At 37.0% G+C, this 72,089-nt stretch overlaps 2 protein-coding genes and 1 non-coding gene across 3 annotated transcripts; 2 read left to right on the forward strand and 1 right to left on the reverse strand.

The window, feature by feature from the left end:
- Positions 1 to 5,271: 5,271 nt before the first annotated feature.
- Positions 5,272 to 15,489, forward strand: LOC107778936 (serine/threonine-protein kinase rio2). Its single transcript, XM_016599265.2, has 13 exons — positions 5,272 to 5,563; positions 5,663 to 5,709; positions 5,802 to 5,872; positions 5,971 to 6,084; positions 6,189 to 6,364; positions 6,693 to 6,781; positions 8,669 to 8,786; positions 9,010 to 9,083; positions 9,607 to 9,654; positions 9,863 to 10,031; positions 13,214 to 13,333; positions 14,837 to 15,127; positions 15,235 to 15,489. The coding sequence occupies exons 1-12, from the start codon at positions 5,480 to 5,482 to the stop codon at positions 15,092 to 15,094; spliced, it is 1,368 nt and encodes a 455-aa protein (XP_016454751.1). The 5' UTR covers positions 5,272 to 5,479; the 3' UTR covers positions 15,095 to 15,127; positions 15,235 to 15,489.
- A 13,924-nt stretch (positions 15,490 to 29,413) lies between these two features.
- On the forward strand, positions 29,414 to 32,410 carry LOC107829932 (cytochrome P450 93A3-like). The gene is made up of 2 exons (XM_016657405.2): positions 29,414 to 30,346; positions 31,692 to 32,410. Exons 1-2 carry the CDS (start codon positions 29,423 to 29,425, stop codon positions 32,298 to 32,300), a joined length of 1,533 nt encoding a protein of 510 aa, XP_016512891.1. The 5' UTR covers positions 29,414 to 29,422; the 3' UTR covers positions 32,301 to 32,410.
- Positions 32,411 to 34,648: 2,238 nt separating this feature from the next.
- Positions 34,649 to 41,170, reverse strand: LOC107829931 (protein LEAD-SENSITIVE 1). Its single transcript, XR_012695550.1, has 3 exons — positions 40,963 to 41,170; positions 40,805 to 40,878; positions 34,649 to 35,520 (listed from the first exon to the last, which is right to left on the reverse strand). It is a non-coding gene; the product is annotated as a protein LEAD-SENSITIVE 1 (transcript).
- Between the last annotated feature and the right edge of the window lie 30,919 nt (positions 41,171 to 72,089).

Genomic DNA, 72,089 nt, shown 5'->3' on the forward strand with positions numbered 1-72,089 from the left:
TAATATGAGTTCATTAGAATATAATACCCAAAACAAGAAAATATCAAAGAGGCCTAATTTTGAGAAGGTCCAAATTAGTCCACGTTTTTATGATAAAATGGGTGGAGGGGAGAAATTCAAAAATAGCCAGATTTACAACTGGTCGTTCAAAAATAGCCAGTTTTAAAAGTAATCGAAATTTAGCCGATTTTCATGTAAAGATAAACCTGAGCGAAAACACTGTTCAAAATTCGGAAAATACGTCAGTATATTATACTGGAGTTCCAGCATAAGTATGCTTGAACTCCAGCATATTATACTAGAGTTCCAGGATAGTATCAGGAAAATACGCCAGTATATTATACTGGAGTTCCAGCATAAGTATGCTTGAACTCCAGCATAATATACTGGAGTTCCAGCAAGTATAATTGTCCAGTATAATATACTAGAGTTTGTAGCACCGGTGCTCCAGTCTCCAGTATATTATACTGGAATCAGCAAAGTATACCGGTCCAGCATAATATGCTGGAGTCCATACACAGGTGCACCGAACTCCAGTATATTATATTGAACCGGTCTCTGTTGCAGCAAAATAGTGGCTATTTTTCATTGACTTCGTAAACGCTGGTTATTTTTGAATGACCAGTCCGAAAACTGATTATACCGTGGTATTTTTACTGGGTGGAGTGACCATTTTTTAGGGCTGCTGAGTTTTTAGCCATTGTTTGGAATGTATTGGAATAATGGCCACTTCTCCTTTATAATAAGCTAGAGAAGACTATTCTACCCTTTTACATCATATGCTGAGTTTATATTAATTATAAGTGTACGTGCGTTGTGCGTTGTACGTATATTTAACTTCAACCAATTAAAAATATATACATTGACTATAAATAAATGTAATCTTAGTTTAAATAATGAAAATTAATGTTATTACATTGACACAGTAACTGAAATCAATATCTTCTTAATATGTAAGATGATGAATTAGTTAAATTATGTACAATATTTGTGATTACTCGTATAGTTTATATTACTAGATGTTAATATGTTAAGTTATATCTCACCTGACATTTCATTATGAATATATTTTATAATTATTTGATCCTTATGTTCAAGTTTATATTTTAATAATTTATTTTTAATATTATATTATATTATAATCGATTTTGCTCGATTCTTTTGTTTTCTTTCATCGATGATAATATTTCATGAAAATAAATTATGTTCTTTAATATTTTTATCAATTTAAAAAATAATTTTACTTATGTGATGAATTTGGAAAAATAATGAAATTAGATTATTTTGGTAATTACTTCATTCAAATAATTTTTTTAATTAGTTAATTCAACCACTTAATCATTTGTTCTCGTCATTATAGAAAATAATTAATTTTTTTGAGGATTCAAATTCTTAATATTAGCTCAAATAAATTTTTGATAATTTAATAATTATGCTTTTATCCACAACAAATCCTGTTTCAAATGGAAAACATTTGAACTCTTGCACCTTGTGTTTGTCGAAGCATTAGTATTATTGAAGTTTTCCAATTATTTCTCTCCCACCCACCCTCCCCCCTCTCTCATATTATTAAATATTTTTTTGTTCTGAATATATTTTAAATCTGTATCAATTTTTATCTAAGCAAAATAGTGATCAAAGATTAAAACGAATAGCATGTTCAATCTCATATGTTCTCATAGCATTTAAAAGGGGAATTGTCGAATTGGGATCAAGAATAAAGCAAAATGTTCCCGCTTTTTTAAATCTATTTTATTATTATTTTTAATTTAATATTGTCGTTTACCTATGCTTGTTTGGATGGTTGTTACCAGTTGTATCGTATCGTATTGTTACTTTAAATACAATGTTTGTTTTGATTGTTACTTAAATTTTATTGTATCGTATCGTTAAATCCGTCGTTACGTAACGATGAAATGTGTCACTTTATGTAACGACCGATTTGGTGTGGTCGCGTCGTTTTCTTGTGTTTTTCTCTCAATCTCACCCTTCATTATTATTAAATAATTTTATTTTATCGTTTACCATACCTTTTTATATACCATATCATAATTTTTCTTTATAATATTGCAAGTTTATTCATCATATTACTGGTGCATGATATCATAAAACGACTGCAAAACGACACAATCCATCCAAACATTGTATTCATCAAACGATACAGTACAATACAATACGATACGATACATTATGAAACGATATGTAAAACCATCCAAACAAGTTGTAAGTTACCATAGTGAAAAGATCTCTTTTAAGCTAAAACCTCAATTAGAGATAATTCATATGGCATGAAAATTTGATATATTTTTTTATAATTTAAGTTTAATATTTATAGAAGGTAAAATTTTAATAATTTTAAAGTTTAATATGCATAATTCGTCTTGTTATTCAACAAAGTGGCCAATTCATTGAAATTTCAGGACTAAGTATCCTGAATTTTTGAGTTGCTAATATAGAATTCAGCATTTGGTGTCCAAAATTTTTGAGCAAGTTATTTGAAATTTAGGACTAAATGTCCTGAATTTTTGAATTACTAATTTAAAATTCAGGATACAAGATTTGAATTTCTGAATAATTATTTCGAAATTTAGGACAAGATGTTCTGAAGTTGGAATCTTAAGGTTTAAACTTCTAAATAACATGTATTGAAATTTGAGCTAATTGACTAATCTTTAAATATATTGTGAACTCTTAATATATTTTAAACGGCATGTTAACTATTATTTCCATGTATTGTGGTGGTTCTTAAGCCCATAGGATTTAAACTTTCGTAATTAGGGCAGTGTTATACATCACAGTAGAAATGACGTGGGATAGATATTTTTTAAGGTGGTATTTAGTTTTTATTTAGTATTTTTAATTCTAAACAAAAATAGCCACCACTTTATTAAAATTAATGCGAAAAAATATTTTTACCCTATCTTCATGAGTGTTGCGTTAATATTAAAGACATGGTATCCTTAACTTCATAAGTACTATGTAAATATTAAGGACATTTTGTCCTTAATATTTACACAACATTTATGAAGTTAAGGAACCATGTCCTAAAGTTTAACAACAAAAGATGCAAATACAAGTTAGAGACATTATGTCCTTAACATTTACAATACACACATGAATTTAAGGACACCATGTCCTTAACATTTATACAGTACATATGAAGTTAAGGACATGAAGTCCTAAAGTTTAACAACAGAAGGTGCAAATACATGACACTTTGTCCTTAATATTTATACAACACTCATAAAATTAAGGACACCATGTCCTAAAGTTTAACAATAGAAGGTGCAAATACAAATTAGGGACATTATGTCCTTAACATTTACAATGCACACATGAATTTAAAGACACCATGTCCTTAACATTTATACTAGACATATGAAGTTAATGACATGATGTCCTAAAGTTTAACAACAAAAGGTGCAAATACATGACACTTTGTCCTTAATTTTTACACAACACTCATGAAATTAAGGATACCATGTCCTTAATATTAGCTAGGGATGGTAAATGAGCGGGTTGAACTTAATTTGAGTGGGTCAAAATGGATTGCATCAATAAATGAGTTATTGCCTAACCCAACCCAAAATTTACTTGGACTAAGATGGGCTGGGTTAAGATGGGCTAAACAAAAGATCATAGCTTAATCCGCCCAACTCAACCCAATAATAAATATTCACGCCAATCGTATAGAATGCCATCAGCCAAATCGGACTTGATCTTGATGTAAAACAGTTTGAATTTTGTATGTCTAGTATTGTTCCCATTTTGTAGTTTAAAGAAAAATAATCATTTTTTTTGTTGTTGATCAAGACTGAACGTGCCCTATAGATTAATTAAATTTTAGTTCCATGTATCTAAAATTCACATCAGTTTGTACTAACATTTTACGTGCTTATTCTTTTATCAAACATGGTTATTGTTTATTTTTTAGTTTTATAAAATTGCTCTTTTTCAAAGATATTACACTACAATTAATAATATAAGATCACCCCTTGCACTTTTTTAGTATGTATTTCCTATTTAAGTCACATTTACCTCCTATAAATAATATTGAAAGTATGAAAATCATGACCATAATGAGTCTTAATATGCTAAATCATATCAATTTCAATGCATTATTATATATCAAAAATCAAAAGTAAAAAATAAAAAATTATCACTGTTTAAAAATTAAGGGGTTTAACGTGAATGGACCCAACCAACCCAAGTCTTAATTAGGGGTGTCAATGGTTCTGTTCGGCAGATTATTTTATAAAATTTGTATCATACCAATTTTTCGGTTATTTTATTATGTATAACCAAAACTAGACTTTTCGAAACCGTCTCAATCATGTCGGTTTCACTTCGGTATCGGTACGGTTCGATTAATTTTTGGTATTTTTTAAATGTCATATAAAATTCACCAGTAAAAATAGAATGCAGTAACATACGTTCTTTTATAGGACTTAGCGAACTCTCTAGACATTTTTACTGTTTAAAGGATAATGAATTAAAAAACATGAAAGATGGCTAGAGTATAGATACACAACTATTCGACACCAACGTAAAAGAAACCAAGTAAAAGCAAAGAAAATATAAATCACACGAGTGGAAAGATATTAACCAAGTTGAGACTCAAGAATAAAGTCTATATTAAATATCTAAAAACATAAATCTAAATTATATAAAAGGAAACATATTCAAACATTGTAGTTTGCTACTCATAATCATTAGAATACTTTGTGTCTTGCTAATAAAGATACTTGAAATAGCTTAGTTTAAGTATAAGTAGCAGAATAAGTTTTAGGAATTAGTATTTTGAGTTTAATTACTTATTGGCTTGTAACAGTTTTTATAATTCCAAGACCCAATGAAAAATGTAATACTTTATTAGTTTTAAACTTACTATATGAATATATTTTTCACATGTAAAATTTATTCGGTACGGTTCGGTATTTTTATAAAATAAAAAACCTAACCTAATTATCGGTACGGTTATAGATTTATATAAAAATCTACTATTTCTTTAAAAGAAACCTAAAAATCGGTTTGGTGCGGTACGGTTCGGTCGGTTTAGTCGTTTTTTAATATCCATTGACACCCCTAGTCTTAATGTTGGACTGATTTTGACACCCCTAATATTAGTACATGGGTATTTTTGGGTGGGCAAGAAAATTTATTAAGCACCCGTAAAAGAGTAAATAGATTTTAAAAAGTGGCTAAAAAATAAAAATATTTCTAATTAGTGACTAACTGTGTACTTTTCCCGTTATACGTTAGACTCGGCCCAAACCAGATTTTTCCGAATCGCAGGTCAAAGCTAAACTCAACTTGGTAAAGTTTCCCCTCCTTCCCAAAATTATATTTTTGTCCAAACAAATAGTTTAGGGTTACCGCTGATAAAAATCCTCCACTTTTCCAGCATACACAGTAGGTGGTTTTTGTATTAAGATTCTATTATTATTATTAATAGCAAGCAACAGAAGAGGCAAAGAAGATGAAGTTGGATGTCAACGTTTTGAGATACCTCTCCAAAGATGATTTCCGGGTCCTCACTGCCGTTGAGATGGGCATGCGCAATGTCTCTACCCTTTCCACTTTTTCACTCTATTTACTTTCTTAATTTTTTTCTTTTCAGTTTATAATCCTTCTTTGTTTACTTTTTTTTTTCTTTTTCCAGCATGAAATTGTGCCTTCTGAGCTCATTGACCGTATTGCTTCCCTCAAGTTAGTCCTTTTTTGTTTCCCTTAATTGGAGTATATTGTCTGCTGTTGCGTTGATATGTTAGTAATTTTTTTTTCTTCTTTTAATTATATAGGCATGGGGGCTCATATAAAGTGTTGAAGAATTTGCTAAAGCACAAATTAGTCCATCATGATGCTTCTAAATGTGAGTGCTTTTTATTGCTTTGTTTTTTACTATTTGTTTGTCCCTTTTTTGTGAGCTGCCATTTATTCTGAATTTTGTTTCTTAACGTTGCTGTATAGATGATGGATTTCGACTCACCTACCTTGGTTACGATTTTCTTGCAATCAAAACTATGGTTAATCGTGGTGTATTTAATGGAGTGGGTCGTCAACTTGGCACTGGGAAAGAGTCTGGTAACAATCTTTTGTCTGTATATTCTTGTGTTTTACTTTTTTTTTTCTTCTTGTTACTTTGTAATTTACACTATCATGTTCTTAACTATCCATTTTTCCAATAGATATTTTTGAGGTCGTAAAGGAAGATGGCACAGTTCTTGCGATGAAGTTACACAGGCTCGGTAGGGTTTCATTTAGGGCAGTCAAAGCAAAACGTGACTATTTGAGGCATCGTAGCAGCTATAATTGGCTCTACTTATCGCGGCTTGCTGCCTTGAAAGAGTTTGCATTTATGAAGGTGATTGCACTTCTCTAATTTGCCTTATTGTCTTCAGTGTTGTCAAAGGCTCATTTGAGGCGTGCTTAATATCTGAAGCTCAAAGAAGCTCAGCGTAGGCACTTCCCCCCTCTTAGGCTGCTCTTCAGTGTAGGCAAGGTTCTAAGGCGTGTGTCTCATTGCCATAAATTCTTAGTTGCACTTTTTTTTAACTAAGCTCACACTTTAGTTGCACTTTGCGCAAAGCTTTGATAGACTTGGAGCATTTTTTAACGCTTTTCTCCTTTGACAACACTAATTCTCCTTGAATTTGGAGATTTGTTTTGATATTTAGTGTTCGTGTAAGCAGGCACTAGAAGAACATGGATTCCCTGTTCCAAATGCTGTCGATTGCAATCGACATTGTTTGATTATGTCACTTGTACCAGGCTATCCACTGTAAGCAATGCACACTTTTTTTTAATTCCATCTTGGTGGGTCTACATTTGGTGATGCTGCTGTTTTACTTTATTGTGTATGCTAAACTTAATTTTCAGATGAAGGCCACTTGTTTTTTGTCTTAAGCTATAACTATGGCCATAAATTCCACTTTCCCTTTATGCTTCTCTCTAGGTCCTGTTTCCTTCTCAGGGAATAGGATGCATGTGTGGTAAGAGATAATGACGATTTTTTGGATCAGTTTTGCTTGACTTTGTTTAAGAAGTTTTGAGGGGAGATTGAGGCCGTTTCTGAAAATTTTTAGTCCATCATCAATCTTTAGTGCCGTTGAAGAAGAAATTCAATGGCGATGAAGATTTTTCTAATGGTCTTTTTAGTTCTAGGGTCCTTCGTCATTGGTTATATGTAGAACTAGATATTAGTAATTTCTTTAAACTTCTGTGAACTAGGTGTTATTTACCTAGCAGTACATATGCAATGCTTTATCAATGGCAACAACAACATCAACCTAGTAAAATAACACAAGTGAGGTTTGGGGAGGGTAGAGTGTACGCAGACCTTACCCCTACCCCGAGGGGTAGAGAGACTGTTTCCGGAAGACCCTCGACTCAAGAAGACGAAAAGTGAGACAACATATCAGAAAATAATAGAAGTAATGACAACAACATAATACCCAGACAGTAGATGCAAAGCACTAACAATAATCAGTAGATAGGGTCAGGCACAAAGAAAAACAGTAGAATAGTGTGAACACATCATGACCACTAGCAGTCTAAGACAAAGCCCTATCGGACTAGCCTCACACCTGTACAAAGAAGAACAGTGCTCAACTACCTCATAACCTACAACCGTAATGTTCAACCTCCACACCTTCCTATTAAGGGCCATGTCCTCAGAAATCTGAAGTCACGCCATGTCCTGTTTGATCACCTCTCCCCAATACTTCTTAGGCCGCCCTCTACCTAACCTCGTACCCTCCAAAACTAACCGCTCACACCTCCTGGCCGGGGCATCTGAACTTCTCCTCTGTAGGTGCCCGAACCATTTGAACCTCGCTTCCCGCATCTTGTCATCCATAGGAGCTACGCCAACCTTCTCCTGAATAACTTCATTTCTAATCTTATCCATCCTAGTATGCCCACACATCCACCTCAACATCCTCATTTCTGCTACCTTCATCTTCTGGATGTGTGATTGCTTAACTGGCCAACACTCAGCCCCATACAACATGGCCGGTCTAACCACCGCTCTATAAAACTTACCTTTGGGTGACAGAGGCACTTTGTCAATGCCAAGTTTCACAATATTAGTCATAAGGATGCGATGAAATGATAATTACTTATTTCTAATCACCATCATAACTTGAAAAAATATATTCTGTTTCTGGTATTGGAGGTTCTGCATAACCGTTATGTCTCAGTAATTGCGTTTCATATAGTAGCATAGAATTCTACATAGCTTGCTTCATTGGAATTATCATGTTCTATTTTTCGTTTCTTCAAGTATAATCGCCTTTAAAAATGGTATGTTAGAGTCATGGACCTTTGCATGTTCAATTATGTGGCTAAACTGGCCTTTGGAAGCTTAAGTAAGTTGGTAGTCCTAACTTTTCTTCCCAACACTATTTGGGGATTCTCGCTCCTGCACAAACTCTATAATCTTGCTAGTCTATTTTGTGCTTATAGCAACAGCTCCTTGTAAGATACACGGAATACTCTATTTAATAGCATTATGAGAATAATGTTAAGCTGTAATAACAACTGTTATGTAGGTCCTAAACCATGGAAAAATAGATTTTTGATCTTCAACTATGTGTGCATTATTGTCGTATTATTGGTTTCTTCCTAGAAATGCTGTCGGGAAAACTTATTATGATGGTCAAAATAGTGTGCAGGTTAAGGAGCTGCAAAACCCAGATGTGGTTTTTGAAACAATCATTGGTGCTGTTGTTCGTCTGGCAGAACACGGGCTTATTCACTGCGATTTTAATGAATTTAACATAATGGTATCTTATGATCTTTCTTTGATTTATTTGAAGCTATCATTATATTTAACTGCTGTATTTCGTTTCCTGTGAGCTTGGTTTGCTGAGTGTGCAACTAGGATATGTTGATTTCATTTTTCAGTTCTTTGCCCTTTTCAATTGCACTGAATTTTATTATATAGGCTTATACTAGACCTGTTTATCAGTTTTCTGATTTTTGTTGTATTAATTAATTGGATTGCAGATTGATGATGATGAAAAGGTCACCATGATTGATTTCCCGCAAATGGTGTCAGTCTCTCATCCTAATGCCCAAATGTAGGATACTGTACCATTTTATTCCATCTAAATACCATTTGAAGCAGTGTTATCAAAGGCGCGCTTAAGCCCTAAAGCGAGGCTCAAAACACGTAGAGCGCTTCGCCTCGCTTAACGGGCGCTTCAATGTTGTCATCAAGGCGCTAAGGCATGCTTTTCTTTGCCAATAAGTGTAATCCTGAAGAGGCGACATTAAACAATTGATATTTCACTTTATCGTAAATTCTCTTCAATTTTTTTGTCTATATATTTGGTATTCATGCTTATAGATATTAGTCTTGGACATACATATTTGTGGTTTTACTCTATTTGCGCGTTTCTTCCTTAAAGCCCACCCTTTATTTGCGCTTTGCACTTAAAGCCCCAACAGACCTTAGAGCTTTTTTGCTCTTTTCGCCTTTGATAATACTGATTCGAAGTTCTATTATGTCTTGTTTTTCCCCCCTTTATTTGGATCATTGTGTGCTGAGGATTGCGTTCTTAGCAGAATTGTTTGCTACTGATACAATTTTCTATATTCCAGGTATTTTGACCGTGATGTGGAGTGCATCTACAAGTTCTTTGAAAAGCGGTTAGTGACTACTCTACTGTGTTTAATTGTACTTGTTCATTTGTTTGACCAAGAAACTATTGTTCCACTTTATGATGTATTTCTGTGACTCATCTTTTGAATTCACTTTTTTATCCAGATATTTTGGGCTGTTACTTATGTTTTTTGGGATGCTAAATTTTCCTTTGAAATGCGAGCTCATACTTTATTTCTCTATACCTATCTTTAGGTTCAATATGTTATTTGAAGAAAATGAAAATGATTCTGATGGTTCAGAGGCTGAAATAGATGAAGTTGGACGGCCCCAGTTCTCTGAAATAAACAAAAATAGCGGTTTCTTGGACAAAGAACTTGCTGCCAGTGGTTTTACAAGAAAGGATCAAAATGAGTTGGAAAAGGTACAATCAAACTACTGTTTTTGGCTGAATTGCATTAAAAATTGTTAACCTTATTAGGAAAAAAAAGAAGCTTCTCGGATATAGCTTTCTTCCACTAAGAAGGGAAACAAATAAAGAAAACTATGTTTAGATTGAATGACTTATCCTGGGACTTATATGAAGCTGTCTGATCAATATCGTATTGATCTGGAAAGTTAACTTTGAATATTGTAACTGTGTGACAAATGTGATTGATGCTATCTGTTGATGATATTTGCCTGAGTTGGATTATGAGTCTTTAGTACTTGATTCCACACGATGCAAAAGTGAAGAGCGTGAAGCAAGGAAAAGCGACAACCCCCATTTCACGAGAAGCGAGAAGCGAAGCGCTCGCTTTTTTAAGTGAAGCGGAATTTAATTTTTTTTTTTAAAAATAAATACTGCATAGACAATACATGTAATTTTAAGCAAATGTTCAACACTTCAATTGGGCAGAAATTGGGCAGAAATTTTGGGCAGAAACTGGAAAAATTGGGCAGAAATTTTCTGAAAAAAATTCGCCAGCATTTCGCCGCTTTTTGGACATTTAGAAAGAAAAAGAAAAAGAAAAAGAAAAAGACTGAAAATCAAAAGTGCAGAAGCAGAACATAGCTCTTCTGTTGAAGAAGAAGACGAACAACCCTAGTTGAAATAATCTGATTATTTCAAAAATCAGAAGTTGATGAAGAAGAGAAGAAGAAATCGCTGTTGTTGTTGAAGAAAAACCCTAGTCTCGATGCTGTTGAAGAAGTCCAGACAGTGTTTACGGTTTAGAAACCTCGATTTTTAATAAAATAGGGCTTGAGTTAATTTTAAACATAGAAGTGGACGCTTCTAACGCTTCTTCTCGCTTCACCGCTTCTCGCTTTTACAGAGAAGCGGTTGCTTTTTCGTACCAGAGTTGCTTCTATTACCTGAAGCGCTGCCCTTCACGCCTCGCTTAAAGCGAGGAAGCGAGCGCTTTTTTAATCACTTATGCAAAGTGATGAATGCAAATTATAGTCTTAGTTATGACAATCTTAGAAGTTTTATACTGTAGTAAGTGGTGAAATTTAGGATAAGGATCTGAGAATGAGGTGGAAACATTGATCATCAGCAAATTTTCTAATTACAATGACTTCATAAAAATGATTTAATTATCATGGTCATGTTTTTCTTTGAAGTCCTTAGGGAATCCTTTATAGTTTGCCTAATAGAATGAATAATGGAGTTACTTTGGAGGACTGCTTGAGAAGTGCTAAGAAGGAATCAGAGCCCGTTTGGATTTGCTTGTTTTAAGTGCTTTTAAGCCAAAATAGCTTTTAAGTCATTTTGTAGTGTTTGGATAAAGTAAAAAAGTGCTTTTAAGCACTTGTTTTTAAGCTAAAATGACAAAAACAAGCCAAAAACAAAAAGTTAGAATTCCTAACTTATGGCTTAAAAGCTATTTTGGCTTAAAAGTAACTTAAAACAAGCCCATCCAATCGGGCACTCAGTCTCATAATCATGCAAAGAGTATAGTTTATAAGATATAAGATATGACCTCTTTTCCTTGAAATCAATGATAAAATGTACATAATTTTACTTATAAATATACCATTATAACCGTCCTGTCTAACATGACAAGCAATGGCCAGTGCCACTGGTGATTCGGTGAAGGAGTGGTAATTTGCATACCAGATTCGGTAAATAAACACCTCAAATACATACATAACATACAAATTTAGATTAGCACATGTCCATGGGAGGTTATTCTGATTCACATGCAGGCATCATTTTCTATGATAAAACTAAGCAAGACAAAACTATGTACTGGGAATGAGATATAAAAATCTTTGCACCATTCTTCTGTTTGGTAACTTCAGAATCATATTGCTTCTCAAAAATGGTATGAAGAAAGTTGCAAAACTCAATGCTTTCTGTTGGTTACAAGAATGTTATTGGAGCTTAAACAGTTTTTTGGCGTATTATATCATCCATTGAGCAGAAAGAAGAGTCAAATGGAAACGAGAACAATGTGAAGTTGATTAAGGGATATAGGCGGAAGGTAAAAGAGGAGCTGTACAAAATTTGCCAGGATATTCTAGAAATCATGGACGAACATCTCATTCCATAATGAGAAGCTACTGTCTTTTATTAAAAAAATTAAGACTAATGTTTAACAATCCATTCTAACTGTTCGGTATTTCGGTATACCAAAATATCGAAACCTCAATACCGAGGACCGTACTGAAATACCGAATAACCGAAAAATTGATACCGAATTATACTGAAATACCGAATAAACCGATACCGAAATACCGAATTAATTCGGTCGGGTTCGGAATTCGATTTTTCGGATTTTATGCCCACCCCTAATTATAAGACTAGCATATTAAAATAAAATACTCAAAGTTGAAGAAGTTAAAAAACGTATTAGTCATCAACTTGAGGGCATTTAGTCTATATATGGAAATGTGTAAAATTTCTTCAAGCTACCTCATGGAGTTTAACAGAGGAGGTTGATGCTGTGATTATAATAAATCGGAACTGAGTTGTTTGCATCCCTGTAAACAATAGAGAAGGTCTTTGTTATTGCAGAAATATGGAGAGGAAGCTGTTGTAGTGAACCATGAAAATACATTAATGATAAATGCCGTGCACACTTTTCCTTTGAACATGGACAGCATGAATGTCCTCGGTCATTACAATGTCCCCCCTAGAGAAGTTACATCTTTTCTTTCGTGTCATGTCTGATTAGATAAATCCATTGACCTGTAACTGTATCTATTTGTATATTGTTTAAAAAATGCTACGCTATACGATATTTCTGTTAAATATCAATTTGTTTGGATTGTATTCACCAGGTATATGCTAAGGATGATTTCACCACCTCTCTAGTTGAATGTTTTGCAGCGTGTGTGTTCACTTAAACAGTGTCTTTGTATCATGAAAAGAAGACTCATTTAGTGTCTGTTAGAGACAATATTCAGCCAGTTTTCGTACCTCATATTCTCTACATGGCTAAGTGAATTGCCCTTTCTTCCCTTTTCGGTGATAATGCATATGTACAAAGTGTTGTTTTTTGGCTTGATAAGATTGTGGTAATGGTGATAATTCTTATTGCAGCTGCAGGATATTCTGCCATTTGAATGTGAATCGCCTGTGGTACTTGACTTTCTAGTTATTATTTACTTTGTTTGCAGTTAACTGAGGCAGAGCTTGACATGTATTCAGATTCTGATGATGAAGGAACTGGTGATGATGAAGATGAAGACATGAACGAGACAAACATCAAGCAGCTTGAATCCTTGCAGTTGGAGAAGGTAGTTCCCCTTTCTCCACTAAGAAGGAAAGAGCGAAGAGACATAGACCTGTAGTGATCTCATATTAAAGTCATTAGTTGAAATGTTTCTGGTGCTTTTGGTTGATAAGAGGATATGGGACCTAGTTCTCTACACTATTTTTTGTTACCGCAACATGGTAATGTGCGATAAAACCAAAGTTGGAGCATTTTTTTTTTTTTTTAGTTTCACTGGAAATATGGAACATAAAGATGATCCTCAACTAGCTCTTTTGTAAAGCAAAATAAAAATAGATTAGTGCAGTTGAGTCATCTTTGTAAATACTTTGGACACTTTCTTGATATGTTGTTAATGAAATTTTATTAACTTACTAAAAAGCTTTCATGTAAAGCAAAAGCAGGAGAGTAAAGCTTTGATGCTTTCTGCGTTGTCTGGACTGGACGGAATTGCCAGGTGTTTTGATGGAATATCAACTCCTAACACTCCCTTAAGGCTAGATGCCTTTTACTTTTATTTAGTTGGCAAAATCTCTCTGTTGTAACTTGCCCTATAGATTTTCTGGACTTTATCAGCTCCCTAGCAGTTTAGGCATATGTATCGGTGCAGTTTCTCCCTTTTTGCAGTCCTTATCTTTTGTAAAACTTATATCTTCTTGATGCCAATTAATGAAACTACTTACTTCATAAAAAAGAGCAGGAGAGTCAAACCATCTTGACATTTTTTACATAATAATGTGAGTTTTTTTTTAAAAAAATTGCTTGTAGTATGAGACATAATCTAATTAGTACAAGTCTTTCTAGAAAACCTTCCTAAACCGTTGCGATTGTCTGCGGTAAAAGTTTTACAATTTACTCTGAAAACTTTTGCTGAAAAATTGCTTTGATTAGTCATACTACTATTTATGATGAGAGTTCACTGGTAGGCTGGCAATTAATCACTTTTGGCATGGTACGGGACATTACCCTTATTATCTGTTTATGTAAATCAGATATCCCTGAAACATTAGTGTTAAGTTGCCTCTTATCAGTTACCATAGTATTGTTGACTCACCAGATTTCTGCAGCATATTAATGTAGGATATTTTATCACCACGAAGGGGAGCCTTGGCGTAACTGGTAAAGCTGCCTCCATGTGACCAGGAGGTCACGGGTTCGAGCCGTGGAAACCTTTTGTAGAAATGCAGGGAAAGGTTGCGTACAATAGACCCTTATGGTCCGGCCCTTCCCTGGACCTTGTACATAGCGGGAGCTTAGTGCACCGAGCTGCCCCTTTTTTCTTTTTTAATATATATTTTATCACCACCCAACAGAATAGGATGTGCTTGCTACAATAATCATTTTTTCCTAATTTCTGAGTAATATCATACATTATTGGGCCTTTGCCTATCTTATTGAATAAACTAAGGATGCATATTCCACCATATCTCTGTGGCAGGTGTGTCGGCTTATATTTCTCACGCAGATGGAAAAAAGTGCGAGAATTTCCATGTCTCTTGGCACTTACTAATGATATTTATTCTTGCAGGAGGACAACAATCATCTAGTTGGGGATGAGCATGATGATAATCATCAAGTTGGGGATGAGCATGATCCTGAGGATGATGGAGAGGCCGAGTCTGAAGATGATGCCGAACTTGTGAAGAGCCTGAGCAAGCAGAGGAGGAAGGCCATTCAAGCTGCCCATCGGGGGAAGAGGAACTTTGCCTCCAGGAATACATACAAGGACAAAGGTGGGAAATCCTCACAGAGTTCAAAGGTCCATAAGCATTTGGGTGGCTGGTAAAGTACTGGAACCCCTGGAGGAGTCACAACACTGGTAATGAATATGGAAACTTTTCATTTCAAGATGGTTGTCTGTTATTCAGTATCTTTTGAAGGCCAATTAACGTAGTATATGATACCTCTTATTTCTTTGGTGCTAAGGTGTTGAAGGAATAGCCGGTAGAGGAGCTATCACTAAGGTACTTAATAATACAGTTTTGACTTGGATTCTGTCTTGTATATTTAAAATTTTGGTAGCATGTTTGGCAGAACATAAAGGCTTAAGATTGTAATGTACTTGTTATTTAAAGATTATAAATTAGAAACGGTTTGTAGGTTTGAAGAACTTCGTAGACATTCTATTATTGGTCATAGTTATGCTATTTGATATTTGAATGGAGGGAAAAATACTTTTGCTACTTGGAATAGTTGGGCGACAACAAGCACTAGTTTAGTAGCGCAACAGCTGAGTAAAAGCTCCATGATCACAGTATGGTCTGCTGGAGACAGATGAAATCCCCTTCCAAAAGTTGAATTTCAAGGCTAAGAATCATGTTTTAATGTTTTTGAGCGACCAAGAGCTGAGGGTTTTTCTTCTTCTAAATAAAGCCATGAATGGACCTCATTCCCGTTGTTGACTGTTTGGGTTAAATTTTATTTGAGGTTCAATTTTCAGTTGGTCATCTCTTCATTCACAAAATTACTCTAACTTCTTCACTGTAAAAAAATTACTTTAAATTCTCGTGAAGATGTTCTACGTAAACAGCCTCTCTACCTTCAAGGTAGGGGTTTGTTGTTCTTCTCGTGAAGATGTTCTATGTAAACAGCCTCTCTACCTTCAAGGTAGGGGGTTGTTGTTTTTCTTCTCGTGAAGATGTTCTTGTCGGGAAAGACATGTTGTTAAGTTACTTAGTATTACCCATGGTAAATGTTACAGCAGGGCTACTGCCGTTCAGGATAAGGGAAGTGGTCATATGCTTAGCTTGCTAAGAGGGATTCTTACCTTGGCTTGTAACGACAGTATATGATTTTCATCCTCTAAAACTTTTGTATGCTTGTGGCGACACGACTCTCCTGTGTGTCTTAACTGTGTTTTACGTCATTCTCCTATCTCAAATTGTTGAAAGTAGTTGAAAAGCTATCCTGTAGGATCCTTAGTTCTAATTCCAGGCGACCAACTTGCATTATTACTATGCACAGGTTGCTGATATGATGTTTTTCTTTTGATTGTTTGGAGCTCTGATAACACTATAAGATGTTATAATGATGTTGTATGAATTGATAAATAACCTCCCTTATATCCTCTTCCTTTTAATAAGTATTCTGATTATTAACTTTTCATGGAGTACACTATTTGATACAACTGTGCTCTTAGATTGTAGGAAGATAATATCTTCTTATGCTCGTTTCAGCCTTGTTTTGTCTTTTGCCTTTTGTGAGAGCTATTTTGGCACCATTACCTTTGCAGAAAAATAAAAAATTGAAAATACAAAAAAAAGGAATTTTTTTTAGGGGGTTTGCGGGGGGGGGGGGGGGGGAGTAGGGGGTAGGGTGGGTGGGTGTTGTAGAAAAATAAAAAAACAGAAAATTGAAAATACAGAAAGAAGTGAATTTTTTTTAGGGGTTTTGGGGGGTGGGGGGTGGCGCAGAAAAACAAAAAATTAAAAATACAAGAAAAAGTAAAAATATTTTTTGGGGTTTAAGGTTCGTAAAAATGAATGATTGTAGTCTTAACGTGATATATTAGTATTACAATACGGTAAATACAACTAGTATTAGTATCCGCACGGATGCGCGGACACTTATTATGTCAAATATTTAAGTTATTTGGATTGTATGTAAATAATCTTAAAATTTATACTTTCTCAGTAAATATAGATAATCATTGAATATTAACTACATGAAAAAAATTAACCATTTCTTCTATTTTTCTTTTTTGATATCATTCTTGCCGGTATCATTGGATCCTAAAAATAGTCAGGAAGCAAAATAATAACTCATATTTATGGCAAAACAATCAAATGTTGAGACAATGAAAGACTCTTTGGATAAGACTTAACTCTTTTACTACTACTTGAACTCTTATTTGGTGTGTTGATATCTCTTAAAAAATATTTCTTTCTTAAAATTTTAGTTTCTAAAATATTATTTTTCAATAATAATTATTTTTATAATAATGTAATTGAAAATATTATTCTTAATTCAAAACTCATTTTAGTTGGATATCTAAAAATATAAAAAATTCCTTAGCTAGTGAATTTATTTTACTCTATTTTGATATTTGACATTAACCATGTTAAATATTTGAGTTATTTGAATTATATTTAAATAACCTTAACATTTAAATTTCAATTTCTAAAACTTTATATATATTATAGTAATGATTATCTTTATAATGATGCAAGTGAAGATACTATCGTTAATTTAAAATTCACTTTAATCGGCTATCTAAAAATTTAAATGATTTTTGGTCGAATTTATTTCAGTATGACTCCACTTTAAGTTTATTGATATCTCTAGCCCCAGAATTTGAATTTTTAATACCTTATATATTCAAAAAATTTGTTCTTTGAATCATTAAATGTTAAATTAATTGATTATTATTATAAAACATTGTATATATTGTCTTAAAATTGTCAAGTAGTTTATTTTTCGACACCATTCTTGGCTTAACCTCAATGCAAACTACTCAAATTGCATTCCAATTCAAATTCGAATATCATATCAGTTTGTTAGTAATATTGATTTTTTAAAAACGGCACATAATGTAAATTTTAAAAAATATTCTAAGATATCCTTATCTTATAATCTATGTATTTGAGTTGAAAAAAAATTGAATCGATGAGATTAACTTTCGAATTTTTTATACTCAACAAAGATGAAACATAAGAAGAAATTTGATGTCATCTTTTATTTCTCGTTTTTAGATCTTTCTAACATTTTTTTTCAATATTTATTTTCTTTTATCTTATTTTTTATGTCATTATTTCTTTTGTTACAATTAATTTATTTCACTATAAAAGTATGAGTTTAAATAAAAATTGTCTACATATGAATTTTAATTATATTTTTAGTTTTTGGTTGAAATTATTTCATATTTTTCTTTTGGCTTTATCTAATCAGCCTAAATAGGTGCTCACCGGACCACTTAAATTAAAAAATTGAATGATGTGTAATTTATATATAATCCATATATAATATGTGTATAATCGTGTGTTATCAATATATCATCGATTTATATTAGCTATAAAAAGTAAACAATAAATATGGCCGGATATTATGTAAATATTCCATAAGATTTCGATTTTTTGAGTTTATCCCTGATATAACTTCTATTATAATAATTTTAAAACTATATACTAATGTTCAAAAATATCTTATCTTTTTATTATCTTTGAATTAAAAAAAGTAAAGAGTTTTTTCGAAATAATTTGTTTACTAAAAACATATTTCACGTCATACCAATTTTTTCTTTATATATACTCTTTGTTACACTTAAAAGTCGCTATAGAAACTATCAATTAGAAATCAATTTCTCTCTTGTTGAGTTTGAAAAAAAAAGCCTTTCACATAATCTAATGATTCAAAACTAATATTCTTCAACGAAAAAAATATTATACCCTTGCAATATTGGCCTGACTACAGCTAAATGAAGGGGTTTCGGCTTATACCTTTCAATTCCTTGAATGTACTAAATTAAAATTAATGATAGCAATTTTATAGCCAAAGTTTTGTTATTTTTTTGATGTCTATTTATGCAAATTGACTCTTCAAACAAATATTCTTCAAGAAGAAAAAAAAACAACTTTTTTTTAATATTGACTTATTTTGTAATATTTTTTCTCCAGCATGTATGTTTACTTTATTATATATATATAAGTAAACTTTTATTTAGTTTTGTAAACTCTTTTTTGTTATTTAGATAAACATAGATGTGTACCTTATATATTATATTTATTTTAAAAGAATTTCGTTTTATTCAAATCTAGCTACAGTATTTCAAAGAACTATACTTATAGGATTTTAAATGTGAAAGAGTTTTATAGTTATATGGAGTAGTTTTTTTTTGCTAGAGGCGAAGTAGTATTTAAATAATTAGAAAAAATAACAAAAGTTCCTAACATGGTTGCATATGATCATTAACCGAATTAAGTATGATAACATGATAAAAACGAATTTTAGAACTTTATCTATAAATCAAAATTATCTTTTAATTCAAATTCCGTATAAAATTATCTTTTAATTCAAATTCCATGTGTGTGTGTGTATATATATTATATTATATTTGTATTTAACTAAAATAGTCAAATATAGAATAAAGTTATCATATACTATTGACATTTATTAGCTTGCCACTTGGCTTAACCAGAATGTCAATTATATATGGTTACTTTCTTGCTTTAATATATATATAGATTAGAGTTGCCCAGCGGCCCAGTTCCAATATTAAATGAAAATACGTGGAAATAACACTAGGTAACCACTTTTAAGTATGATGTTTAAAATATATCAATAGTTTATAATGTATTTAAAAACTAGCCAATTATCTCAAACTTCAGGACACAACGTCCTGAAGTTTAAACCTCAAAGTTCAAACTTCAAGACATCGTGTCCTAAAGTTCGAAAATTGAGTTCAGAAATTCAGGACACTTAGTCATATATTTCAAATTAGCAGCTCAAAAATTCAGAACACTAAGTCATAAATTCTAAATTTAGGATATTTAGTCCAAAAACTTTGGGTGAGTTGGTTAATCTTTAAATACATTATAAATTATGGATATATTTTAAACAACAGACTTAAAAATGACTACCGATGCACTTCGCCCTGAAAATACAGTACATATGAATGAACTAATTGGACCAACTTTTATATACGACAGACAAGATTATGGCCTGCTTGCCATTCTGACCAGTGGACTTACAGAGGAACTTGACTGTAAAAATTGCACGGGGGAGCCCTATTTAGTCGCTCCCATTTAACCTATACCTATTTTTTAAAAACGTTTTAACTTGTACCCACTTTTTAAACAACTTTAGTCTTCTTTCTCCTCCTCCTTCGTTTTCTTCTTCTTCTTCTTCTTCTTCTTCTTCTTCTTCTTCTTCTTCTTCTTCTTCTTCTTCTTCTTCTTCTTCTTCTTCTTCTTCTTCTGCTGCTGCTGCTGCTGCTGCTGCTGCTGCTGTTGCTGTTGGTGCTGCTATGAAACTTCAATTCATAGGGATGAACTTTCTGCTGTTGTTGGGGCTGCTATGTCCAGTAATTATAATACTGTCAACGTTCAACAACTGAAAGCTGACCATTTTAACTTTCTCCCATTTAGAAGAAATTTTGATGAGGTAATATTCTGCTTCTATTTTTTTATTTTTATAATCTTTTCTCTGTCAGTGTTTCTTCAGATAATGACTATTTGCTTTTTTTGTTCAGAATCATATAAAAATCTTTGAAACTAAATAAAATGAAAAGAGAATTTTTATAATCTGCTTTTTTTTTTTGCATATTGATCCAAACTATTGATATTCTTGTGGATGTATAGCCTTATTGTAAGAGCTCCTATGAATGCTGAAGTTTAGCAAATATAAACAAAAACTTCAGCTCTTAGAATGCTGAAGTTTAGCAAATACAAAAGAAACTTCAGCTCCTAGAATGCTGATGTTCAGCAAATACAAAAGAAACTTCAGCTCCTAGAATGCTGGAGTTCAGCAATTACAAAACAAAAACTTCAGCCAAAACATGCTGTAGTTTTATCGAACTGAAGTTTGCCATTGCACTATGAACTGAAGTTTGCGTGATTGCCTTTGCAAGTCAGGCCAAACTTCAGCCAAAAATATCTGAAGTTTTGCTTTGATAAGGCTACACTTCAGGCAAAATATTCTGAAGTTCAAACTTCAGACATAAAATTTTATTACTTCAGGCTCGTATGTCTGAAGTTACCCGAAAAGTGGTTACGCTTGCATTTTTTTTTGCAAAGCAGGTGTAAGTTAAAAGGTGACCCAAAAACTGGGTATAGGTGCAAATTCCCCAACTTCTATTGATTTTTTTAATCTCAGTAGCAGAAGTTCGGGAAAAGTTTCGCCAGAATTTTAAAAAGTTCGCTCGCTAGGATTTTTCTCGATTGCCAGAATTTTAAAGAACGCTGCAATTATGGTGATCGTCAGGATTTTACACAAATTCTGATGGATTACTAAAACCTTTTAGTATTGTGGTTGAAAATTTTGGCGATCATTATAATTTTCGGTGCTTCAAAATTCTGGCGGGTACTTCAAAATTCCAGAAAACATGTTTTAAAATTTTGATTCTGGGTTATTTTTCTAAAACTTTTCCTAAAAGGGTCAAAATATAAATAGTGGTTTTAGAAAGTCCATCCAGCGTAAATTTTATTTTTCCTTTTCTTTATATTTGTAGTATATTACTCCATCTGTCCCAATTTAATTATGTATTACACCTTTTTTTTAAATAGTCCCAAAAAGAATGTCGCATTTTATATTTAAAAAATTTCAACTTTAGATTTTTTTATTTTTATAGAAATGTGTATTGCTTATTTTGTCCACAAATTTTTAAAATTATTCTTTTTTAGTTTCTGTGTCAAGTCAAACACTTCCATATAAAATAAAATGGATTACTCTCTCCCCTTAATATGTGAAAGTATTTAATTGGACGTGTAATTTTGATATTTAAATAAGACCACAAGTTTCGGACATCTGAGAAAAAACTTGAAGAAATGGAAAGGAACCGGATCTTATAGAACCTAATCTATCATTTTAACTTTTTAGTGTGTAGTGGTAAGTGTTTCACATATTTTTCTATCTTGTTATATAAATGAGTTTTTATTTTAAGTCGATCCCCACAAATCAATCATTAAGGGAAAAGGGTTGATAATTTTTTGTACAGATTGAGAGAAAGTGTCATTTAATTGAGACTCAGGAAATATTAATCATGTTGTTCGGCAGTCTTTTGTCCCAAGTCACGTGACAGCAAGAAATTTTCAGGACGTTTTATTTGGTCACCTAACGTGTATCTATTTTTGAAAAAAGTTTAACTAATACCTAGTTAGTGTTTGGTTATAGATTTCTAAATTTGTTTTGAAAAATCTGATTTGGGTGAAGTTTGGTTTGAAGATAAAAATGTGTTTGGACATAAGTTTTCCAAATATATTTTACTTTTTTTTTGAAAAAACATGAAACCCACAAGTTCTAAAAACTATTATAAATACCCAATAGAACCTTTATCAATAATATTCATTATACTATTGCAAACCATAGTCATGAACATAAATAAATTTGGTACAAAATTATCATTTTTATAATGATTACATAATACACTATCAGATGACAGAGAAAACGAAGCAACATTATTACAAAATAGGAGTAATAAATTGTGGGCTCTTTTATAAATTATACAAAAGTTTGGGGTAATTTTTAAAAAATATAGTAATGATATTTTGGGAAAAAATCAACTCTTCGGGTTTTGAGTTTTGAGTTTTGGGAATTTGCTAAATGTAGATAAAATCTATTGCAAAAAAAAAAACCAAATATATTTCGGCAAAGTGAAACGGGTCCTAATTTTTGGGTGGCTTTAGATACATACACTTTTTATCACTTCTTTGCTGCAGCTTTCTTCTTCTTCTTTGCATTCATATCACACGTATCCATGAACTTTGTTGCTGTATTCTTCATCTATATATTCATGTTCCATGTATCAAGGAGCATTTTGGTTTCTTTTTCCTTTTCTTAGTGTTCCAAACATCATTGTAGGTTGTGTTTAGGGTTTTTTCTTGCTTAGTTGCAAAATGAGTTTTTTTGGATTTATTGTTGCTTTGAAAATTTCATGATTGAGGTTTTTCTTTATGATACTTGAAAGTTAAATTTCAAATTTGAGCTTATTTAAAATAGATTTGGGTGTTGAATTGTGTGTTGGATTGTTGAACAAGTTTATGTTTCAGAAATTGAGATTCAAAATTTGAAGTTACATTAAAGAGATTGAACTATTTCAAATTTCAATGGATAAATTTTGTAAATATTTATACAATATAGATATAACTTCAATGGCGAATCCAGTGGATATTTGGTGTAAATGCCCCCTTAGGACAAGCTCCTGCTTTGATCTTGTAGTATGCGAAAGTAATAATCTTTGGACAGCATGAATAAAGTTAGAGAACAAGTCATGGAATGTTTCTTAGCAATATGTGTCGACCCGCCATGTCATCATGCTACATAGGTGCCATTTGGCATATATTAATGCCATGTGGAAGCTTACATAAGAAGAATGCTAATATTTGTGAGAAGATTCAAGAGAGGTATGAACATTTCCTTAGGAAGAACCTAGATCCTTATGGATTTGCTAGGAAAGTCCTTGGAATCTTCTAGGCTTGTAGAGAATTCTAGAAAAAGCCCTTATCTTGTAAATATCAAGGACTTGTGTAATAATTAATATTTACACACTAGCCCCTACGAGACTAGTGTATAAAGGGGGTCATTCATTTGTAATTCATCAAGCAAACAATTCAAGTTCTCTCTAATACAAAGCTTCCTTTAACAATTCTCTTGTGTTCTTTCTTCCATTCTCTTAGCGATCTTGAGTGTAGTAAGGCTGACTTGACATAGCAAGAACGTGAGCAAATTGTGCAAGATCGCGAGCGAGTTGTCAAGTGCCGCACGTGTACTTAGTTAACAACTAAGGACGTGACAACATGATATCAGAGCGAAGGTTTCAACTAAGGGAATGGTGAACGATGGAGAAATTAACGTTGCCAACACCCAAGCCAACGTCATCCAGGATGCTGCTGGCAAGAGCGGCCGTAGCAAAAAGAGGAATGCCACCAACAAGAGCCAGGAGGTGCCACCTGAGGTTGTGTCAAACGAAGGGCTTACATCCCAAGAACCATCTACCACTAAGGCGAGCAGGGATGAAGTGGAGGTCCTTCTAAAGGACGTCTCGCTCGGTAAAGAGTGGGTGATGAAGATGAACGCAGGGATGGACGCCGTGGAGATCTTTGGCCAACGCTTGGGGAAGGTGGAAGGCATCCTTAACGTTCTTGAGGGGCACATTCTTGAAGATATTGAGAGTATCCGAAATGACTTGGAGGGACGTACACAGACCGCGATGGAACTAAGGCAAACCATCATTGCCTTAGAGTGCAGACTCATGGAGGCTTTGAGTACTATCGATGCTATGAAGGCAAAGATAGAGTCACCCGAGGAGCATGTTAATGCTGGCGTGACCGAGGTAGCCAGTAATGTTGTGGTGACGACGGAGGCCAAGATCGAGGCTCCCAAACCCCCGGTGTTCAAATGTGTTCGTGATGCACAAGAAGTGGAAAACTTCCTTTGGCACTTGGAGAACTACTTCAGGCATGGCAAAGTGAGGGATGACGAGGCCAAGATCAACACTGCGGTATTGTACCTCTCAGAGACTGCCATGCTATGGTGGAGAAGGAAGATGGCCGACGTGGATAAAGGTCTATGTACTATTAGCACATAAGATCAGTTCAAAGTGGAGTTCAAGCTACAGTTCTTTCCAAACAATGTCTTATACAAGGCAAGGCGCAAGTTTAGGGAATTAAAGCAAACAGGGAGCATACATAACTATGTCAAGGAGTTCACTACCCTTATGCTTCAAATCCCCAACTTGACCAATGATGACTTGTTGTTCCACTTCATGGACGGGTTGCAAAATTGGGCTAAGCAGGAGTTGCAACGCCGACAAGTCACTGATATAGACCAAGCCATAGTGAAGGCCGAATCATTAATGGATTTCAGGCATGACAAGCACGTCAAAGGCAATGGCAAGAAGTCAAAGGTTAACAATGTCAAAGGTGGGGGAGACCGTGGCAAAGTCAAGGAGATACAACAACAATACTCCAAGACTCAAGATTTCAAAAAGTCGAGTGGTCATCAGGGCTACGCCGAGAAGAAGGCGCAGGCCGAGAAGAAGGGATGCTATATATGCGGAGGGCCACATGGCTTCAGGAATTGTCCTGACCTCAAGAGCCTCAGTGCCATAGTACGTGAGCGGAAGGAGCAGCCACAAGGAGAGAGTCCGGGAATCGCACAGTTGGGTATGATCGGATTATGTGGTGCTGTCACGAAGCAAGCTATCCAACCTACCGAGAATGGCAATCAGTACGTGGATCTCACCATCAACAACAAGCCCGCTCGTGCAATGGTGGATACTGGAGCAACTTATAGTTTCGTGACTGAGGCTGCCGCAAAGAGACTGGAATTGAAGCTTGCTCCAACCAACTCTCACGTCAAGACCGTGAATGCCGAGATACAGAATGCTCGTGGGGTAGCTAATGGAGTTGGTGTCAAATTGGGAACTTGGAAAGGTATGACAAACTTTACCGTAACCGCTATGGATATTTTTGACATCATACTGGGGCAAGAGTTCTTTAGACATTGTCATACTTTAATCGACCCCTACCTCCAACGTCTTTTGGTTATGGAGCGAGAAGGAGCTTGCATGGTACCTACAGTGACTATGCCACACGGACAGATCCAAGCACAACTCTCAGCTATGCAGGTTGTCAAGGGGATCAAGAAGGGGGAGCCGACGTTCGTGGCAACCACTGCAAGTCTAGAGGAAGACAAAAATTTTCAAGAGACAGTGCCGCATTGCATAGAGAAATTGCTTAAGGAAAACAAAGATGCCATGCCCGAGGAGTTGCCTAAGCACTTGCCGCCTAGGCGAGAGGTGGATCACAAGATTGAGTTGGAGCCAGGGGCTAAGCCATCCGCATTTGGCCCATATCGTATGGCACCTCCCGAGCTAGAGGAGCTCAGGAAACAATTGAAGTAGTTGCTAGATGCTGGTCACATTCGCCCATTAAAGGCACCTTTTGGCGCACCAGTATTGTTCCAAAAGAAGAAGGATGGATCGTTGCATTTGTGCATAGACTACCAAACACTTAATAAGGTCACCGTGAAGAATAAGTACCCGATCCCGCTCATTGCTGACTTGTTCGATAGACTTGGGCAAGCCAAGTACTTTACCAAGGTGGATCTTCGAAAGGGCTACTACCAGGTTTGCATTGCGAAAGGGGATGAGCCAAAGACAACATGTGTGATGAGATATGGAGCCTTTGAATGGTTGGTAATGCCCTTTGGCTTAACCAATACACCGGCCACATTTTGCACCCTTATGAACAAGATCTTTCATCCCTACCTTGATCAGTTCGTGGTAGTCTACCTAGATGACATAGTCATCTACAGCAACACCTTGGAGGAGCACATGGAGCACTTAAGGAAGGTTTTCCAAGTCTTGCGAGAGAACGAGCTATACATCAAGAGGGAGAAATGTGAGTTCGCACAATCAAAGGTGCACTTCTTGGTCCATGTCATTAGCAATGGAGAGCTACGCATGGACAAGGCTAAGGTACGTGCTATCCAGGAGTGGGAGGCACCTATAAAGGTAACTGAGTTGAGATCCTTCCTTGGCCTTGTTAACTACTATCATCGGTTCATCAATGGATATTCAGCAAAGGCCGCACCATTGACCGAGTTGTTAAAGAAGAACAAGCCATGGGTTCGGACGGAGCATTGTCAAAAGGCATTTGAATGCCTTAAGACAGCTGTAACAGAGGAGCCAGTCTTGGCATTACCTGACTTTGCCAAGACATTTGAGGTGCACACAGATGCCTCAGACTTCGCCATTGGGGGTGTCTTGATGCATGATAAGCATCCCATAGCATTTAAGAGCCGCAAGTTAAATGAGACAGAGCAGCGTTACACGGTACAAGAGAAGGAAATGACTGCCATTGTGCAGTGCCTTCGTACATGGAGACATTATCTGCTCGGGTCGAGGTTCGTGGTCAAGACTGATAATGTGGCTACTAGCTACTTTCAGACACATAAGAAGCTCACACCAAAGCAGGCTAGGTGGCAGGATTTCTTGGCCGAGTTTGATTATGCGCTGGAGTATAAGCCGAGAAAAGGTAATGTTGTAGCCGATGCCTTGAGCCGGAAAGTCAAGCTTGTTGCAATTACTTCAGCGAGATGGGATATTAGGGAGGCTATAAAAGAAGGCATGCAACATGATCTAGCAGCCAAACAGCTTATCGAGTTAGCCAACAAAGGCAAGACGAGACTGTTTTGGATAGAAGACGGCCTACTACTTACCACAGGTCGACGGGTCTATGTGCCTAAATTTGGAGACATTAGACGACGGATCATAAGGTAGAGTCATGACACAATATGGGTTGGTCATCCAGGTCAACGTCGCACTAGGGCCCTGGTTGAGTCAGTCTACTTTTGGCCACGCATGCATGATGACATAAAGTGCTATGTGCAGACTTGTCTTGTCTATCAACAGGACAAGGTTGAACAGCAACAACCCGGAGGACTTTTGGAGCCACTACCAGTTGTAGAGCGTCCATGGGAGAGCGTAACTATGGACTTTATTACTTGCTTACTAAAGTCCGACGGATATGGTACTATTATGGTAGTCGTGGATAGATTTTCCAAATATGCCACCTTCATGCCCGCCTCACCAAAATGCACAGCCACGGAAGCCGCCAAGCTGTTCTTTAAGAACGTGGTGAAGTATTGGGGCTTACCAAGGCATATAATCAGTGATCGAGACCCCTGCTTTGCTGGAAACTTTTGGAGAGAGTTGTTTGACATACTTGGTACGGAGCTGCACTTTTCTACTAGTTTCCACCCACAAACGGATGGACAAACGGAACGAGTCAATGCCTTACTAGAATGCTACTTGAGGCATTATGTAAGTGCGCATCAGAAAGATTGGGCAAAGCTCATGGACATCGCCCAATTCTCTTATAACTTGCAGCGGAGTGAGTCCACTGGGCGGACACCATTTGAGCTAGCCACAGGCCAACAACCACAAACTCCACATTCATTACCAGCCGCGTTCGAGGGAAAGAGTTTGGGGGCTTATCATATGGCCAAAGGATGGGATGAGTAGCTCGACACTGGTAAGTCCTACTTGGATAAGGCAGCTAAGAAGATGAAGAAGTTTGCAGACCATAAGCGGCGTCCCACATACTATAGAGTTGGGGACATGGTCATGGTGAAGTTTAACCCAAGACGGTTCAAGGCACTACAGGGCATGCATCAAAATTTGATTCGCAAGTATGAGAGGCCATTTAAGATCGTCGCGAAGGTAGGTAAGATCTCATACAAGCTTGACATGCCATCGTATCTCAAGATCTACCTTGTCTTCCATGCTAGCATGCTTAAGCCATATCATGAAGATAAGGATGATCCGAGTAGGGGCCAATCAAGTCAGGCGCCAATGACTATCACCGCCTCGCATGATCGGGAGATTGAGGCTATCATAGATTTCCAGGCCAGGCGAAAACAAGGGCAAAAAGCCACTGCTATGTTCCTTGTCCATTGGAAAGGGCAATCACCGGAGGAGGCCACGTGGGAACGATATGAAGACTTGTGGCAATTCAAAGATAAGATCCGAGAGTTTATGCAGCAGCATTGCGCCACGGTCGTCGCAATATTAGGTGGGGGAGAGTGTGATGACCCGCCATATCATCATGCCACATAAGTGCCATTTGGCATATATTAATGCCATGTGGAAGCTTACATAAGAAGAAGGCTAGCATTTGTGAGAAGATTCTAGAGAGGTATGGACATTTCCTTAGGAAGAACCTAGATTCTTATGGATTTGCTAGGAAAGTCCTTGGAATCTTCTAGGCTTGTAGAGAATTCTAGAAAAAGCCCTTATCTTGTAAATATTAAGGACTTGTGTCATAATTAATATTTACACACTAGCCCTTAGGAGACTAGTATATAAAGGGGGTCATTCATTTGTAATTCATCAAGCAAACAATTCAAGTTTTCTCTAATACAAAGCTTCCTTTAACAATTCTCTTGTGTTCTTTCTTCCATTCTCTTAGCGATCTTGAGTGTAGTAAGACTGACTTGACATAGCAAGAACGTAAGCACGTTGTGCAAGATCGTGAGCAAGTTATCAAGTGCCGCACGTGTACTTAGTTAACAACTAAGGACGTGACAAATATGTATATATATATATATATTTAATCTTTAAATGATTAACGATTGATTTGAACGATGAATTTGCTAGAATAATAAATAATGAGATCACTGCTTTTAGTTCGAAAAAAAAGAGATGCCTTATTTAGTAAATAATGCAGAAAAGCGTAATAGCTTTGATCCATAAGAATCTCAACAAGGAAGGAGACAAAAGAAATCAAGACAAATTTAGCTCCTTGAGAATGTGTCAATGCCGGCCTTCATTGTTAAATTTTTATTTTATTTTTGGATTATGTCCTTACCAATTAAATTAGTGCATAGGAGGTTTGAAAAAGTCATACTTTGATTTTTGTATAAATAGGTGCAAAACCAAAAACACAAAAGTCAGAAAATGGCAGAAATCCAAGGCTACTACTTGATGCTATTTCTTGTATGGCTATCTTCTACCTTATTTCTCAAATATGTTATATTCCGTAAAAAAACCACTCGTCAAAATCTTCCTCCTAGCCCATTTGGTTTACCTATAATTGGTCACTTACACCTCTTATCTCCAATTCCTCACCAAGCACTTCACAAGCTCTCCAACCGTTATGGACCTTTGATCCACATAAAACTTGGCTCTGTCCCTTGTGTTGTAGTTTCATCACCTGAAATTGCAAAACAAGTCCTCAAAACTCATGAAAATTCGTTCCTAAATCGACCACAGACAGCTGTGGTCGATTACTTAACTTATGGCTCGCAAGACTTTTCGTTCGCGCCTTATGGGGTTTACTGGAAGTTCATGAAGAAAATATGCATGTCCGAGCTCCTAGGTGGTCGGACATTGGACATGCTTCTTCCAGTAAGGCGCGACGAAATAAAGTGTTTTGTTGAGTTGCTTTTGCAAAAAGCCAAGGATGGTGTAGCTGTTGATATTGAAGCTGAGCTGTTGAGGGCGTCGAATAATGTGATATCGAGAATGTTAATGAGCGAGAGGTGTTCGGAAAATGAAGAGGAAGCTGGAAGTATGAGGAAGCTAGTTCAAGAGATTGCTGAACTAACTGGAAAATTTAATCTGTCTGATTATATTTGGTTCTGTAAGAATTTGGATTTGCAGGGATTTGGGAAAAGGACAAAAGATGTGCATAGAAGGTTTGATGAGATGATGGAGAGAATCATAAATGAACACCAAGAAACAAGGAGGAGGAGAAATAGTCTAAGTAAGGGTGGAGCTGGTGAATTAGTGAAAGATCTGCTTGATATTCTACTTGATATAGCAGAGGACCAAGACTCAGAGCTGACATTGACAAGAGAAAACATCAAGGCTTTCATACTTGTAAGTTTCTCCTCTGTAGCATTAATTTCATCGTATATTGATTTATCCACTATAACAATATAGTTACCATACTATTTATTTTGGAACGTTAAAGTAACACAACTTTACCTACTATATATACAACAACAACGACCTAGTAAAATCTCACAAAGTGAGGTTGGAGGAAGTTAGTGTATGCAGACCTTATCCCTACACCAATGGGGCAAAAAGGCTGTTTCCGATAGACCCTTGGCTCAGTAAGACGGAAATAAAACAAGAAGAGACAATTCATCAGTAATGTCAGCAAAAACCATAGAAATAGTAATAGATTCATAAAAACCATAAAATAGATGACATGCAATAACAATAACCAGTAACTAAGGCCCGGGGCTACGATAAACAGAAAGGATAGTGTGGACTCAACATTAACCACTAACCGTCTAAGATCAACCCTATCAAACCCGCCTCACCCCCGGTATGAAGTAGAAAAAGTTCGATTACTCCCTAGCCTACAACCCCAATACTTGACCTCCAGACCTTCCTATCAAGGGCTATGTCCTCGGAAATCTACTGTCGTGCCATGTCCTGCCTAATCACCTCTCCCCAATACTTCTTAGGTCACCCTCTACCTCTTCTCGTACCCATCAAAGCCAACCGCTCACACCTGCTTACCGGAGCATCATGGCTTCTCCTCCGTACGTGTCCGAACCATCTGAGTCTCGCTTCCCGCATCTTGTCATCCACCGGGGCCACGCCCACCTTCTCCTAAATATCCTCATTCCTAATCTTATCCGTCCCAGTGTGCCCGGACATCCACCTCAACATACTTATCTCTGCTACCTTCATCTTCTGGATTTGAGAGTTCTTGACCAGCCAACATTCTGCCCAGTACAATATGACCGGTCTAACCACGGCTCTATAAAACTTACCTTACCTACTATATATATATATGTATATTATATTTTCAAAAATCCATGCCAAGATCAGAGTGACCAAATGTCAGAATACATGGAGCTGTAATTTCGTTGGCAAATCATAGCACAAATTAAATATTGAGGACTAGTTCAAGCCTATTAAAGACGAAATCGCGCATCTGAAATTTAGTATGATGGTTTCAAACAGCTACTTTAATTTGCCGGCCCAAGTAATGAGAAATATTCTCAGAAATAGAAGAAAGTCACATATAGTTTTTTTTTTTAATTAATTTAATTTATTTTTTTATATATGCTTCGACATAGTTGCTTCCGAGGTCTTTAAGAGGGTGTTTAGATTGACTTTTAAGCTCGTCAAATCAGTTTTAAGCTCTTTTTAGCTTTTTTAGTGTTTGACAAAGTCAAAAAGTGCTTAAAATATAATTATTTGACAGGACATATTTGCTGCTGGAACTGATACAGTAGCAATCACAACAGAGTGGGCAATAGCAGAACTGATGAATCATCCAACCATTATGGACAAGGCAGTTGAAGAAATTGATTCTGTGGTTGGTAAGAATCGAGTCGTGGAAGAATCGGACATGGCGAACCTCCCTTACCTTGAAGCCATTGTTAACGAAACTCTGAGACTACACCCTACAGGGCCTATGATCATCAGAGAATCAACTGAAGATTGTTGCATCGGAGGTTATCTTGTACCAGGAAACACTAGGCTACTAGTCAATACGTGGGCAATCAATAGGGATCCACAATATTGGGAAAATCCACTTGAATTTTTACCTGAAAGATTTCTGAGGGACCAGTTGGATGTAAGGGGACAGCATTATCATTTTCTGCCATTTGGGAGTGGGAGAAGAGGTTGCCCTGGAACTTCATTGGCATTGCAATTGGTTCAGACAAGCCTTGCTGCCATGATTCAGTGCTTTGAATGGAAGGTTAGTGGTAAATTAGACATGGAAGAGGCACCTGGCATTACTCTTCCTAGAGCTAATCCTTTGGTTTGTGTTCCAATCACTAGGCTCAATCCCTTTCCTTCAATGTGATATGTTAATTCCTCACTCTGAACAACTTCACTACTTTACTTTTATGTATTTGTCATTTATCAAATCTTGTTTGGTGTTACACTTACATACAAATGCTTTCTTGCCGACAACGTGCCATTCATGGTTTTCTTTTCATCTTATTTCTAATCCCTTTGTTCCCACTTGTATGATACTATATTTCCTCGTTAGACTGTTCCAAGACTAAAACACATTTTTCATATTTGGAAACTATTAATTTTGAACTTATCATTTACCCTTATTTAAGATAATAAGTTCAAAGTTTTATAATCACACAAATATTGTGATATGTTTTAAAAGTACAAATTTCAAAAATCTTTCTTTCTTAACAACTTGTTTGAATAGTTGTTACATATCGTTTCATAATGTATCGTATCGTATCGTATTATACTGTACTGTATCGTTTGATGAATATAATGTTTGGATGGATTGTGTCGTTTTGCCGTCGTTTTATGGTATCACACACCAGTAATATGATGAATAAACTTATAATATTATAAAGAAAAATTATGATATTGTATATAAAAAGGCAGGGTAAATAATAAAATAAAATTATTTAATAATAATGAAGGGTGAGATTGAGAGAAAAAGACAAAGTAATGTCGCAACCATACCAAAGTGGTCGTTACATAAAGTGACACATTTCATCGTTACGTAAAGATGGATTTAAAGATACGATACGATAAAATTTAAGTAACAATCAAAACAAACATTGTATTTAAAGTAACAATACGATACAATACAATAGGTAGCAACGGGAGCGGCCCTTCCATAAAACAAGTAAAGCAACCGCATTAGACTTCATATTTGTGGGGGCCCCATTTTTTGTTACACCTAATAGACTATGTATATGTTTAAAAAGGAGTTCTCTAAAGTGAAAAAGTTTGATTTTTTTCTTTAACAAACATAGAGGAGAAAGATTTGCAATTGTTATGATTCTACCAAGGAAATTGCATTTGAAATGAATATCGAACCCGAATTTCGTAAGAAACGTGTGATATATAGGAAGTAACAATTTGATGCGAATGTTGATAATAAAATCTCAAAATCTTTCGAAGAGTCCTTTAGAGTTGATTACTTTTATACATAATAGACAAGACTATTTTTCACTTCAAAATAGATTTGAACAATTCGAAGCATATGAAAATATTTTTGGTTTTCTATTTGGTAGTAAAAACTAAGATAACTAGATGTTGGAAATTTGAAAAAAATATTACCTTAAGAATGTTCCTTAAAGCATAATAATCAATTCGATATTGATGGTTCAAATTTATTTTCAGAATTAAAAGTATTAAGAAAAAATAGTACAATTAGAATATAACAGTTTAATTGATACACCTAATCAAATAAAAAGGTATAATTCTTTTCCAAATGCCTAAATTGCTTATAGAATAATGTTCATAATTTATGTTACCGTTGCTTCAGCGGAAAGAAGTTTTCAAAATTAAAATTGATAAAATCTTACCTAAGAACAACAATGTTACAAGAAAGGTTAAATGAATTAGCTATATTGTCAATTGAGAAATACTTATTAGGAGTTATTGATTATAAGAAAATTATTAATAACTTTGTATCTAAGAAAAACTAAAAAAATAGACTTCAAATAAATAATTAAAAAAAATTAAAAAGTTATATTTGGCTTTAGGCCACAAAATTCGTGGGGCCGCCCACAACCATCCAAACGAGATGTAAAGCTTAGCGCACAATCAAACTATGGCATAATAATTGAATGGAGATTTTTTTTTTTTAAAATTAATTAATTTATTTATTTAGATTTTACCCATTATTATAGGCTATTTATCATAATTCCCCACCATATAAAATCTGGGAACTCTTTTCTATTATCAACTGCAAGACATGAATGCAAGAGAATAGAATTGATCACCACCGCTGACGGATCTAGGATTTTTAGAACATAAGTGCACCACTGAAAAAGCGAGAAAAGAAGTATTATGTGAGAATCAATCCATGTTCCTTTAAATAAATAACTCAGCATTCAACCAGGTGCACCATTCAACCTTCTTGAAATACAGGGGCCTAACAAATAATATTAGATCAATTTTACAAAACATATACATAAAATACATAGTTTGGCGAAATGAACAACGGCCTAAATCCCCATGTACGATAGGGCTCCAATTTTTCCCAATCTTCATGAATACATCACGCTTCTGTTTTACAACACTACGTAAAAAAGTGGAAACCTTTCTACTTTCTGATAAATAGACATATCAAATGCTTTCGTCTTTTCCCGTGAGAGTATTTTTCTTCGAATTATTACTGAACTGATCTTTTGGATCACATAAAGGTAAATTGCAAAATTAGCAAACTGAAAAAGGAACATATAAGGGGAAGGGGGAATGAATTAAACATCACAATTACAATAGTCCATTACAAGTTTTTGGAGGCGAAACAGCACGTAATAAAAGAGCCTTGGACATATAGCAAGAGGCTCCAATGACTTAAAAAAGAACGTTCACTTTCCGATTCTAAACACATTACATATAAAGAAATAATACTAGCTAACAGTAGCTGGCAAAGCTGCAAGGTTCGGTTCAACAACCTGCAGCAAGCCAGTTGTTAGCCTCGTTGTTAGATCTTCCGCAGACACCTTCATCACATCCGTCCGCATGCCAATATCAGCTGCATAGCGGCTGGCACAATAAACCCCAACAGCTGTCGCTACCATCCCATATACATTGGTTGTGACAAGGCGTAGTGGTGTTGACATAACAGCTGCAAGTGGTCCACCAATTATAGACACTGCTTGTCCGCTTTGGCCCATTGTACTCTGATCTACCACGAGGAGTCCTGTCTTACAGTAGATGGTGAAGTCCTCACAGTTGTTCTTGAACACATTGTAGCATCCAAAGCCATTCGTAAGGAGGTAGTTTGCTCGACGGACCACAATGTCATCTGGGTCGGAGACTGCAAGAGTGCAGGTTCCTCCGCGTGCTTTCGCGAGGAAGACAGCAGGGCTCACAGCATATTCAAAGCGATAGAGGATACCTCCAGCAAGAAAGCAGTCCAAACATGACGAAACTACTCCATGACCTTCTGATGGTGGGGTGCAGTTTGGTGCAAGGCACAGGAGACCGATTTGGAATCGAGCTTACCAAGATATGATCCAAAATAGTCCCAGTTCCAACTTCTTGACCACGTCTTGTGAAGTGAATGACTTTATTATCCCCAATATAGATACCTGTTAGTTAGGCATATTTTCAATAAGATGAGAAAATAATTTTTGTACTTCGAAGTTTATCTGCCACCTCTATACAATCTTAAGATCAAGGGTAATCAGGAAACCATATGGTCGAAATTCAGAAAGCATAAACAAGATTAAAATAAAATGCCAAAGTGATGCTGGGAAGCAGTATCTAAGCAATTTTTATCTTCTCTAGACTAAGGTGAAGACCGGGAAGGAGCCAACTACCTTGAACATATAGAAAGGACGATAAACCATCTTGTAACAAGCAAATTACTCCTAATTTGACCCTGAAGGATTTTTTCCCCTGCCATTATTGGATCATCTTCTGATTTATAGTTAACTGCTCTATTAAGTGAATGAGCTCCACCCACATTGACAGTGCCAATGTCGCAACACTTGGAACAAGAACAACATCCAGAATGTTGCAAAGTTCTCCATTACAACACAAAAGTAGTGACTCAATAGTCCATGTAACACAATTTCAAGAAAAAATTACCATTAGAAAAGCGATAAGGAGGAGAGAATGGTACAGTACATTGCCAATCACAACCACTGTTGTTCTGACCTTATCATCATTAAATGCAATATAAAATCCAGTAATAAAAAGAGGTTATTCACAAGACTCCTCAAGGATAAAAGATCCTAAATGAACTGTTGCAACTCCCTTTCCTCGTCCTGCGCCAGGAACTGCTGTTAGTCAGGAACCCTGTGTTCTCGTAACCAGGAACTGTACTAACCGGGACGTCACTATAATGTCAGTATGCTCATGTCAAATGGTGCACCAAGTACAGCACCCACTAGAAAGTTAATAAAATTTTGCTATGTTTACGAGACTGTCTAAGGTTTCATTCCTTCATTCTTTATTTTAACGGTCGGCATAAACTCTGTGCCTATAGCACGTTACAACAAAATGGATGTTCTGGGAAAAAGATTCTCTCTCTCTCCAATCCTTATAAGATAAAAGGTTAATGCAACTGTCAGAGAGTAAACTCTGCCTATAGCATGTTGTAACAAAATGGAGTTCTGAGAAAAAAGTTCTCTTCCTCTCCATTCCTTGTGAGATGAAAGGTTAATTCAAGTTAAGACCTCCGCTGATTAGGATGACAGGTAGAACTGACAGTTGAATAATGATATATCAATGACATGTCTTTCTTTAAACATATTAACTGAAAGCTTGACGTCACTAAGAATAATAACACAACATGAATCAACTACCATTTTATTTTTTTTATTTTTTTATGTCAGTTATTTCTTTTCTTTTTTGCGTGTGTGTATTCGTACATGGAATGTGTTATATTTATACAACTTAAAATTCTGATATGATTGCTCTCTACGTCCTACTTTTTAGGAAAAAAAATATCAATTGCTTTCCACGTGAAATGTATCACCCCATTTCCTTGTCTATCATGTAAACTGAGCTCATATATATTTGAGTTCCCAAACATAAGGAATAGCTCTACCAAAGAGGCAGACCTAAAGCCTAGGTCAAGGAAGATCTTGGATATATTTGTCAACTACAGAATAGAGATGATTTTAAGTTGATACAAAATGTCAACCCACACACTGCAGTCTATGCCAGAGATATAATAGACAAGGAAAAGCATGATAACCGAGAAGGGACATGTGCATGAACACACCGCTGTTCTTTCCCTTTTGTTTTTTGGGGATAACTGAGAAATCCTCGGGGACAACGATGCACAGTTCGAAACTCGTTAGATAATGAACCCACCCTTCTACCCTTCTCCACTTAAATAGCCTATTGTACCAGCCTTTTGTTTGCGGCAAGGTTCGAACTAATGATGTGTGCCTATTCCACACATTACCGTGCCATTACCACTAGGACCAAGGCCCTAGGGGGAAATACACAGGTGTTTTAATTCACAGGAATTGCTGTCACCAATTGCTTTTGAGACGAAGTTTGTGGATACAAACTTAAACGGACGTGCTATGGTAGTTTAACAAAGAGAGAGAAAAACTATTTATTGAGGAAGAGTTCAATGCGGAAAATAATGACTATATTCAATTTTTGGTAATAATAGTTTGAATAACTTCAGAGTCCCAACCCTATTTCAAATTGAGTAAATGATTATTATGTAGGATCAACCTTTTTTTTTTTGGGGTAACCAAGGACTCAAAGAATATGCACTTATATCCACAGAAACAAAGCTTTGTGAAGGGAACATTAAAATAGAGTAAAAGAAAAGACTACACTACTACAGGAAACCCGAAGAGACAAGTGAATCAACAACAAATTTTTATGATAATATTCATCTATTCATTTGACAGATTATATCAATGAAGTAGAAGAAAATATCAAATTAAGGTAAAAAATTAGTTTGAAAGAGAGTCTGACAAGGAAATTAAAAGTTGATTACTTCGATGAATTTAAATTTTTGTAATACAGTAAGTTGCTCGGACTTGGGTGCGGGCATCTGCTACCGGCGTGGATCTAGAGGTCAGATCCTTCATAATCTAAATTTTAAGATTCGAGGGTATAGATTCAGGTACAGATATGAGTGCGGGGATTCGGCTAAAAATAATTCAAATATCTAAAAATAGAGCTATAACAGTATGCAACATTATGTGAAAAACTTACATGGTGCTTGTATAATGCAGGAAAAGGCCTACAAGTTCAGTAACAGTAAAAAGTGAAGAGCATTAAGATTTGAACTAAGCAATAAGGAAATAGAAAAACATTTTATAACAATAACTTGTAGGCCTTCTACATTTCCAGAGAAGAATCCAAGATGAAGATAATAGGAAGAGGACTGAAATAGAAATTTCTAAATACAACATAATCCATTTTCTTCAATTGCATCCTAGCTTTTGCTATGATTTCAGAAATCATTGTATTTGTATAGAGTTTCTTCGTCGATTAGGTCAAAGTACCCAAAATCTATTAATCATATCCGGTACGGATCCCACACCCACAACGTGTCGATACGGGTGCGGCACCTAAAATGAAGAGACTGAGCAACAGATACAGTGTCATATAAGTTTTATAGAAATGAAATGGTGCCAAAAGAGTTGGTGCGTCCTAAATAGGAAATGTTTCATATAGATTGGGACAGCGAGTTAGAAACTGCTCATGGAGGCATATTGCAACCTCCCACCAACCAACTCCAATGCCCACCTCAGAATCCAAATAAAAATTTAGAATATTTTTTTGATAATAGTGGTGTCCGAGCCAACTTACACGCACCTTGACTAATTTCACGGGGTACGTGCCACCTCCCACCAACAACAGGTATCAGGTAACTCTATCCACCAAGGCTTATCCTTGGATAGATGGGAAGAGATCACCTAATGTATTGTGCTTTCGTATGCAAACATCTATAACCCATTCATGAAGTGGAAGGGAGTATGGGGGAGGGGAGATCAATGAAACTGGTACATATTGTGTTCCTCAAAAACAAATGTTCATATTATTTGTAGTTGAAGCATCTTGACAACATGGTTGGAGCGGTAAGGAGAGGATTGCAAGCTATGTTGCTCGAACCCTCTAAAAATGTAACCGCAGCCACATTGGGTGCAGTTACATTTTTCGAGGATATGAGCAACAGAGGTTGCAAGTCCTAATTTCCCCAGTTCAAAACCTAAGCTGGAGTCACCAGATCAACAAAAAACTTGCCACCTATTACTTTCTTCTGCTAATATAAACTGCCTAAAAACTTATAGAGCCAGAAAAACTAACCAATGGACAGCGAACTTTGCCTCAGTCAGAATAGGTCATTTTGGATAGCTTAATCAAGATATTTCCAGAAAGCAATAGGTCTTACTCTCTGAAAGGGAAAAAGAAATGGACAGATAGCAAAACAATATCTGCGCGTGCGCAAGGCAGCTTCCTAGAAGTATTGCTTGCAAGACAAGGGAGTGCAGGTACACCAAATAAGTAAATCATATCACTTGCCCCAGTTCTACGTGAGAAGGAATTAACATCTGATAAATAGAGACCAACCAATACTACAAGAATGCCACAACATGGATGAAATCATTGCGGATACAACAAATTCTGAAAACACCTCATTTTAAAATCAAACGATTTCCTATGCCTCTAGACCAACTTTTACTAGCATATACACATCTTGCTTGAAGAATCCTGGCTAATGAAAGTCTGGACAAGCAAAGGAGTTTATTAATGGAAGCCTACATGTGCATATTAGCTCGAGTGAAAGAATATATAGGAGGTGTGCCTACTGCCTACTTCTTTTACAGCTTTAAATACTTTCACTATCCCAATTCCTAAATTGAATTTCAACCTTCTTTTTAGTATGTTAAAAAGAAATGGCAACCCAAATCATATCATGCAATAAGAGACTTACAAATATATAATTCTTGATACACCTTTCCCTTCAGTTCCTAAATAGTTCCTAGAGAAGTTATTCCGCATGTAGTACTCCAATAACTAATTCACCTTTCAAACTCCAATCTTAATAGTGAAGCCAAGTCAAAACAACCCATTCAGCTTTAGGATGAAAGAGTACATAATTACAGATCTTTGTAAGTCTTTGCATTGGAAAATGTGCCCCAACCACAATTCTTTCTGAAAAGGTCCACACCGCACCTTTGCTCTATATGCTAGCTATCCGTCCCTCCTCCTTAAACGTCATGAGGAAACCTAAGCTCTACCAGTAAGCCCATAATTCAGAAAAAAGTCGCCCCTGAGTATTGCTAGATAAAAGAGATGGGACACTCAAATACTGCAATTTATTCCTAATTTCATACTTGACCAATATTTTATCCATTTAGGAGTTTGTGGTCGTTATACAGTAGAAACAGCAGCACAGTCGTTATATCCAAATACTCACAGTTAAATAAGAAAAATCAATCCTCCTGAAATTTAAATGCTATCAATAATCTAAGGTCACCTTATCCAAAAAAGATCAATAATCTAAGGACAACGCCAGGTATCATTTCATTTCCATAATATGTAAAAATTAAATACCACTATATTCAGAGGCCGATCCATAATTCAAATTTTATGGGTTCAATATTTAAGGTTTTTAATGTTGAACCCATCATATTCAAAGTTATGGGTTCATATTCACTAGTTCTTACAATTTTAATAAATTTTGCCTTAAAAATTATGGGTTCAATTGAGCCCGTAAGTATAGTGCTATATACACCACTGATTTCTCGCATCATTTACAATGAAGAAAGAACAATTTTTTTTCAACATCAACATTAAGACATTAGATCAAAGCAGACAATTACAGAAAGAATGTTTCATTTACGCAAAACAACATTATTTACCATAAAGAAGAAAATAGATTCTAACCGTGATGTGCATAAATATAAGCAGCACGCCAAGAATAAATATGATCTCCTGGTTTGAGGCTGCTCCTACCAATTCTGTGGCCATTTCACGCAAAAACTAAAATCAGAAAACATTTGAAAAAACTACACATGAAAAAAAAAACAAAAAACTCAGATTACCTGTTAGAAAGCAGCCCCATTTTTGTTTCCTTTTTGAGTTATGGAATAATAAAAGATGAGGATAAACAGAAGAATATGATGAAGCTTTGTGCTAACAATTGATCAGAAGAACAACCGCTTTGCCTTAATTTGGAAATGTAGAGAAAGGATAGTGATGACATAAAGATACGTGTCCTTTTGTTGAGTCTGCCTTACGGTACGCGTTTCTGTGGGCGTTGCAGCTAGCTGTTCATTCGGATCGAATATCATTTTGGATTTTGGATTGGATCGGATTTCGGATTGTGTTTATTAAAATTTCGGATTTTGGATCAGATTTCGGATTGATATATTTTAATCCAATCCAATTCGAAATTCGAAATTTTCAGGACATGTATAAATATTACACTTTAATTTACATCAACATCCAAATTATTACCTTTACAATTGCTAAATTTAGCTATATTGACACCATAATACTCTCGTAATTGCATAAACATGAATTTTTCTTAATATATTGTCTCTTTTACAAAGGAATATACATATTAGTTTAACTTTGAGGCATAATAATACGATATGATATCCGATCCGATCCAAACTTTAAAATTCGATCGGATTCGGATTGCATTTTCTAGAATCCGAAATATGCTAAATCCGATCCGATACCCGCACAGCCCTAGTTGCAGCCAGTCAAATGGCATAAATGCCCTTATCCCATATCAAAATTATCGAACTTCGTCGTTAAGCAAGACAAGATGTCCCAGTAGAAAAAAAAAAAAAAAAAGGGTGAAGCGTAATCGTTATTTTGATGTATAAATTTTACCTTGTCAAGTTTCCAATATCCTATTTTTTTTTCTGCATTTTAATTTATGTATTTAATTGAGTATGAAACTTAAGAAAGAAATTAAAACTAGTAAAATTTATAATTTTAGATTTACTATAATATTTATGTCCATATTCAAATTAACGGTATTTTCTTCCATAATATTTATGTGATTTTGAAACTTTTAAATTTGTAATCTAAAATATATCATAACGTTTATGTGTCGATAAAAATCTATTATAGCTAAAAAAATATCGTATATATATATATATTTGTTTTTTTGAAATAGACTAGTAAAAAATAATAGTATCACATAAATTGAAATAAAAAAGCACTACTCTTCTTTTAACTTATCTTGTTCATCTCAGCTTCACCTCACCTCTACCCTTTAATATTTTTCTCAATTCTCTTTTCGCTGTAGCTCTACCACCCTGATCCATCATCTCTACTACTTCATAATTTTAAAAAACTAACAACATCCTTTATTTTTATCCACTCACATTCTCACAGCCATGGACGATCCTTAGAGCTCCTTACTTTGCATAAACTCATTCAATCTTCAATAATAAGTGAAACACTACATTTTATAAAGACCCACTAATTAATCTTCAGCCAACCACTATTAAAAACTTTACAATTACACAACAACAGAACACATTAAATATTATATATTACATTATACATTCTACATTCGCTATATACACTTACTAATAAATTTGATCGCGTTTCGCACATTTGTAAAGAACCTTATTAGATATACAAGATAACCTTTTTCTAATATCAAATATAAAAAATATGTTAAAGATCCTTTTAGTCTTTAAATTTGTTATGACCCAAAATTCTACCAATGGTCGTGATGACACCTAACACCTATGACTAGATAAGCCAACATCCAATATAGAGTAAACCAACATAATCAAGGTGAAATATAACTAAAATAGCATAAATAGAGGAATAAGACTTTCAACAACAGATAGTATAAAGATACTACAACATCAAATCCTCCAAAACTTGATAGTATAGAGTCATGAGCTCTAAATAGGATACAACAAAAAATCTCAATAATATTAATACTATCTGAAATATAAATAACAATATGAAAATAGGAGAAAGGGAACTCCTAGAGGGTGCGACCGATCATGCAACACTACATTGAGTCTCCTCTGATATCTACTAGGCTTCCTCCTAAAGTTCGATACTTCCAATGCCCGGATCTGTACAAAAATATGTAGAAGTATAGTATGAGTGCAGGACCATGTGTACTCAATAAGTATCAAGACTAACTTCGATAAAGTAGTGACGAGGTTCACGTCATGTGATGCCTATTAATCAAATAAATTTATATAGTTCATAATTATTCACAACAAAACTAAAATAAGAGATACAACATTGCCAAAGATCTTAGCAATGGATAATTCAATCTTTATGAACGAGTCAAAGGCATATAATAGAGGCATCAAGTAGCATATTAGAATTCAACGTAGAAAACATATATAATGCATGATAAGGCATAAGGGATTCACTTGAATGGTCAAAGCTTCCACTTTTATACTCAAAACTCACCACATCAGATTCTAATCAGAGTCTACCAAACATCCGTCAACTTATCAAAATCTGCGTGTTCGCCATCACGAGAGAAACATGAGAGGCTGACCTAGGGGGATGGATCCATATCCACACACTGCATATCAAAGACCTCGTGCCATAACAGTGACAATGTCACCTCAACTGCATGACATAGACCTCATGCCACAACTAAATCAATTCGCTCAACATGTCTATATATGCCATAATCATAGCAATTAGAAATAATATTTTATCTTTAAAGAGGAATATGCTCAGAAATAATCAATAAGGTGAACAAGGACATAAATAAAGGTATGGATATGTGCTCAAGATGTGAGGCATGACTACGGCTAAATCAAGTATAACAATAATTTTACAAATAACCCACCTTGGCCAATTATAAAATAGTAATCCTAAACATGGATACTAGCATGAAAGGTTAAGCTCACGTAGTTGAATTAATTCCAACCCGAGCCCATATTGCCAAAACAATATTAAAGCTCATATTGTTAAGCTCATGAAAGGTATGGATATGTGCTCAAGATGTGAGGCATGACTACGGCTAAATCAAGTGTAACAATAATTTTACAAATAACCCACCTTGGCCAATTACAAAATAGTAATCCTAAACATGGATACTAGCATGAAAGGTTAAGCTCATGTAGTTGAATTAATTCCAACCCGAGCCCATATTGCCAAAACAATATTAAAGCTCATATTGTTAAGCTCATGAAAGGTATGGATATGTGCTCAAGATGTGAGGCATGACTACGGCTAAATCAAGTATAACAATAATTTTACAAATAACCCACCTTGGCCAATTACAAAATAGTAATCCTAAACATGGATACTAGCATGAAAGGTTAAGCTCATGTAGTTGAATTAATTCCAACCCGAGCCCATATTGCCAAAACAATATTAACAATAATATTAAAGCTCATGTAGTTGAATTATTTGGAATTAATTCCACACTAGCATGGAAGGCACACAATCAGAATTAATTCCAAATAATAAAGCTTCAATCTTTAATCAAATTTTCAAAAGTAAAAAAAGTCAACCTGAGCCCATATTGCCAAAACTAGAGTCAAGGAATAGATCCCGGCTACCCATAATCTCATGAGTCCAAGTGCGTAATTAAATTCTATGATCGAGTCCAAATCAACTCCCAAAATCCCAATTTATACTTTCTTAAATTGTAGACAAAATCCCAAATTTCTCTTTCAAATTTCATAATCTAAATGTATAAATCCATGTGAAAAAAAGATATATAATCAAGATTAAGTAGAAAGCGCTTACTCTCAAAGTAGTAGTGAATATTCCTTCCAAAATTGCCTCTTCCCGAGCTCCAAAACTCAAAATAGTGAAAAATGAGCTAACCCTCAAAATATAATAATAATGCCAGTAATTTCGCATATGCGGTCCAAAACATCAAATGTCACGAATCAAATTAGAGGGCCACAACGGACACCCAGTGCCTACTCAATCGAGCACCACATACCTTATTTTTTTTTATAAGACTCGTCAAGGGCCATGATAGGCCACAACTATATATATAATTAACAATATTAGTACTTAACTCACATATTTAATCTAAAAAGATTTATATAGATACATAGAGGCCGACAAGGCCGTTGACATGTCATACCTAAAGCTATAACATGACACTGTCTGCAAAACCTCTAAGAAAACATGACCATAACATATAAGACAGGACAGGGTCCCGACATCCTCATGAAACAAAATAACATATATAGAGCGTGACTCGGCAATACTCTAGGAAGATTTGGAGCTTACCAACCAAAAGTTGATATCTGGAGGCAGCTTACAATGGATGGTCCTCACCTTGCCTACCTACATCTACGCGACATGAACACAACGCCCCATAAAAAAGGGCGTCAGTACAAAGAATGTACCGAGTATGTAAGGCAACAATGAAACGTAATAATAATAAAATACTATCTTGGGGAGAGATAAAAGTCAACTTATAACTTCTGACTTGCCGAGGGCCGTAACATATAGAATAAATCCCATCTCGTATATATAAATAAAACTACAATATAATATTTCTAGTTACCTCATTTTTGTGATGTTAACTGCCCAACTAATCAGGGGTAACTGCCCGACCAGCCGTAGCTTGGTGGTAAATGCATAACTATCCAACCGGTGGTAACTGCCCGACCGGCCACAGTTTGATAGTAGATGTACAACTGCCCAACCGGCCGTAGCTCGGTGGTAAATGCATAACTGCCCTACCTAAATTACAAGTATCTTTTCTTTGCACCAAAAATATTTGTCGTGTAGAATTAACTCAAACCTATTGGCATTTCTCTTTTTGGTGAAGCAACAGTTTTATTTAATTTGGCAGGAAAGTTCCTGGTACACTTAGAAAATAATACAACATATATGATTCTCTATAAATATAACCTAATCATGGATTCATAAGAAATTAACTAACATTCCCTATCTGTACTAAAATTATTTTCCTAAACGCTAGTCAATTTAGCATCAACATCGCCAAACCAAAGTCATATATCCACACCATCTTCTTTTATTATTCCTTTTCTTTTTTGAGTTAAAACCAAGACTGTCAATAGTTTATTTCTCTAGCTCAAATTAAACTAAATTTTTGCATGAACCCCTGTAAGAAAGACAACAACAAGCACCATAAAGGTTTTTGAGCAGAACCTTTCAGAATCATCACAAATAAGACATCTTTAAATTCTAAGAGTAGAAATACTTATGAAATAGCATTACGTTTATGTATCGTTACTTGGATCATTCCAAAATGAAGGAAGGGCTTAGCCTTAATATATCCGGAGTAGGAAAAAATCTGTATAATATTCTTGAAAAGGATTACACCGTACTTCGTTAGAACCGTAAAATTTTTACGTTGTTAAGCTTCCAATAATCCTCGTTAGATTTTGGTTGAAAGATGTTTTGTTGACAGCTTGCTAATGGGTGTAAGAACTTTGGTTGAATAGCAAATGTTGATCTTGGTTGAAAGCAGTGTTTGTTGTAAAAAATGCTTAACAATCCGATGGCATAGTCTTTTTGTATGGGAAATGTAAGAAATGACTTATTTGTTGAAAGAGTTTTGTCGTAAGAATTAGTAACATTATGCCACCTAATCAAGAATGACTCTTAGTCATTTTATTAGCTAGCTGCCACATTTTTGGGGTTGTCTCATCTCATAGTTTATTTATTAATTAGGTAATATCCCGCTACCCGATAATTAACCAATTACCTGCATAATTAAGAATTTCTCAAATTACTTAAAATTTTACTTATTTTTAATATACTTTATACATCATACTGTCGGGGTCATATGGTGCCTTGCATGGTACTAGTCCATAAGTATCGGGTATTATCGTTCGACCCGTAGTTTATCCCAATTCGACAACCTTCAATGAAACTCATTTTCTTTAATTCGTGTACCCTTTCCTTCATGGCACTTTCTTATTGCTTGGTACAAATAACATAAATATGCTAACATCAAGATAGTCTCATCCCCGAGTTTATGTCAATTTACTGAAGACGAAACTTTAACGTATAAAAATACGAGATGTAACATCAAATTTGCAATACTGTGTCTACGAGCCCATTCTTGCATCTGCGAGCTTCACTACACTAGACAAGCCTCGTACGTGCGACACAACATAAACATCTGTGGATTTGTAGGTGCGATCACCCTCACGCTGGCACAAAGGTGCTTTTGTGCCAAAAACTCTGCATGTGCGATCTTCAAGCCCAGGCTTGCCCTTTGCTTCTGTGCACCAAAACTATGTAGGTGAGACATTGCTCCTACACACCAAAAACTCTAGGTGCAATACACCAACACCACCAATACCAACAATCTCCAAAATAGTCCGTAATCATTTCGAAATACACCCAAGCCCCCCAGGCTTCCATCCAAACATTTAAACAAGTCCTAATACCCTATCAGAACTTATCCAAATGCTTAAAACACCACAAGTAATATCCAAACTATGAATTAAAGGTCAAAATCCATCTCTTAACTTCCAAATTATCCAACTTCGCCAACACGTCCGAATCATGCCTAGACATTTCCGATTCCAACAAAACTTTAGACACAAGTCCTAATCAACTAAATGAACATGTCCAAGGCCCTAGAAAATATATCGAAGTTAGATAACATCAAAGTCAACTATCGGTCGAACCTAATAACTCTCCAATTTTTTAAATTTCTAACTTTTGGTAAATAGAGCCAAAACCTTCTAGGAACCTTCAAATCCCAATCTGAACATATGCCTAAGTCAAAAATCACCATACGAATCTATTGGAACCATCAAATCACCAATAAGATGTCATTTACTCAAAGGTCAAACCTTGGTTAATTCTAGCAACTTAAGCTTTCCAAAATAGAACTAAGTTTTCCAATTCATTCTCAAATGCAAGTTACAAAACATTAAAAGAAACTACATGAAGCATCAAATAGGGGATGTGGCTAATACACATAACAACCGATCAAGTCGTTGCATTCTCCCCCTCTTTAACAAATGTTTGTCCTCGAAAGGGTTTAGATTCATACCTGGAATTCCAAAAAGATGAGGATATCTACTTCGCATATAATGCACGATATCCCAAGTCTCTTCCTCGATTGGTTGACCTCTCCACTAAACCTTCGTTTGATGCAACCTCTTTTAATCTCAAATTCTGAACCTGCCTATCCAAAATGGCCACTGCCTCTTCTTCATAAGCTAGATTCTTATCCAATTGAACTGAAATCCAATACATGTGACTAATCGTTATGATACTTCCGAAGCATTTAAATATGATATAGCGGATGAACTCCCAACAAACTAGGTGGCAAAGAAAACCTGTACGCCACCTCACCCACTCTCTCTAAAACCTCAATGGACCAATATACCGGGCTCCACTTGCCCTTCTTCCCAAATCTCATCACTCCCTTCATAGGAGAAACTCGAAGAACAACTTTCTCACCTCCATAAAAGCCATATCACGAACCTTCCTGTAAGAATAACTGTTCAGCCTGGTTTGTGTTGTATGAAGCCACTCCTGAATTAACTTCACATTCTCTAAAGCATCACAAGCCAAATTTATACAAAACACTGATCGTAGCCGACCCTACACCATTACAAAGTAGCGAGAGTGGTTGAAGCAGTTTTTACCCAAGATGGTCGGAATCGAATCCACAGGGAGCTAGGAGTGGGAATTGGATTCTTATCTAAACTAGAGATGTGTAATTGCTCTTAATTACTCTTCCAAGAATCATTGGTTTTGATATTACTTCTAATTTTATACTAATAAGATGCTAAATTAAGCTAAGAGTAAGATACTTGAAAAGTTGTCTAAATGGTTAAGGAGGCACTAGGGCAGTGACTTTTTCCTAGGTGGATACTTGACGGGTTCTCGAGTCTAAGGCAAGATTGTCATGTTGGGGATTACGATATAACCAATGCACTAAACTTCTCACTCTATAACTCTCGGTAGTTTGAGTGATTTTGCCCTAATTAACTTTCTCAAGACCAATTGGGTGTGATAATTTGTGCAAACAGTCGAGGTTCAAGTCGGGTATTACTATCTCTAGGTTTAACCTTTTAATTGGGGATATCAATCTCTTGAATACGCCCCAATTTCTTGTTAGACTAATTTTTCTAGACTCAAGCTCTCTTTCTCAAGAAGAGCCCAAGTCAAAAAGACACAAATTAGTGTTTGAAACCACTAATTCAACATAGAAAACACAAGTTAGTCCAAATATCAAACACCCATAGACATTCAAACCTTAAAACTCAAGACCCATCAAATACTCACACTAGGGTTGAGCCACAACCCTAGCTAATGGGTCTAGCTACTCATGATATTAGAAGAAAACAAAGAAATAGATGAAGAAAAACCCATAAGATTTAATTACAAACTAAGATAAAGAAACTTCAGTGTTGAAGTAGCTACAAATTACTCAAAATGGTCAAAAACCACTGTTCACGAGCGCAGATGAAAGTTAGATTACAACTGATGACCCAAAAATGGAAAAAGAAAGTATTTATACTAGGCCAAATTTTCTGGACAAAAATACCCCTACGGGTAGTGCGGTCCACACAAAATCGAGTGCAGCAGTGAGGCTTCTTGGCTTTAAATCTCTTCTCTCTGAACTTGGCCACCGCGGGCCGCATAAAATGCATCGCGGTCGCGGTGGCTTCTTCTGTAGTCCGCAAAAAAGGACCGCGGACCACATAGGCATTAATCTCCAAAACTCCAACTCTCTGAACTCCTTCTTTGCGGACCGCACAATTTCGATTATTGCCGCGGTGAGGCCATTGTGGTCCGCACAAACTGCTTTGCGGCCGCATTGCTTGAGTTTCTAAAATAAGCACCTCTCTGAATCTCCTCACTGCATACCGCAATAAATGGAATGCGGCCGCAGTGGATCTGTTGCACTGTGCTTGGACTTGTTCTTGGTTCTTGTGCATGTTTTACTCCTTTTTGAGCCGGTTTTGACTAATTGTTACCTTTTTGACCAAACCCTGCAAACAAGTACAACATGTAAGCCTTTGAGACTATTTTGTACACATTATTAATCAAAACTCAAGTAAGAAGGAGTGTAAAATGAACCATAATCCCTTGTTATCAACTCCCCCTAACTTAAGCTTTTGCTTGTCCTCAAGCAAACAAAATAAGACCCACCTCCTTGAGAGTAAATCCAAGAAAATTCAGCTGACCTAAAGTGACCTCATCTAGCATCAGTTAGGACTAACAATTGCCCTCAATTCAAACGAATCATTAACAACATTCACTCTTTTAAGCACCATGGTTTTAGTGCGACACAAGAGCATCAAGAATTGACTCAACCCATCAAGGGAAACTCTTTCTACTACTTTGATCATTGTGGAACCCAAACTCACACATCCTCAACTCTCCCTAAGAAAACCTCACTTTTAGATTGTAGCACTTAGAACGAGAATAGTGGAAACACACTCATCTCTCTTAAAGAAAGGTCACAAGTCCGACTCTAAGTACCATAAGCTTGCCCCTTATGTGAGTCACCACGAATGTAAGCTTCATTCAACTCAAGATCATACAGGGCTTTTGTGGAGAATTAGCAAAGCCTTTTGGTTCAGGGTAGGAAATATTTGGTCTAAGTAGGTTCCATCTTCCCTTTAGCACTTCATTTGCTTTATTTTGGCACACATTCTCTTCACTTTTTTGAGTCATTAACTCCTTTCTTAGGAGTTAGAGAGACACACTGTCACTCTTTCTTGTTCATTTCAAACCTTTTTCTCCTTTCTCAACTTTCCACACCTTTCATCTCTTCACTTTTATTGAATCCCTTCATTTTTTTCTACATTGATCATTCTTTTTGTCTTTTTGATTTTCTTTCTTTTTTATTGCCTTTCCTTTTCTTCATTTTGTACCTTTTTACCACTTTGTTGCATTCCTCGTCTCTCCCCCCAACCTTATGCTTTTGCCTTGTGCTAAGGAAAGATTGGGTGCCAAGAGAGGGTATTTTTAGAACGGGTAAAGGCTTGTATCGTGGTTTTTGAAAGAAAAAGGTCTATGGCTAAAAAGGGTTGACTAGGGATATTATCATTGGTAGGATATGGAAGTGTTCAAGATATCATTCGGATCAAGGAGAGCCTACAATCATCTCTCAAGTCAAATTACACTTAGGATTTCGCCTAGACAAACATTCAGGGAAAGTTCTAGACTAATGGCTCGGGACTTGGACTTGCAATTCAAATTCTCACCACACAAGCTATGAGATTGCTAAAGATACAGAGTCAGGGGCCCACAACAACCTTAGCTACGATTTGAGCAACACAATGGTCCCAAAAAATCACTTGATGATTATCGGCCAACACAAGAGTCTCAAGGTCACTACTTTCACCATCCTATACACAACAATTTATTTTTGACCATAAGATCAAAGACAAATGTGTTAGGCCCAAGTGAAGCTTTGCTTGAGGCACTATTACTCACTAGCTACTATTTACACAAAAAGAAAAAAGAAAACAGACTCAAACCCTTAAGAAGGTTGTCATGCCATCCATCATCGAGAAGAGGCACCCGGTTTACACAAATTCCACCTTTGGAAAGAACCGTGGTATTAAGAAAACCAAAGGCCTATTGCACGCAAAAACTCAAAACAAGAAGCTATGAAAATAAAATAAGAAGCTATGAAAGGAAAAATGCGGAAAGTAAAATGAATATATACAAGAGGGGATTCAGTCGAATATATATAAGGGAGAATGAATATATACATTAGAACGTAACTTTATATACAGACCAAAAGTAAAAAGTATGAAATGTGCAATAAAATGATAAAATTATGTACATACCAAAAGTAAAAAGAAAGCATAAAGAAAAGGGTAATGTCATATATACAATCATCCAAATAGGGCTACCCCCTCAAATGAAAGCTAGCATTGTCCTCAATGCTAACTAACCAAAATAAGCACAAGAAAAGATAGAGAGGAAAAAGAAACTCCCTATTGGCCCTCCGTCTGCATAGGATTCTGAGTCTGGGTCCTTGGGTCCTCGGACTGCTCGGAAACCTGTGATTGGCTCCCTGAAACCTGTGTCTCCATTGGGACCTGGGCCTGTACCGAGTCCTGGGCCTGTACTGGAATCTGGGGGTGGGTAGAGGAGCCTCCCTGCGGGTCCTCCAACTCTATAGCAACATCATCCATATGGGGAATCACCCTCTTCGTCTTGGGTGGCCTCTCTGTCTCCTGCTCTGGCTCAGGCTGGGCTGCTAGAGCCGGGTCATGCAATAAAAGGTCCAAAGGCAAGTGATCCGCCTTCAACCTATCCACCTCCACTCTCAACTCTTTCACCAACTTCTTGGATGCCCGAGTCTTCCTCAGTTTCTTTGCTTCTTTGGACAAATCCTTCAATGCTTTTCTGTGTAAACCCATAGCATCCAATATTAATTGCTAATTCTCCAGGAGATTTTTCTAGTTCTCCAGAAGCTCCTTGAGAGTGTCCTTCACTAACTGTGGGACCTGTGGCTGAGGAGGTGCAGACTGTGCTGCCACCGAAGTAGAAAGTACAGACAGCTTGGAAGTGGTTGTCTACATCCAGTTGTTGATACTGGCAAGGGTCTGGCTCAGGAGGTGGGCAATCAAAGGATATGCTGCGGATGAAGGGATATCTGTAGCTGTAGAAGTGGAGGGTCCTGGGGCCATGTCTAGTGTGGCTGAAGAAGGCTGAGTAGGAGCCACTACTACTACTGGCTCTTTAGACTGGCTAGTTGAAGTAGTGGCTTTGCCCTTAGGGTCCTTGGGGTTGTTAGGGCCCTTGGTGTTGTACTAGGAGAAAAGTTCCTTAGCTTTCACTTTCACATCAAATCTTTTCTTCTCCACATCTAGATCCTCAAAATACATAGTCAATAAATTTGGAAAGGGGTAAGATCTATCACCCTCGTTCACCACCCGTGTAATCACCCTGGACATCATATTTCCCATGTTGATTGGGTGCCCCGCCATGATTGATGCCACAAATATAGCCCGGGAGATAGGAAGAGAGTTGTCGTGAGTGGTGGGGTCTATCCTGCTACAAACAAATGTCTCCCACCCTTTTTCTTCGAAGTTCAGGGTCCTCCTAAGAATTTTCACTCCCGCGGTCAACCAAGCTGGGGTTGTACCTGGGATTGCCAAGTACTCTGCTAACCTAGGACGAGTAGCCTCACCCAATGCCACCTTTTCTAAGTACATTGACTCATCCTCCTCCAGGAAACCCAGGTAGTCATTTATCGTTTTGCCATCAAACTTTACTTTCAAGTTTCTCACCTTAGTCACTGTGGTGCCCTTTTTGATGTGGGCAACATTGGTGTATAACTCCTTATTTAAGTGCTCACTGGCATCCTCCACATGGCCTATGAAATAATCCCATCCTGATCTTTCTCTGAACTGCCTCAGCACATTGGGTTTATGAGGAAAAAGGTCCTTTGTGATGAATTTGCGCTCATCTATTAACTTCCACTCGGGCCACCATTCTCTAAACTTGTGGTAGGCCACTTTACTCACAAACCTGTCTTGCCATGCCTCCGAGTTCCTGGTTCTCTCCACCCCTCCTACTTGGGGCTCACCCCTCCTTCTTCTTCTACGGGGTCCTCAACGGATTGTGAAGCTGTAGGTGAGGTAGAATATGCATTGTCACTGCCTGCAACTGAGCCCTCAGATGACTCAGAAGAAATATGCACTGATGCTTGGGCAGTAGGAGAGCCCGGAGGTATATCCCTTAATCTGTTCCTCTCCGGCCAATCAGGAATATATTCTGGCACGGAGTCTGAGTCGGACGCCTCCCGGGAGGGCACATACTCAATCCCTGAGTGGTCAATAGCTCTATCAGTAGCCTTTATGATCCTTCTAGTGTTTTTGATGTCTTGCCGTGCTTTCGGGGTCAATCTAATCATGCCTCGTCCCCTACCCTAGGAGGACTCTCCTTTCCCTATATGTTTATGCCTCGTGATTTCACCATTATCTACAAGAAGAATGCATTCTATTTTTGTTAGTATCCCAGTATTAGATGAAGCAATGCAGAATAAAAGTGCAGACAATTGAAAATGAAAAGCAAAATTACAGACCGCGGACCGCACAAAATGAAGTTCGGTTGTAAAGAAGCTACCGCGGACCGTACAAAATGCACCGCGGTCCGCACTGAGGTGGGGGTCAGACTACGCACTCTCTGATAAAGGCCTCTGCGGACCACACAAAATGATATTGCGGTCCGTATTGAGGCACCGCGGACCGCACATAATCCATCACGGCCGCAATCCTCAATTATCAGCTTTCAGAAGTTCCACCACCGCGATTCGCACAAAATAGCATTGCGGACTGCATTGAAGCACCGCAGACCACACAAACCCCACCGCGGTCCGCGGTAAGTTATGGCTAGCAACCCTAACATAGGGTTTTAATTTTGCATATTTTTAGTCCAATTTTTCACCTATTATTGATCCCCTAGGTGTTCAATCAGTGTTTTTAACTAATTAGTCCTAATCTAAACAACTGATAAAACCCTACGCTAAAAATTAAAGAAAAAGGCGAAAATAATTGAAGAACTAAAAATTTAAAAGAAAATAAAACACATTTAAAAGCTAGGGAAAGATTAAAAGTACTAGGAGTGAGATGCAATGTAGATGAATGAAACTCAACAATTGAATTCGTACAGTTAGACGTGATGAACAATACATTTTTTACTATTGAGAGCAAAAGGGTCGAAAAATTTGAAATGAGGGCCTCAGGTCCTATTTATAGAAAAAGGAACTGGGGCCCATCTCACCTACCCACTATGGACCGCACAAAATGCACCACGGTCTGCGGTACTAAAAAACAAGAGGCATTAGAGAGATGTCCACTACGGACTGCAATAAATGCAATGTGGCCGCAGTGGTCCACTGCGGACCGCACAAAATGCATTGCGGTCGCGGTGGAAAACTTCAAAGACTCCTCAATTTTGACCAATTAACTATGCGGACTGCATTGAAATGTTTCCCCCGCACTGAGGCCTTTGCGGCCGCACAAAATGCACCGCGGTCCGTATTGCAAACTTCAGAGAGTGTGCATTTTTCCAACTTGGTCCTGCACTACATCAAAACAATCCTACAACATCTCACAACCAGTTAGTCCAAAAGAAAATCCTATATTACAAAGAAAATCAAAGAAAAACAAAAAGAAAGACACATGGGTTGCCTCCCAAGAAGCACCTGATTTAACGTCGCGGCACGACACAAGTTACCATCAAATCACTTTAGATGGAGCAGTTCCACCACGTGGCTGTCATCAATCTTGCCCAGGTAGTGCTTGACCCTGTGCCCATTAACTCTGAAATCTCCCCATTTTTGTTCTTCAAGTCAAGTGCACTAAACGGAGTCACAAACACCACTTCAAAAGGTCCACTCCATTTCGACTTAAGCTTTCCCAAAAACAGACGTAACCGAGAGTTGAACAAGAGAACCAAATCACCCATTTTGAACTCTTTGCCACGAGCATATTTATCATGAAGGTACTTCATCTTGTCCTTGTACAAGGACGAACTAGAGTAGGCATGGAATCGGAATTCACCAAGTTCATTGAGCTGCTCCACACGAAGATTTGTTGCCATATCCCATTCAAGATTCAGCTTCCTCAAAGCCCACATGGCCTTGTGCTCTAACTCAATCGGTAGATAGCAAGCTTTACCAAACACCAACCGATATAGAGACATACCAATCAGAGTCCTGTAAGCAGTCCAATAACCCCATAGAGCATTATCCAACTTCTTTGACCAATCGGTCCTATTTGCATTGACCGTCTTTGACAATATACTCTTGATTTCCCTGTTTGAGACTTCAACTTGGCCACTCGCTTGAGGATGATAAGGAGTAGAAACTTTGTGATTGACACCATACTTTGCAAGCAAAGTGTCAAAAGCTCTATTACAAAAATGAGACCCCCCATCACTTATGATTGCACGAGGAGTGCCAAACCTTGTAAAAATGCTCTTCTTGAGAAACGCAACAACACTCCGGGCCTCATTATTGGGTAAAGCCACGACTTCAACCCACTTTGAAACATAGTCAACCGCCACAAGAATGTATGTGTTCCCACACGATTTAACAAACGGGCCCATAAAATCAATGCCCCATACATCAAAAATATTAACTTCAAGGATGGTATTGAGAGGCATCTAATCTTTCTTTGAAATTCCACCCGCTCTTTGACATTCGTCACATCTCTTCACAAGTTCACTTGAATTTTTGTACAAAGTTGGCCAATAAAACCCACAACTAAGAACTTTTGAAGCCGTCCTTGCCCCGCTATGATGGCCACCATAGGGAGAGGAATGACAAGCCTCTAAGATACTCAATTGCTCCTCCTTCGGGACACACCTTTGGATCACACCATCCGTGTGTCGCGCCCCTTTTTTTCCCTCCGCGAAGAGGAGTCCAGGTTTCGACGTTCATGGGGTGTAAAACCAATTGTGTATCTAATGTACTTTGAACATGATTTCCAGAATATGCAGAGATGATATGTTTATCAGTTTAGCCTAAAACATGATCTCTAAGTGTGCATGACAGTAAGAACATGATCACAGAAACACCGATTATTAACACATTTAACGCAGGATTTTCTAAGTGATGTGATAGTGAAATTGACATGCTGAAAACATTAAGTATAAGTCCTAGGAACATGATCTCTAATGTATAAAATGAGTCTTAAGTATGGTTTCTATTGTGCAAATAGGAATATAAACCTAATAATATGTTTTCTACCCTTTTGATAGCTAAATCATGCATATTTTCCATCCCTTTTCACTATCCAACCCCATACTTGTTTACAAATTATTACAGACCAAATGATTGAATTACAAAAGAAGTGCAAAAATAAGAAGTTACAACCATAGGAAGCCTGATCCTGACTTCCTCTCTGAGTTATGTAATAAACCACTTCAATGCCAATATTGCTCTAAAGCCTTGCTCATATCTGGGTGTGTCAGAGTTCCCTAAGGACCTCAAAGGATCCGGGCAGTGCTCACACCCATATTGCATAATCAAGAGAGTGAGTGCAGTGTGGAAGGGCCAACTCTTATGTGTCCAAGTTTAGAGGACAAGAGGGGCAGAACCTAGTATTCTAAGAGTATATGTAAGAGTGCTTGACATAGTTTGAAAAAGAATTTGTGTAAAAACTGGACTTTCAAATCCATTTTTTTGAAAAACAATTAGTAACAAAGGTGATTGAAAGCAATTGTAGTAGTAAACAAAACTCAAACTCCCAAGATTGGATCACACACAGAATCAGTAGTCATACAAGGGGGTCAAGGAATTTGGGACATACAAACATTTGATTGTAAACACATAACCCCATCAAGGGTCTTAGGACTAGTTGGATATGCACAACAATAGCTGATACTGGCATGATCACAGGCTAGTCAAAAAGTACATAAGCACATTGAAGGGATAGGGACTTGGGATGACAAGTACACAATAAGTGACTAACAGAGTATGCCTTGAAACACACATAGGGGAGTGCATTAATCTAAAGGGGAAGGGGACATATTACAACATGCTAGTAATGTATCTTAATAGGACCACAAGAAGAAGTAGACCAAAAATGAAAGAAGCTGAAACAAATAAAGAAGCATGTTGTTGTTGAAGCTTTAACATTAAACTAGGACATACCAGTTGAGAAAGCAAAGTGCAGAAAAGAAAAGCGATCAGGGTTCCAAAGTCCAGCCTTGGCTTCCAGCCGGCTAGACAAGGTAGTAGCACAAGTAGTAGAGAAAGAAAGAGAGTTTGAATGTGTAAGTGTGTGTTTTTGAACTCAGTTGTTCGTGTCTTTAAAGAAGAGTGAGTATGGTTTTGATAGCTTTGAAAACAAGTAGAAAATAAGGTAACAAGTAAAAATTTAACACAAATATGACAATAATCACAATCAGAATCCCATTAATACAAGTACTTCCCTTTAATCAAGGAATTACTGCTTAACAGATACTAACGGGATAATTAAGGAAATAAAATCAATCTGAGGAAGATTGATTTCTAACCATATAAGGGATAGTAAAAATATAGAGTATACAATTTAGTCTAGGTACAGAATATACTTAATTTGGAGAAAGGATTCAGCGGGGTAAAACATCACAACAAATTAAGGAAAAGAATCAATCAATTTAAACAAATGATTAAAATTAGGGTTTATAAGAAAACTTTTTGAAATCAGTCGTAACTTAAGGAAATCAAGATCAATCAAGAAATGGTCATGATTCTGCACTTCAACATATAAATAGAAAGGAATGAACAGGCGTATTAGACATGCAGGGTCAAACATATTGACAAAAAGGAGCAAACTAGATGAACATAAACATACAGGAGTGACATGAATAGGCTAAGGACTATTCAAAGCATGGTAATCAACAAGGTCAAACAGTCATGGCTCAAACGTAGAACCAAAGTGAAGAAACCAGTCTAATAGGTAAAAAAAGTCATAAACAAGTAAAGAACTCACAGTAATAAGTGAGGAAAACCTTTTAAGAAATTAGGGTTTTAACAATAGTCGAGTTAAAAAATGGTAAGAACTCAGAATCAGATAAGTCAAACAAGAAAAAGGATTCAAACACAAAGAACTTAATCGAAACAAGCATGCGTATAAAATAAACAAAGAGAGTTTCAGAACCCCGGATAGAACCAAAACACTTAGGGTTTTCAACACGATGAACCAGGTAGAAGAAAAAACATAAGCAAACCATTTAAACACAGTAAAATCATAAGCTAATATTAAAACATCAGAGAAGAAGTCTTTTAGAAAAGTTTAAGAAAAACCCTAATCGTCAAAGACGAAGAGTCGCTTTGAAAAATCGGAAAACCTTTGAGGAAAAAACTTAAGGGGTTCATAACATACACAGATCTAAGAGAGATCTGAAAGAAAATTGGAAAGCCTTTAAAGATCTAGGGTTTCAGAGAACCCAAAAAAGTAAGAAAACTTCAAAAAGTTACCGATCTAGCTGGAAAAGCCATGAATCTGACTTAATCGGCCATGGATAGCCGAAAAAAGTCCATAGACAAAAGTCGAGCAGGATCTGGATTAGATCTCTTTGCAATATTTCCATGGAATCACGAAAGTAGGCCACAAGGAGACATAAGAGACGAGTACACGTCTCAAACAGCTGTGAGAGTCCATGTATTGAGTGAGGATTGAAGGGGTTTAGGGTAGATTTGGGTGGCAGCGACTAGGGTTAGCCTTAGGTTTTCAGAGAGAATTTGAGAGGAGAGAGGATTCAAGGGCGGCGGACTAGTGAGAAATGATTTAGGTTAGGGGGCCGTTTGGGTTTAAAAATAGTAAGGTGGAATGGTGGCCATTAATCTGAATGATCAGTAGCCTAGATTAAATGGGGTAGGTGGGGATCCGGGTTTGGGTAGGATTTGATTGGGTTAGGGGAGGGTTTTAATTGGAATTGGATTGGGAAATTTGGGGTCCAATTTGGGCTAGAATTGAAATACAAAAGGGCTGTTATTTAAATAGCCAATTTCCCCCCTTTTAATTTATAAAAAAATGTAAATAGTTTCTAAAAATACATTAAAAGTACTAAAATAATTTATGATATAATTAACAATATAAAAATACAAGACTCAATTTTATGAATATAAAACACAATTAAACCTTAAAATGGCTAATATTGCAATTATGTGCAATTTAGCTTTAAAAATACTAAATAAAATTGTAAAATATGCAAAAATTATTTTAGCCATATTTTGGCATAAATATAAAAATCCAATAGATGAATTGTCAAAAATACTAATTTGGGAAATAATTACTGGGATTTTATGATAAAAAAGGGAAATAAATCAATTTAAAAACCTTAAAAAATATGGTAAAAATAATAAAACACTTGGACATACTTATATAGGCATATATATGCTATTGTGAAAGTACTTTGCATATTGAAAATATATAGGAAAAATTGGGTATCAACAGCTGCCCCTCTTTACCCAGGAAGGATGAAAGAGTTGTCGGGTAAAGATGTGATGGCCAATTTTGATTGAGCGAAACGGTTTGAAGAAGATTTAGGCCACACCCTGGATTCTAAGTTTCTTACATATCCCTGGTTTTACAGGAATCAGGCTGTATGTAGTTCAGGATCCGTCGGCGTAGTATGGCGATGGAGACTTTTCAAGAACGGACGCAATATCTAGAGCTGGGTGAGTGATAGGTTTACTGGAATGGTTAAGTTTGATATGGCCGCAGGAACTTGAGTGGTATTGCTCCTGCCGGGATGGCCATTGATCGCCGATTTTACTTGCAATTAGAAACAATACAAGCGCATATTGTGCATAAAATTTAAACATGATGCAAATTCCTGTTGGACCATGAATGTTGTCTTTGGACGGTTAGGAATGGAGTCCTCAGACCATGATGTCCTGGGCCATGAAGCATATGATAAAGGGTTCGCAAGCCATGAAATGATGTTCTCGGGCTATGAGGATGGTGCCTCCAAACCATGACGCCTTTGAACAATGATATGCATAATATTGAAAGAGATCCTCAGGCCATGACATGGTGTTCTCGGGCTATAAAGATGGTGCCTCAGAACGATGACGCTTTTGGATGCGTTGGCGATATTTCAGCCCATGAAGGATGCAGTAGCATGACGCAGACAAGACAGAGCTTAGTCTTGCGAATTGAAGGGCAGAGCTTAGCCCGTAAGAGAAATGAGATAAATAGTGCTTGGGATAGCGCTTAGTTTCGAAGAAAATTGGAGGCAGACCTTAGCTTTGAAAGGAAGAAAAGTAGCCTTATGCAAAGATGTGAATGCAGGTGGAGGTAGAGCTTAACCTCAGAAGGAAGAATGGTAGCCTTATGCAAGAATGCAGATGGAGACAACGTTTAGTCTCGGAAGGCAGAATGGTAGCCTTATGCAATGCGGATGCAGATGGAGACAACGTTTAGTCTCGGAAGGTAGAATAGTAGCCTTATGCAAATTGGAAGGTAGAATGGTAGCTTTATGCAATGCAGATACAGATGGAGGTAGAGCTAAACCTCGGAAGGCAGAATGGTAGCCTTATGCAAGTTGGAAGGCAGATGGAGGTAGAGTTTTATGCTTATGCGATGCATATGCAGATAGAGGTAGAGCTTAACCTCGGAAGGTAAAATGGTAGCCTTATGCGATGCAATAATGTATATGGAGACAACATTTGGTCTCAGAAGGCAGAATGGTAGCCTTATGCAAATTGGTAGGCAGAATGGTAGCCTTATGCAATGCAGATGGAGGTAAAGCTTAACCTCGGAAGGCAGAATGGTAGCCTTATGCAATGCAGGAATGTAGATGGAGACAACGTTTTGTCTTGGAAGGCAGAATGGTAGCCTTATGCAAATTGGAAGGCAGAATGGTAGCCTTATACAATGCAGATGCAGATGGAGGTAGAGCTTAACCTCAGAAGGCAGAATGGTAGCCTTATGCAAGTTGGAAGGCAAAATGCTAGCCTTATGTGATGTAGATGCAAATGGAGGTAGAGCTTAACCTCGGAAGGCAGAATGATAGTATTATGCAATGCAAGAATGTAGATGGAGACAACGTTTAGTCACCGAAGGAAGAATAGTAGCCTTATGTAGGAAATAAAATAACAAATGACAGTAGAGTTTTCTTAGCTGATAGTAGATTGCGGCGTTGTGATTACTGGGAGCATTCTGACATACGGGACATCACTAGTGTGTGCGGATAGCAAATATTGGCAAGTGCAACAGTTCGGAGAGTCGTATACTTGAACCATGTGTGTTCCATGGACGTACAATATGTTTAATGATTTCACAATCCTAGTGCCTGCATCCAAAGAAAAATCGTGAGTTTTGTAAGGGGGAAGGTTAGTTTGTATCCTCGCTGGCGTTGCTTGACTCGTTCGACTTTGATCTGGTGACACCGTCTGTATCATTAGGGTAACGTTGCTAAACAAAGTAGTTTCAATAATAAACATGCATGATTTTGTAAAAATATGACATTAAAATAATTTTTAGATGAACCGATGACTGCGATGTATCTCGGGACATTGCAACCTCCCCAACTGTGAAATTTTTAGGGTTCCCCTCAAAATTCTACCCTAGTTTGATGGGTTGACGTTTCTGACTGTTGCTCGTACGGCGATCCGCTGAAATTACTTCGGAATTTTGAAGGTCCTCCTCAAAATTCTGCCCTAGTTTGCAATTGCGGTGGGGAGGGGGGATGAAAATTTTATTGAATTGTGACCGAACCCATAGGGCTGCCTATGTATCCCCTTTAAATGGAGAATCAGGTCGGGCGTAGTTCAGTTTACGTCATATAAGGAAAGCATGAAGATTACACATAGTAATGCTTGACTGCATCTGAATTGATCAGCTTTGGCCAGACTTCTCCGTCCATTTCTGCAAGTATGAGGGCTCCTCCTGTCAAAACCCGGTGAACCATGTATGGACCCTGCCAGTTGGGAGAGAAATTCCCTTTGGCTTCATCCTGATGCGGCAAAATTTTCTTTAACACCAACTGCCCTGGTGTGAACTGTCTCAGATTGACTTTTTTGTTGAAGGCTCTGGACATTCTGTTCTGATAGAGTTGACCATGACAGACTGCATTCATTCTCTTTCCGTCTATAAGGGCTAGTTAATCATAATGACTTTTTACCCACTCTACGTCGTCGAGCTCAGCTTCTTGTATGATCCTTAGGGAAGGAATTTCTACCTCAGGGGGAATGACAGCCTCTGTACCGTAAACCAACATATATGGGGTTGCCCCGGTTGATGTGAGCACTGTGGTGTGATACCCCAATCGAGCAAATGATAACTTCTCATGCCACTGTTTATGCTTTTCTATCATTTTCCTCAATATCTTCTTAATCTGATGATAACCAGCGAAGCAATCTATGAATGACTGTAGCTCATTCTTGGCACAATTGTTAATTAGGATGTGTATATTTGGCAAAGGGAAGTCATCTTTCGGACTAGCCCGATTGAGATCCCGGTAGTCGACACAGAATCTGACCTTCCCATCCTTCTTTGGCACTGGCACAATATTAACTAACCATGTCGGGTATTCTACTACCCTGAGAACCTTAGCGTTGATCTGCTTGGTGACTTCTTCCTTGATTTTCAAACTCAAATCAGGCTTGAACTTTCTGAACTTTTGCATTACCGGTGGACACATTGGATCGGTTGGCAGTTTGTGAGCCGTACTCAGACCAGTCATGTCATCATATGACCAGGCGAATATATCCTCATACTCCTTTAGAAATTCTGTGTATTCTTTCTTCTCTAATAGCGATAGGTGAATGCTGATTCGTGTTTCCTTGAAGTTTTTTGCATCTCCCAAGTTGACGATTTCGGTCTCGTCCAGGTTGGATTCAGGTCTGTTCTCAAAATTCTCAACTTCTTTGACAATCTTGTCAGGTATGTCATCTTCCTCCGAATCATGTCCGTTTGCTGCGTTGTCTCATTGCATGTCACAGTTGTTGGTTCATTAAGACAAGTAATAGTAATGCTGTATTGGTAAAGTAAGGAGAGATAACAATAAATATTAAATCATAAGAATAATCAAACATGCTTTTGATAAATTAAATAACTGTTTTGAATGTCGAAGATCTTATTGCGAGAATTGAGAATGCAAAAAGAAAATCATTTGGTAAAAATAATGAATAATGCTTATTTTAGCCTTGCTATCCCGAGGCACGTCGGGCTTTGGTTGTTCTGATAGTCCAATTCTTGAGATATGCCCCTCTGCTTAAAGCTTGTATGGAAGGGCCTTCCTCTCCCTCCTCATCGAGAATAACACAGCAGTCCATGTCATTGTCTTCTAGGAACAAGTTCTTCACCACTGCAAGTGCTTCTTCTTCATCTGACCCATAAACAATGTCGACCTATTGGAAAGTCTGCTCTAGATGCGGTATTTGTTGCTCTAGTTGATAGAAAGGATCGTGCCATGGTGGCGACCAGTTATTGAATTCTTCCCAGGTGTAATCATATCCTAGACCGAAAGTAGTGCCATGTTTCTTAAGTTTTATGGGTTTAGAAATTCCTTGGAGATTCTTGCCGAGCCCTTTGCCAGGTTCGTACCCACTCCAACTTAGTATACTCTCGATTTTGTTATCCCACCATTTGTCTTTGTCAACAACATTGGTCCGTTCGATGTGGTGATAGGTTTTTCCACCTAGTTTCCTTCTTCCCTCGATCGCCGGAATGGTCTGGCGACTGTATATGGGGTTGCTACTGTGAGCACGTGATTTTTTCCCTATATGAATTATTCCAACAAATTCAAAACAAAATAATTTCTTTCAGTGTTTGCAATTTTGTTGGATTTTGTGGCATTTTCTATTAATTATTTGCATTTGTCTGTGCACGTTTATTTTATTTAATTCATGAAAATACAAAAATATCACGCACTGCAATTAGGATTTAATTTTATATTTTTTAGATTAATTAGTAAATTAGTTTGTTTTATAAAATATGAAAATCACAAAAATAGTTCATTTTGCATTTTAACTCTTTAATTTTGAATTGTATAGTTTTTCTTTAAATTTAGGATTTAATTAATTATTGTAAATACCATGATGAGTGATTAATCTAATTCGGTAGGTTAATTTATTTTAAAAATTAATTAATTTAGGTTTTATTTTAATTTTGAAAAGAAAAGAATTTGAGATTGAAAAAGAAAAAGAAAAGAAATGAAAGAAAATCTGAATTTGGGCTGTTACAATTGATTTTCCCCAGGACCAAGTCGTCTATCCCCACACCCGTCCAAACCCCCTCACCCGGCCCAAACCACCTTAACCCAATCCGGTCTTCCCCCCTTTAATCAAAACGACATCGTTTCATAGGCAACCGATCAGGACCGTCGAGGTTTCTTGATCGGACGATCCTGAAGCTCGGATCATCTAGTATTTAAGTGTCCAAACGTGCCCCCTACCCCTCACTCATCTCCCTCACAACCCGTCTCTGCAAACCCTAACGCCGACGCCTCTAAATCCCCCCACCACCGGAGGCGGCGCCACCACGAAACGACCTCAAATTAACACCAAATACCCTCCTCAACTTCCTCAGTCCAAATCTACAAGCACCTTCCATCAAACAAACCCGGAACGTCTCGAATCTTGGTTTAAAAGAAAAACCCTAGCACCGCCCTGTGCTCTCCGGTGGCGCCGCCGCCTCTGTTCGACCCCAAAATCACACCCCTGAACCCCCGTCTCTCCTTCACTCCAAATCCCCACTTAGATTCCCTCAAATCACCCCAGAACTCTTCGAATTTCAAATCTGAGTTCGAACCCTAAAACGCCCGAAGTCAATTTCCGTCGAATTTGTTGGCATGCATGACCATAGGCCTCCGATTTGTTCGAGTTTGAAGTCTGATTCAACACGAATTGATGCTGCTCATTTGTTCTTGACGAAGAACAATTGATTAGCATCAGTTCTGTTTAAATCAAGATGTCTGATGCCATTTCGGGTTTACTAGGGTAAGTTTCCTTCCCTTTTTCTTTTCTATCCGAGTTTCACCTTTTGTTCCTCTTATTTTCTTCTTCCTTTCTTTAGTTTTTTTTAATTTGATTGAAATTCGAGCAAGGTTTTGAACCTAGTTTCCCTCTAGATTGATTTTGTATTCATATCTGTTCCATTGGCTTTTCAGCTTTCTTTTTCAAATCTGAAGTTTGTGGTCTGTTTAGTTTTCATTAGTGCCATGCTTAAACTTCTCATTTTTGTCTTTTGTTTTGGTCACATAGTTTAATTTAATTAGGTCATTTTGAATCCATGCCTATTTTGTTAATTAGTTAGTCACTTAATTTAGGTTTGGGGTTTTGGAATTTGTTTGAGTGTTTTCTTTTGCCTGCTATGAAATACTGATTTGGCTTGGGCTATCTTTGTTGCTCGAGCTTTGAGGCTAGTTTAGACCTCGCCTCAAGGGGTTTGTTGGGTTTTGGGGTCGGGTCTAAGCCCATGTTTGTTTGAGCTATTGGGTCAATGTGACCCATTTGGTTCCCAAAGTAAAAACAGAGGGTCTATGGGTTAGTATAGGAAATTTAGGTGGGGGAATCTCTTGTAACTGAATAGGAAAGTTTCTTAGCATCTGGGATTGGGACTTATATGAAATGCTGATTTTAAAACTGAGGACATGAGAGCAAAAATGAAAATTCAAAAAGGGTTCAAGTGCAAAACTGAGCCTACTCTTTGCTGCCCTTGTGCCTTGCTTATAAAGGCAGCTTTTCTTGCCTTTCAAGGCAGACCCAAGAGTTGAAGAGAAGAAAAATTTCAGAAAAATCACAAACGGTTGAAACATTTGATAAACACACTGTTTCATTGAACTTTTTGCTTTGAAATCTGGAGGTCTTCAATTCCTGAAGTAATTTTGCTTTATTTGGGGTTGAAATGGATTGAGTTCGAGTCTTTAAAGTTTGGTTTTGATTTCTGCTGGGTTTTTGTTCGATTGAAATTGGTTTTTTGGACTTTTGCACCTCATTTTTGGGCTTGAAAGCTTGGTTTGAGTTTGTTCGTGTGGAGTACTGTCTAGTTTGGGTTTCAGCTTGAATTCCTTGGTTTTAATTGGCTGATTCCAACACTGTTCCATTACTTCTATGCTATTGCTGGCTACTAATTTCTTCAATTCTTTTGTTTCTCTTTTATTCCCAGGTATGTATCGATTCTTGACTAACATATGAAGTGTAAATGTGAAGCCATGTAACCAAATTGAAGAGAAATGGCAAACACTAGCTTTCTGTTGCCGAATAACTATTCGAATGTGTTGTATTTTGTCCATGTTTCCTTTAGTTTAGCTTTACTCTATATATTTCGTTCATGTATTAGTATGGTATTTCGTTATAAGGCCTGAATTTGTGGTTTTCTTTTGAATGATGCTTGGATTCAAGAATGTGCTTAGGTTTATGATGATATGTATAAGTTGATGACTATGACTCTTTTGGTCTGATTTTGCTGAAGTTTTGTTAAACTTTGGAGATGTTTTTTCTATAGTTGTGTTTAAGCATCCCTCAGATTAGTTCTTTTATTTGTTCCTCCTTAGCAAATCTGATTTGTGTTCTGTTGTCCATCCATTAGCTTTTTGAATAGCTCAGTTACTTCAGTTTGTTACCTTGCCTTGCTTGACCCATGAATGAATTCACAAAGGCTTTCAAATAGATATAGGGTTTAATTTTTAAACTTGAGAATTCTCAGATTAGTTTAGTCCTTTGCATCTTGTTGTTTTCTCTTGTGGAAATGATTAAAGGCATATGATTCTGACCAACGTGTTGGCTTGAGCCAGATTTGGCATTGGGCTATAGCGTTTGTTCTTTCCTCTACCTATGGGCTTAGCCTGAAGCCCAGATCTCTCCATCAGTGCTGTGTTACTGAACATATAGCACGCTGCAGCCCACCTGGGCCTGGACTCGTAGCCCATTTCTGAGTAAGTGCGTGCAGTTCATTCTTGGGACCGAGTTGAGCCCAGTTCTCATTTGACTGCTGCTGCCAGTCTCGTTCACAACAGGCATGGTCCAAGGGCCTGAAAGCCAATGTGAATGATATCCGCACAAGCAATAGCTCAAAATTACGTGATTTCAGAATAACTCCTTTATAATCGAGGCGTTCCATCTTAAATAATATTAATAGTTTAAGGCCCTCATAATTTCAAATAAAGGATTTATACGTTTGGATGTGAGGCGTACCATATTAGAATAGAATATAGTTTATGGCGCTCAAAGTTTAATTTTGAATTCCCTTTAAAATTGGAATCGAGGTGTGCCGTGCCAAATAAAATCCCAAAATGCACTGTCCTCACTTCATTAATTTGAATCCTTAAATACCGAGGCATGCCATTTAGTTGAATTTTTATGTCCCTCACCTCACAAAGTTGAATGTTCGTAGTTTGCTTTAGGCCCATTTAATATACCACCGTGATCGTGGACATGTTCGCGTGACACGATTACAGTTTCTAAGAACAAAATCGGAGTATACGTTCATGTAACTTCGGCTAAACTTTCTTAATAATAATAAGCGTTATTAATTGTGGACACATTCGCGTGACATGATTTTTGACGTGCCAAACAAATGGGTACACGTACGCGTGACTTAGTTCAAGATAATTTTCGTGATTAAAAGCGGTAAAGGGGTAAATGCAAATAGGATATAAAATTAGTAATTTTAATAAGCCAAGTATGATCAGAGCGACCGTGCTAGAACCACGGAACTCAGGAGTGCCTAACACCTTCTCCCGGGTTAACAAAATTCCTTACCCAAATTTCTGTATTCGCAGACCGTAAATAGAGTCAATTGTTCCTCGATTCGGGATTTTAAACTGGTGACTTGGGACACCATAAATTATTCCAAGTGGCGGCTCTGATTTTTATAAATAATCCCGTTTCGACTGTCCTTTAATTGGAAAAACTCCTTATATTTATGCCCTTTGCAGGGTGTAGTAAAAAAAGAGGTGTGACAGCTCTGGCGACTCTGCTGGGGATCGAACCCAGAATCTCTGGTTCAGGGTTCAAGAATTCGAGCTTGTTAATATGATTTTGTTTGGCTTTATTGTTAATATTACTGTATTCTGTGAATCTTTTGTGCTAAATGCTATCTGTTTACCGCTTTAATATTATTTGAATTGCATATAACTGTCTTCTTACGCCACCCATCTGAGTCTTTTGGAAATGGTGCATACGTTCGCGTGCCCGCTTTTTCTGTAGAAATTATACCAAATAGAACGAGGCTGGGCAAGCGACAAGGCCGGGTAGACTTCAGTGCTCTCGGTACGTTGCCCCCTCCTCGGCCCCAATTGTCCGCTCGGGTACCCCATGTCTAGACCAAAACCCTAGGATTTAAACCTAGAAAAATACAGCCTCATGCCGAATCCCTAGTAGGAACGTTTGTTTGCATCATGTGCATTTGACTTAGGGGACTTAACACAGGGGTTGGGTCCGTCTAGGACAGGTATGCCCAAAATAACAGACCATCCTGATGCATTCTACGTGCTATGTGAACATTTATTTGTTTTGGCTTGCATGCTGACCGACCAGGAAAAATAAAGCGAAAAAGGAAAACCAAGAGTGATATAGGGAGGGAAATAAGGCCCGATTCTAAAAATCCCCGGTATTTGAAAAACGTCCTAAGACTCTACCCAAATTTTTTCAAAAAGAGTTATTTCAAAAGAGTCAAACACTGTGTTCTTTCAAATGTGTCAAAACTGACCGAACTACGCAGGTCTAATTCTCACCGGATGTGGGATACGTAGGCAACCTACATAAGGTTCGGCCTTATTTTTGAAAAAAAGAAAGAAAAACAAGAAAAGAGAGTCGGTGGTCGAGTGAATGCAATCTGGATTTTTGATCAAAATAAGCCGATCCAGCTTCGGCAATGTCTTAAACCATTCTTGCCGAGATAGCCTCGGAGTATTCTTCAGTTGTCGAAAGGCTATTTTCATAAAAGAATGGACAAGTTTGTGAAGGGCCATAAAATAATTCCCCCCGACCTCAAAATTCGCGTGAAATTGGGAAGGGGTCGCATTTGCAAAACCAGCCACTTGGCTAAAGTTGGCATATAGGGGAAGAAATTATAGTTCTTTTCTTCTTTTCTTTTCCCTTTATTTTTCTTTTCTTCTTCAAAAAACTGTTTACAAAAGGGTCCACTCGAGTCAACCCTTACCTTAATCTTCCACAGGAACAAATGAATACCATCTAGGAACCGCCAGAAGTGGTCAGGGAACAGGCTCAGCTACACTTGTGTATGTGGTAGAATGATCTAGATGAAGATGGTCAGAAATGGGTGAAAAAACACTTGGGTGCTCTTATAGACATCTTTGAGATCAAACCACAGGAAGATCTGATCAAAGCTTTAGTAACTTTCTGGGATCCTGTCCACAATGTCTTTCGTTTCTCGGATTTTGAGATCACCCCTACTTTGGAGGAGATAGCCGGGTACATTGAATTCAGACGGGATTTGAGGAAGCAACAACTTATATTTCCAAGGGCTCCATCGGTGCACAAGTTCTTTGACCTCCTGAATATTAGTAAACAGACAAATAAAGAACGTGTGAGCAACGGGTGTTGTGCTTTCCATTTCTTATACTTCAGGTTCGGGTACTCTGCTGGTTTTGAAACACATGAAAAAGGTCTGAGCAACAAACAAGACAAGGGCCTTTGGCAAATTCATCGCCGGTTCGCGTTTATTGTGGCATTCTTGGGGATCATGGTTTTTCCAAATGAGAAAGGGACGATGGATATTCATATGGCTAGAATTGCACAAATCCTCACTACCAAGGAAGATCATACACTTGCCCCGTTAGTGCTGGCATATATTTATCGAGCATTGACCTTATGCAAAGCAGGGGTTCAATTTTTTGAAGGTTGCAGCATCCTTCTGCAAATGTGGTTGATCGAGCATCTTCACCATCATCCCAGATTCATGGGTTATGGTTCGAGCCCGAATAACTTCATCACTAGTTACGAGGAGAAGGTAAAAGATTATAACACACCCGAAGGGTTTGAAGCATGGGTCTCTCACTTGAAAGTTCTTAATGCAGGTCAGGTCGAGTGGACTATAGGATGGCTCCCGAGGATAGAAGCCATCTATATGACTGCTACCAAAGGCTACCTAAGATTAATGGGTGTAAGGAGTATCCAGCCATATGCACCGCAGAGGGTCTTGAGGCAATTGGGAAGGTATCAGATTGTGCCTGAAGATGAAGATCTAAGCACCCAGGTCATAGAGTTACATCCAGAAGCTGCATTGCCCGAGGCTGTAGTTCAGTAGGATTGGAATAGCTGCCGGTATCTAAAAAATGGCACCCAGGTACCAGACATCTCCAAGGGGGAAGTATATCCAAATTATGCTGCTTGGTTTGAGAAAATGTCTTATGTAAACAACGAGCCTGAGCCCGAAAGGCCCACCAAAAGGCCTCATGTTCAAGTCTTTGATGATAAAATTCAGGAGAGGTTAGCTTGGGGGGAGAAGGAAAAGGAATATAAGGCCATGATCCATGGTCTACTAGAAGAGTTGAGAAATGTTACCTCGAACAATGATTTGCAGGCACAAGAGGCCGAAGGTGAAAGGAGAAGATTGGTGCAAGAAAATGAAGCCCTCAGAGCTCAGGTTCGACAGTTGAAAATTGAAGCCGAGAACCCAAGCCGAAGTAGGAAAGATGAAAGGCTCATTTACAGCCTCACTCAAAAGGTACATGACTATGAAGATGACCTGCAGAAAGCTGAGTCTGAACTAGCAAAAACACGGGCGAGGTTGGCTAAAAGCGCCGAAGGGCGTGCAACTTTCGTTCAACAGATGAAAGAAAGATATGAAAAAGGAGTCACAGGTTGGGAAAAGGCAATTGGCAACCTCGAGGGTGAAATGGCTAAATAAGCCAAAGATTTTAAGGCTGAAAGAGAACATTTTTACGCCTTAATGGCACGGCTAGAAAGAGACTTGCAACAACTTCAAGAGCAGAACCAGGTAGCCGAACGAACTTTGGAAGCCAGAACAGAACAAATTGGGCGTTTGTTGCAAGAGAAGAGCGTCATAAGAGAGCGAGTCAAAAGGGTCGCCAACTATATCGCGATGAAGTGCAGTAGATGTAAGGATATGACTAGATCTATGTTCTTCACTACTGTGATGATTTTTCTTCGTCGGGTAATGGAATATCTCTACCACCTTCAAGGGGATTTAGCGAGTCGGCCCGCAGCAAGACCGATTGATGCCCCGCGGGTCCTAGGGGCAATCAAGGCACTGATGTATTCGTGATTTCTTGAGTCTGTATTTTCTTTCCGTTAAAGTCTGCCAGTTGTTTTGGAGTCTGTATTTATTTTATCAGAGTATGTGGTTTTTTTTGAGTCTGTATTTCGTCTTTCATCAGCGTCTGTTAATTTCTGTTTAAGTTTATTTCCGAATCTTATTATGAAAATTTGAAATTTCCAAAAATGTTTTATTATTTTTATCTCCAGAACTATGCTCGGTCTGATTCATGTGGGGTCATGATATGTAGGCAATCTCCATAGGATTTGACCGTAACCAAATAAAAAAAAAAGAAAAAGAGCGGAAAAACAAGAGAGAAAAGAAAAGAAAAAGAGCGGAAAAACAAGAGAGCAAAGAAAAAGAAAAGAGCGGAAAAACAAGAAAGAAAAGAGAAAAAATAAGAAATCAAGAGAGAATAAAAACAAGGAGAGAACAAAGGCAAGAGTGAAAGGAAGGAAACGAAAAAGAAAGAAAAGGGGAGTTTGCAATTAAAAGGCCGGGATAACGCATGCAACCGATCAAATACATAATAGAGACGGTTAACTGTTTAGGTGCATTCATGTCCAATGTGCGGTTACCAATCTGTTAAAACCTAA

The sequence above is a fragment of the Nicotiana tabacum genome, chromosome 10 (genome assembly GCF_000715075.1).
Source record: "Nicotiana tabacum cultivar K326 chromosome 10, ASM71507v2, whole genome shotgun sequence".
Classification (NCBI taxonomy): Eukaryota; Viridiplantae; Streptophyta; class Magnoliopsida; order Solanales; family Solanaceae; genus Nicotiana; species Nicotiana tabacum.

Coding starts and splice junctions, on each gene's coding strand:
- LOC107778936 (XM_016599265.2), top strand. CDS start 5,480: ATGAAGTTGGATGTCAACGTTTTGAGATACCTCTCCAAAGATGATTTC. Junction 8,787..9,009: donor TTAATGAATTTAACATAATG/GTATCTTATGAT, acceptor ATTGGATTGCAG/ATTGATGATGATGAAAAGGT. Junction 9,655..9,862: donor TACAAGTTCTTTGAAAAGCG/GTTAGTGACTAC, acceptor ACCTATCTTTAG/GTTCAATATGTTATTTGAAG.
- LOC107829932 (XM_016657405.2), top strand. CDS start 29,423: ATGGCAGAAATCCAAGGCTACTACTTGATGCTATTTCTTGTATGGCTA. Junction 30,347..31,691: donor ACATCAAGGCTTTCATACTT/GTAAGTTTCTCC, acceptor ATTATTTGACAG/GACATATTTGCTGCTGGAAC.